Below are 70,387 nucleotides of genomic sequence, written 5' to 3'. Positions count from 1 at the left end.
TCTGATTGAGAATTGAATGAAAACAAGGCTAGTGAGCACCCCCAGAGGTCTGGAGGCTCAGGAGGAGCCTCCTCCATGGTTTTTATAGGATACTAGGCTTTTCAGGGATTTGATGTTGTCTCAGTCAGTGTATGCTTTTGAAAACCTCGCTGAAAACTCACTAGAGCACCTTCAATATATGTTGGTTTGGATAGATCTGTAACACTGACCCAGGCATCTGAAACCTGTGAAACTCAGCCACATGGGTCTCTTTGGCCCCTCCTCCATGGTTTTTAAAACCAGATAAATGGAGTTGTAGACCAATACTTAATATTTAGTTAGCCAACCAAACATTTAGCACCACATTAAATATTCAATTAAAAACAAAATGTTTAGGTCCGAGATAAATATATAGGTACCAGCAAAAACTTTAGTGAGAAAGCAAAATATTTCGCTCCAAATTAAACATTTGGGTGTGAGTTAAATATTTAGTTTGCAAATACAATATTTGGTTTTAAAATAAAATGTTTAGATTAAAAAATATTTAGTTTGTAAACTAAATATTTAGCTTGCTGAATGTATACATTTATGAATGACAAGATGAAAATATGACTTTGAAAATTTAACCAATTTTTCTCTTATGACACAATATTGCTGTAGTTTTTGTCTGAGTAACTTTACAAACGGGACCCCATATATTTATTCATGTATTTGTTTTAGCTCTAGACAAATTTTGTGTCGTAGCAATTTTTTCAATTCAAAAAGTGTCTCTTTGAATTGCTGGCTTTTAACCTGAACCTTTCTGTCGATTTCTTTGTTCTCTATCCCCCTCTGGTGGCTGAAGACAAAATCTTAACCTTCCTATTCAGTCTCAGTTTAATGAAAGATATCCATCCATCAATCCATTTTCTGACCCGCTTAATCCCTCATGGGGTCGCGAGGGTTGTTGGTGCCTATCTCCAGCGTTCACTGGGCAGGAGGCAGGGTACACCCTGAACAGGTTGCCAGCCTGTTGCAGGGCTAATGAAAGATATGATGACAGATATTTATTTCAACGGCATAGTAAAGATTATATGGAGAAATATTATGTCATCTAAAAGTTGTTTACGTACTACTAATATAGCGAATCAACAAAATCCAATGATAAGCTGGAAAACAAATAAATTCAAAATACACTGAGTAAGAACAGGAGGGATTTTTTGTGTGAGAACTTATGTTTCTGTTTACTGTCAGGCATGTTAAGAAAGATTATTTTTACAGGCTAGTTCAGAAGTGTAAGACTCGTGTTTGATCTGGTAAGAAAACGGAGTAAGGAGAGAATCCTTTTTTCCCCACAGCTGCAGCCGGTTTGCTTATTATCCTCCCCTGCTTTGGCAACACAGTTTACTCCTGCCAGTATTCTGGCAACTACTTTTCTTCTACTGCCTGTTTGTCTAATTGTGTTCCTGGTTTATGTTTGTATTTTCTTTACAGATCCAGTTGATTGTGTGTTTGTTGGACTGATCACAATCTGAAAGTGTTTGCTTCAGTTTAAGCTTTGCTGCATTGGTGGTCAATCTGCCTGGCATATATTCTTGTTTTTCCTATCTTTGAGTCCTCATCAAAACCCAGAATCAAAATCTACATTACTGCCAATTAACACAACCCCTGTATTTACAACTACAGTCAGGGAGTATTAATATTTGAGTATTACTGTGTAGCCTAAATAGTCGGATTTATCAAAACTTAACCACATCCCTCTTTTAAATGAGATAGAAGATTATCTTGCCTGGTGGAAATCTCTGCACCGGGCGTCCCCCTTTTTGGCTCTACCAGTTTTAAATGCACATGATAACAACATGCAACAACGCAACATTTGAGTGGGCAGAGGCAGGCTCGGAGTCTCTTTCACACCCCTGTTCTCCAATTGCCATCTGGAGTTTGAGGCCTGGAGGAAGAGTGGGCCACCTAGTCTGGGTCTGGGCTGGGGATGGGCATTTGGTCCAGTTGTCGACTGGGGCTGGTACTTTTGTTCTTTCACGGAATATGGGGAAGGAAGTATCGAAGGAAGGGTATACCTCCGGGTTTGTGGTGTGGGAACTGCTTGGCTGGCCTATTTGGTTCATGTTGGCCTCATCTCTGGGTGGATGGAGTCGTGGGCCATCTGACCTGGGATCGGGGTATGGAGTTAGGGCTAGAGTATGGACCGGGTAGGTCGGGCTATGAGGACTGTTGGGTTTGGATGGTTCCCCCCATCCTGATGATAGAGTTCATCTCTCAAGGCTGGAGACAGGATACCCCTGTGGGTTGCCGGTACCTAGACCTGGAAGAATAGGATGTGTGAGGTGAGTGCCAGTGTGTGTACAGCGTCCTCTTTTCTTGTGGGTAAGAGTTTATGCGTTTGGGGGCACTAGGGTGGGAACGTGTGAATGAGACTTTGTACCTGGTTTTCTGTTTGTCTTATTGTCAGATTGGCTTTTGGACTACTCCCTCTCCTGGGACATCTCAGGTGTCCTCTATGTGTGAAGCCCACCCCTCCCCACCCTGCTCCCTTTCATTGGCTGGTGCCTTGACCCGCTGGTGCATTGGTAGTTCTCTGTATCCAGGGCCTGGTCCACGTGACTCTGTCGGGGCCCCGCCAAGGGCGGTGTACCCCAGGGCCTCGGGTCTCTGGGTCCATAGCTGGATCCACTCCGGCGTAGCTGGTTGCCCGCGGAGCCCACGGGCTCTTCGGCACTGTGGCTTTTGATTTTTTTTTTTTTTGGGGCTCCTCTCTGTTCTTCCAAGGGATGTGAGATGGTATCCCAGTGTTGGTCTGTCTTGGGCCTCTTAGCTGTGGGAATCCTTTTGGACATCTGGGGTTCTGGTTTCCCCGGCGTCTGCCTCGGTGCTTTGGGGGTGGGGGGATGGGGGTCTCTGGTTGTTTGTACCTGTAATATTTTATTGGTTGGTGTTGCTGTTCTTTTTATATCTCTCTCTTTAGGTATAAAATCAGGCTAAGCGGATCCTATCTTGTTCTCTCCTTTCCTCTCCCATTTTTGTCACCTTTTCTCCCTTTTAGCATTTTCTCATCTTTTTCTCTTCCTTTTTTTCTTCTACCTTGCCCTTTTTGTGTCCATTGAATGTCAAATAGTGCCAAAATAAAACCTAATAAAGCTATTTGCATATATGAATCAAGCAGAGCACTACGTCAAGAGCAATAATGTTCCACTTATGAAAGTAAATATGTTGGGCTCTTTTTGGCATTTAGACATCAATTCTTAATGCTGCACTGCCAGACAGGAGGATAAAAAACACAGAATTATGACAGAGAGGAATGAACTGACTCCATCTGGCAGAACTCTGATCCTTAAGAGGATTCTGCAAGAGGTTGGATTACCTTCTGCTATTCTGCAGTAAGAAGCGTCATCTAGTGTGTCTGGGATGTCAGTCGGCTCATTAAAATGTATCTATAAAAAGGCTAAAAAATTTAACTGGATATGACCTTGTTGGAGAAATGTGAATGTAATAATTTTATTTCTATCAAGTTACAGGCATTTGGTTTGTTTTAGGAGTTTGCTTTTAGGAAGGTTCTGTTGTTTTTAACCTTAGACAGGGAGAACAAATAGTTCTCCCAGATAAGGAAGTTTCCCTTATCCAGCTGTGAATGAAGCTGGTGACTGATCATCACCCGCAATAAAACTTGCTCCCTTCTTTGTTTTCAACCCCCATGTTGTAAACTCCTGAATCCTCCTGACCCTTCTTTGATGTGTGACAATAAAGGCAGGAGGACAGTGGCAGACCGGCGCAGATGATCCCAGACTGTTAGGGAGCAAAAGTTCTCCGTTTGGGTTTATCATCTGTCCTCTCATATAGAACAGTCTAAACTTGTGTTGTGTGGTTTTCGTTCTAGGCTAAAAGGGGTTAGTTATGATAACCCTATCAGACCTGAAAATATTTATGTCAGTGAAAGATGGTAGATCACTTAATAAACTCCAGTCAATCATGAAAAACCATCCTGACCTCTTGACCAGCCTGTGGTGACACAGCAGGGCTTTTCCTCGAACAGACATACTCTGCTGTCAGCGGGGAACATTTTCAGAAATTATTCTTGACACCTGCAATCTCTATGGATGCCAGCTCATCTCAAGCAGATACCTAGAATGATCCTGAAATGTGCATACGTCACTTTCCATGAAAAAGCTGGAATCTATAAAGAGAAAAAAAACTTGTCAGGAAAATGTGTGGTCCTAACGGCATCTTTGACCCAGGCATACACTCATTTTGGAGACAGGGGAAATTGGCAATGCACATGGTAAAGTGGTGGTTTGCAGCCAGAATGCATGATGATTCCTCTCAGATTTTCAATATCGCTCCTTATCAGACTTTAATCATAGATCGACTTGATCATGATCATTCAAAACTGCAGTGTTGTTCATGCTTGCGGTGGTGACACTTAAGTATACACAAAGACCATTCAAATAAATAAATAATGTCCGTGACCAAATTTAAATATCGAATAAAAGCCTGCACAACATTTTATCTAGGTTTTCTACCATCACATTCCACTCCCCAAAGATCACCAGGGTGACATGTAACACAGATTAACATATTATTGTAACAAGGTGTGAGGCAAATCAGTCAAACACACTTGTGCCTATTGCTGTGCAGTGGATGCAGTGGCACTGTTAGAGGACCTTGTTAATTCGGAGAATCACTGGCTAATATGCTGCTTCAGACTCCAAGCATCACAATCTGCTATAACCCAAAGGTGACAGTCGCAACAACCCCCACCCCCAAGTTTCTGTGGTCCAAATCCCAGACCACAGAGAAGCTGCGTGCTCACCCTGCAGCACTCCGCTGAGCGTCCCATCAGTTTCTAAAAACTGCGTCTTGCATTTTTTTTGATGGGGACGGGGGTTGTTGGGGGGTTGAGACCCCCTGGTCCCCCTCCCTCCTCAGATTATGGATCTGAGCTTCAGTGGAATTTCCACATGGTGCTCGGTGTGAGTCTTTCGTCCAGGCCTTTAAAATTGCAATTGTGTTTACTTTTTTAACACGTATTTTTTTATGTTAGTAACATCTGTGTTTTTGGCTCTTATTTACTCATTTACAAATGTGATCTCCGTGATTACAACGTCACTGTTACTACCTGACTCAGAGGCCATAACAAAAAGGGAGACACACCATGTATACAAGACAAGATGCACAACAAAACACAGCTGCCCCATCTGTAAAGAAGTGCCAGTTTAAATACCAAATCAACCTCTGGGATGTCACAATTTTAAAAAGCAAGCTTAACAGTTATGAGTATTGTAAGACAAACAATTTGTAATTTTTTTACATGGACAAGCTAATGGACCTGTTATTCGAGTGCATGGTGGAGGATGATTTCCCACATGTGGTAACAAAATAGTTGTTATTGAATCACTCTTCCTAGTTTTACAGGCCAGATAAAGAGGAGGCTGTGAGCAGGCACAACTCAAGATTTTTCAAGAACGCTTAAGGTGAGCAAAACACCAGAAGATGAAAAGATATTCTGTAGTTATTCAGAATTTTCTAACCTTCTAACTTAATAATAGTATAGTTATATTGTATAAAACTATATTGGTAGTATGTTTAGAAAATGCTGATTTAGGTAATCATCAGTATTATTTTGTTTCAGCTTATTTGCCTATACATAATTGTTATAAAGTGAGTATAGGAGTATTATCAACTCTGCAAGTCATTGGCTGTCTTGTAGTTTACAGTTTACACCAGCAGGTGGGAGACTAGCATTTATTATTAATACATGCATCGTTTTTCTTGTGACACATTATCATTGTACAATATGTATTTTTTTATAAGCAAGACAAATATTGAATATGCTATCATAAATGTAAGAACATTAAAAGTTGTAAAAGCTTATTTGAGTACAGTGTATTGTTTTTCATCACAGTTTTCTTTTGAAAAGCAACATTCATTTGTTGTCTTTTATTTTCATAGACTACAGCTTGCTGCAATGCACTACAATGACAATGCAAGCAGGTCACATGCTGTTACAGGCAGAAGAGAGCTTCAATACTCGATTGATGATCCAAAATACAAGCATGTAGGTTAAACTGTGAGAGCGTTTAAGACCAAAAATTAACTCATGTTGTAATTCTAACCTTAAGACATATTTCAAGTATGAAATTTTTCGTGTATAAATTTTGATATTAATCTGTTGCTTGTGAAGGTTACATTGACAAGTTGATGGTTCAGCTTTTTGACCATTACCTGGAAGACTTGAAGCTGTACATTACTTCTCAGAGATACCTTCTGTCCCACAGAGTTTTTGAAAACAGACAAGAGACAGTCTGCAGACAAAGGTCATGGTTCTTAAATAATCCATAGGGGGAAAACACACCACGTTATTTAATTTGCAAATATTTGCTTTGTTGTTTCACACACACACACGCACACACACACACACACACACACACACACACACACACACACACACACACACACACACACACACACACACACACACACACACACACACACACCACAAGAGAAAAAACACTGTTTAATGAAATCATAGTGTTAATCCTTTCAATACAAGATAAACAGAACGACCTGTTTTTGCAAGCCACACTCTTTCTCCAAAGGTCATAACTAGACACCACAACAAAGTGGTTTGTATGTATGTATGTATGTATGTATGTATGTATGTATGTATGTATGTATGTATGTAGGTAGGTAGGTAGGTACAGGAGTCTGCAACCTGTTGCTCTTTGGCCTCTCCTCTGTAGTTCTTAAAAAAAAACCCAAATAAATATTTCCAATTATAAGGCCAATGACAATTGGTTGTTTTAGCTGTCCTTGTGTTTGTGTTGATGCTATGTCTGCACATAATATTTAAAACAGAAGGTCACAAACCGTATAAGGCTCTCTACAACCTTCAAACACACTCTTACAAAGTCCCCACAATCAACACACACATCCTATATTCCCAGATCCAGGCACCAGCACCCCAGAAGAGTATCTAGCCCCCGGACCAGGGAGGTGAACCCCAACATCAAGATGGAGGGGGGGATATAACCATCTTTCAGTCTGATTTCTTAATTAGTCCCAGGCCAACTAATAACTACAGTTCTTTTGAACATTTAACCCTCAGTTTCCCTCATCCAAATTGCAAAGCAATAAAACCTCTTCTGTTTGTTGTTTTCTATCGTCCACCAGGCCCTTACTCTCACTTTTTGGATCAGTTGTCAGACTTATTATCTGATTTGGTGATAAACACTGACAAGACTATTATAGTGGGTGATTTTAACATTCATGTTTACACAGAATGTGATAACCTTAGTGTAGCCTTTAAAACTATCCCAGATTCAATTGGTTTTGCTTTAAAATGTGCATAAACCGACGCACTCTTGGCTCCATACTTTAGACCTTGTGCTGACATATGGCATTGATTGTGAAGAATTAACAGTATTTCCTCACAACCCTGTCCTATCTGATCATTTTTAATAACATTTGAGTTTAATCTAACTGAGTTCTCCACCCCCAAAAGAGGGTTCCATTATAGTAGATCTTTATCGGACAATGCTGCATCAAACTTTAAAGAGTCTGTCCCCCTTTTAATATCGTCAGTATTGCATAAATACCCTGCAGATAGGAGCAATGTTGTTTCTTCCCATTCACAAATAGATGTCTTTGTTCACGGTATCACTTCATCATTGCGTTCTGCATTAGACAATGTAGCTCCCTTGAGAAAAAAAAGGTGATTATTCACAGGAATGATCACATCTGGTTTAATTCAGATCTGCATTCATTGAAGCACAATGTTAGGAAATAGGAGAGAAAATGGCGCTTTACACACCAAGAGGAATCCTACCTAACCTGGAGGGACAGTCTATTGTTGTATAGAAAGACCCTTCACAGAGTTAGAGCAGCATATTTTTCATCATTATTTGAGGAGAACAAAAATAATCCTAGATTTCTCTTCAGTACAGTTGCCAAACTTACACAGAGTCGCAGCTCCGTTGATCCATCCATTCCCTTAGCTCTTAGCAGTAATGATTATACGGGAGTCTTCATAAATAAAATTGATTCCATTAAAAATAAAATAATTGGCATCCTCCCAAACATGATTACCTTGTCCTGAGTAAGTGAGGCAGCATTGGAGGAATCTTTAGAACCTGCGCAGTGTCTGAACTGTTTAGAAGCAGTAGAGCTTTCTGAACTATCTAAAGTTTTAGCTTCATCTAAACCTTCTACCCGTATGTTAGACCCAATCCCAACCAAATTGTTTAAGGAGGTATTCCCTTTGATCAGTGGTCCTATTTTAGACATGATTAATCTATCCTTAGTAAATGGATATGTACCACAGGCTTTTAAAGTAGCTGTTATTAAACCTTTACTTAAGAAACCATCTCTTGATCAAGATGAGTTAGTAAACTACAGACCTATATCTAATCTTCTTTTCTTATCTAAAATTCTTGAGAGAGTAGTTGCTAATCAACTCTGTGAATATTTACAAAGTAATGACCTACTTGAGGAGTTTCAGTCAGGCTTCAGAGCTCATCGTAGCATTGAAACAGCTCTGGTGAAGGTCACTAATGATATTCTCATGGCCTCAGATAATGGACTTGTGTCTATACTTTTCCTGTTAGATCTCAGTGCTGCATTTGACACAATTGATCACAATATTCTCCTATAAAGACTTGAGCATACTGTAGGGATTAAGGGGAAAGCATTAGGCTGGTTTAAATCTTATCTGTCAGACAGATTCCAGTTTGTTCATGTTAATAATAAATCTTCCTCAAACTCTAGGGTCACCTGTGGAGTACCACAGGGTTCAGTCCTTGGACCAATTATCTTTACTATATATACGCTTCCAATTGGCAAAATGATCAGACAGCATGGGATTAATTTCCACTGTTATGCTGATGACACTCAGCTATATTTATCCATAAATCCTGATGAATCCAATCAGTTACTTCGACTGCAGTCATGTCTTGATGTCATCAAAAGCTGGATGACTTTAAATTTCCTGCACTTAAATTCTGACAAGACAGAAGTTGTAATCTTTGGACCAGAGTCCTCAAAAAATAAACTTCTTAATCAATCACTTAATCTGGATGGCATTACCTTGGCCTCTGGTAATAAAGTAAAAAATATTGGTGTTGTTTTCGACCAAGACATGTCACTTAAATCCCATATTAAACAGGTTTCCAGAGTTTCCTTTTTTCACCTCAGGAATATCACGAAAATTAGAAACATTCTGTCCAGGGGTGATGTTGAAAAACTAGTCCATGCATTTGTTACTTCAAGGCTGGACTATTGTATTTATTTACTATCACGAAGTCCACAAAATGCAGTTTAAAGTCTTCAGCTGATCCAAAATGCTGCGGCAAGAGTTCTGATGAAAATCAACAAGAGGGATCATGTTTCTCCTATTTTAGCTTCCCTTCATTGGCTTCCTGTTAAATCAAGAATATAATTTAAAATTCTTCTAACGTATAAAGGCCTTAATAATCAAGCTCCATCATAAATCAGAGCTCTGATTACCCCGTATGTTCCTAACAGAGCACTTCGCTCTCAGACTGCAGGTCTGCTGGTAGTTCCTAGAGTCTCTAAAAGTAGAATGGTAGGCAGATCCTTTAGCTATCAGGCTCCTCTCCTGTTGAACTAACTCCCAGTTTTGGTCCGTGAGGCAAACATCCTGTCTATTTTTAAGACTAATCTTAAAACTTTCCTTTTGGACAAAGCTTATAGTTAGAGTAGCTCTGAGCTACCTCTATAGTTATGCTGCTATAGGCTTAAGCTACTGGAGGACATCAGGGCCTATTTTTCTCACTCTACTGATTTCTACTGTTCTCCAGTCTACTGTTCTCCAGTTTTGCATTGCATTACATTCAAATGACTGTTGTCATTTCAGCTTTTAACTTTTTGCTCTCTCTCTTTTTTCTTCATAGTAGGTACACCTGGTCTGACGTTTTGTTAACTGTGACATCATCCAGCAAAGACCGCTATTATCATCTAATATAGAACAGATTACTGGATCAATGTGTGCTTCTGTGCTTTTTTGTCTGTCTTGTTGTGTCTCTGCTCTGTCTTCTGTAACCCCCAGTCGGTTGAGGCAGATGACCGTTCATACTGAGCCTGGTTCTGCTGGAGGTTTTTCCTTCCCGCTAATGGGTGTTTTTTCTTTTCACTGTCGCTTCATGCTTGCTCAGTATGAGGGATTGCTGCAAAGTCATGGACAATGCAGACGACTCTCCCTGTAGCTCTACGTTTCTCCAGGAGTGAATGCTGCTTGTCGGGACTTTGAAGCAATCAACTGGTTCCCTTATATCAAAATTTTTTTACCAATCTGTATAATATGATTGATTTTGACTTTGTAAAGTGCCTCGAGATGATATGTTTCATCAATTGGTGCTATATAAATAAAATTTAATTGAATATCTAAGCCCCCCTTCCACACAATCAAGACCCCGACCAGGTGGACCGCTCTCTTTTCTCTTCATAATGGGTACACCTGGTCTGGATTTCTTTTAGCTGTGACACTATCCAGGGGACAGATCATCTTCCATTTCCATATAACATTGAATGAATTCCAAGATCAATGTGTGCTTCCGTGCTTTTTTGTGTCAGCAAGGGGGTTCAAAGTGCTTTACATCACAAAAAAACAACAAACATCAAAACAGTCACTGGTTGTCAGACCAAATAACAAACATTGGAAATATTTACACCCTTGCTGATAATCAAGTCCGGAGTTTGTCCTCGATTGTGTGTTGCTTGTTTGATATGTTGAGTCAAAATCAAAATTATCAAGTATATCACACAGGTTTTTGTGTCTCTGTCTTTTGGCTTGTCAACAAGGATGCTGAAATCTTCCACAATTATTAAACAGTCTTAAACAACGTATATAACAGATAAAAAGCTCATCACGTCATTGAAGAATTTTTTTTCATATTTTGGGGTCTTGTAGATAGTGTCAGAGTTTGTTTATGGCCTTTATCTCAACTCCCAAATATTCAAGAGTCAAATTTTCCAAGGAAAACTTTGTTCCAGTTTAGTAAATCATGAAATATTGCAGCAACCACTCTGCCCTTTCTTATGCTTTCTATTTTCAATTAGAAAAATTGTAGTTAGGCGGTACTGATTTATTTAGTACAGGTGATTTATTATTGTCATTCAACCATGTTTCAGTCAGAAGCACAACATCAATACTATGCTCAGTGATTAATTCATGCTTTTGTTAATAACAACCTTATATTTAGCAGAGCCAAGTGACTTGGTGGTTAACAGTTCTTCAGGTTGCTTTAGACAGGGGATTAATTTAAGATTGTAATATAGGCCATTGGATTTAATTTTGCTGGTTTCTATTATTTTTCTTTTAGTGATCCAAAGAGGTGTTCCCCTGTATTGTACAGTTGTTTGGCTAGACGCATTCTGGAGGAACATTCTGGTGTAACGTTAATGTCGGGTACCCTGTTTCAGACTTTAGATACGCAGAGTGGAAGTGATCCTGAGACATCCAACCCAGTTGGTTTTTTTGGAGTAGAACATACCTTTTGGGCACTCAGAAGAGAAGTACCTAGTAATACATGGTGGTCCATTTTCTCACTAAAGTTAAGAAACATCATTCCAGGTGACATAACTTCTGAATTGTCCTGGCCTTAAGGAGAGGCATCCTCTGATAAGCACTGTGGGTTCCCTGCCAATGTTGATTGGGTGGAGGGGGGGGGGTCGAGGAGGGTGGCACAGGGGGCTCTCTCCCTTTTCAGCTTCTTCTCTAAGCTGGAGTTCTGAGAGACGGCCGCTTACCGGTTTGTTTGGAAATTACCTCTTGTTAACAGCACTGAACATATTGGCAGTGAAAAGTCTTTTTCCATCTTGATTTAGGCCAATGCCATTGTGTCTGAAAAGATGATAGTGTCGCTGTACTAGAGTGTGGCTCCAGCTTTGCTTTACGACAGCAGGTGTATCTAACCCAAATAACACTCCTCCGACTTAGCGTAGGGCAAATATCCAATATCCAACCTATAAAAATAATCTTACTGAAAGGACTCACTGAGGGAAAAATTGCCTTGTAAAGCTCCAAATTTGAACTCCCAAAGGGGAACTTTGGAACAGGTTAGTTAATCCTATTTGTAAGCACACATATTACTCCACAGATGAAAAACAACAACCCTTAAACACAATTTAGATATTGAGAAAATCATTATAAGTTTTATTTGATTCAGTTTGACATTTTAAGATCATGCATGTAAACAATAACCAGCTCCCTCTACACATATATATGTGTGTGTGTGTATATATATATATATATATATATATATATATATATATATATATATGTGTGTGTGTGTGTGTGTGTGTGTGTGTGTGTGTGTGTGTGTGTGTGCATCACCAGCTGGTAATAAAAAAATCCCACAAAAGAAACAGAAGGCTAACTTTAACATAAATCCTGCAAATGGTCTGAGGCACAGAAGTGCGACCAGCTGTTGTCAAGAAAAAATTATTCTGTTTTTACCCTGATTAACAGTAAACACCAAAATCCCTGAAATTGACTCTAACTAACATAAATCATAAGTTTTGATGGATTTTAAATCATGATACTTATTTCACCTCAGTATAGCAAAATTCTGGTCATCAGCAAACTGACAATCAAGGTAATAGTTGATGTCAAATAGCCTGAAGCACCATTTCTGTAGATCAGTCCACCTGTAACGAACACAAATATAAAGATTTTTTCAATCTATTGCAACATGATATTTGGGGTTACTAAGCAATCAAAGTTAGAGAGAACTTTACCAGTCGTCTGTCTTTTCCCGAGGACTAGTGGTCCTAGTGATAGACTTCCTGAGTCATGGTAAGATACGTCTCTCCGGAAGCGGCTGTGATGACCCGGATAGCAATCCTGTAAAAAAGCAAAAGCAAAACAATAACATTAGAGGCTTTGGAGGGTGCACAATTTTATTATGTGATTTAGCCACACCAAGCCCGTAATGATTCTCACAGCTGTGCAGGTGTTGTTTCTCAAAAGACACAAGTGAACATTGCAGTGCAGGTAGATCTCTGTGTGGTTGGTAAAAGTGAACATCCTGAAGGAGAAACGTGCCGCAGTGGAGACACCGTTCTGAATCATCTCTACGGTTCCATCTTCTGGATTGGGGCACCTGTGAAACAGAAACAAGTCAGGAGTTAAAATTTGAAGCAGGCAGTTATGTAACAAGATAGAGTTATAAAGATGACAGATGTTCTCATTTACTGTGAAATAATGAGATCCCAGCGGACGGGGTAGTTTGCTTGGTTGACCGGCGTGGCCCAGCAAGAATCCAGGACTGTAGAAAACTGCCGCTGATCCACTCCCTCCGTTCGCACCTCCACATAAAACATCTCATCAACTTCCATTTCTATGTTTCTGTTAGTGCTGAGGGGGATTTGGAAGCCCTCATCCTCATAGGGGATCATTCTCATTTGATACGATCCAGTGCCAACAGGAAGTTTCCTCCTCAAAATGCTGCAGAATAAACATTCAGTGTGACCACCTAGTTTTACACATTTGACAGTTTGACTAAACTAATGTAGTTTATTGGACTAGATTATAAATAATCCATAGCTGGTTGAAACAGAAGCAAGAACTGGAAAAAATGGAAAAGCTTGCCAAAAAAAAGAAAATTGTATTATCACCTCTCCACAGGATTGATGCCCACAGACATTGACAGGGCCTGAGTCAGAGGGTAAACACAGCAGAAACTTAGATGAAGGTTCCTCTGACGACTGATCAGTCCTCCATGAGTATCCACATCACCCTGAATGGTGTTCTCATACATGAAGTGAGTTCCATTGCTCTAAACAGCAAAATTAAAACAAGATTGTTAGTTGAGTGTTGCAACAGATTTTAAGTTCTAAGGAAGATGTTCCAATTCCCTAACTATACCCTCAGAGTTGTCCCACACAGATGTCCATCATTGTCAAAGTGGAACACGAGTCGTCCGTCCTGGATTGTCCCATTGCAAGATTCATCTCGGAGGTGGGGAGCACTGGAGTGAAAGCCTGCTTCAAACAGCTGGCAGCGAGAGATCGACATTGTGCCTGAACTGCTGCTGCATGTGATATTTGAGTCTGTTCACCAGAGATAGAAAGATTATGAGGTTCAGTGGGGCCATTATAACTCTGCACCAGTTATCCTGTCACTTATATATAGATGATCTTCGGGTCTACTTATTTCTGAAGCCAGGTGGCAGTAATGCTCTCATTCTCTATTGGATTGCATTCTTGCGGTCAAAAATGGTTGGGCTAGAATTTCATTTTTTTAGTCATACAAAAGATTTGAATGTATTTAATATGGTGGCAACACCAATCCATATGTCAGTGCTTACTTTTAACCAGAAGAACACTTAAGCGTAACATTTGGTAACGATTTTACATTTAAAAAAGCAAATTGACTCTGTGGTCCAGACCAGCTTCCTTTGGACTTTCGTACTATCACCGAGCAGTGCACCAATGGTAAAGTACCAGCTTACAAATCATGTTTTATTGTGATCAAACAATTAATGTAATCAATGCATTTTTTTCTATTGCAGCGCTACAGTAGAAAAAAGAAAAAGTTTTAAAGCTATCCCCCTTACCATAGCTCTCATTGTTGGGTCTATGGTGGTGCTCATCACAGAAACAGCCGTACACACCATCTTTCTTACCACACCACTCATACTCTGCACAGTCCAGCTGTTCACAGGGGTCAGTCTCAGCTGAGTAAAATATATCAGAAAGAGTGGAGATAATATGAAAATATGAACATTTCAAATGACCAATCAAAAGACTCCACTTAACTAAACAAAGCATACCACAATGCAAAGGAGAACGCCAGTCTGGGATGTTTAGACCCAAAACAGTGCAGGTTTTCTCATAAGCAGAGACAGCAGAACACAGCATGCCATTGGCTGGTGTGTAGAGGCAGAGATCATAAACACAGGAAGTAAAATATGGCTGCGGGTCAGAGTGCAGGTGACAGGAACTGAACGGGCCGCTGGTGTTGGTGATGACTCTGCAGAGTTCAGTGTATTCTTCTATAAAGCGGCAGTCACTTAAACCATCGCTACTTCTGTCATCAGTGGATCCACATCTAGAAAATGTGTTAAACTGATTTTAGAGACGACTTAATTTTTCAAAAAAGGTTTGTAGTTGTTGAGGTTTTTAGGGGAAATGCAGAAAACTGGACTCTGAGCTCACCCTTCTTGGCTTGTCTCTGATTTCCAGCTCTGACCAAATTGATTGTCGTTTTCGGCCAACATACCGTTGGGCAAAACTTTGTCATCAGTAGGATCGCCGTTGAAGTTCCCACACATTCCAGTGACTCTGTTCTGATACTGGCGACCCATCCTGACCAGTAAAGTACTGTAGCCATCAAACTGGACTATGACATCAACTGCATCAAACACTATGTAACTTCCCTGCCTCATCACCTGACCTAAGGTTCCTGCAGTGGTGGGAAGAGAAACCTCCGCTCCATTTAACTGTGATGATGAGAGTTCAGAGAGTTAGACAGAGGATTCAAACACATGTAAAATTATATTTCTAAAACTGTTTATGTAAAACAAAGTTTACCTTCACTCTCTTGTTAGGTCCAAGCCTGACATGAACACTTTCTGGAGAATTTGAGAGGTATATATCAACTGATGACACGAATGACACAAGGTTGTTTCCCCTGTGTTTGTTGGTGGCCACTACTTTATATTGAGTTTCATTGTTTCTGTGACTCAAGCTCTCAGTTATGACGTAAGAGCACGAGCCCTGAAAATGAGCCAGGGCTCCGTCGAAGGTGATGTAATGCGGGTCACCCCATACGGTACAGGTAGACATTGCGTCATAACAGCCCAGCTGACCGTCTCTGATGGTGCACTCTTGTGCAGGAGTGCATGATGAAGGATAACACTGCAGGACATTGGGTGCGTGACATTCACAGCGCTGGGAGCATCCGTCTGTCCAAAAGGACTCACCAGCCTGCAATGTGAAAAAAAACAATGTATTAAATGGTGTAACAATTTGAAAAAAATAAGCTCAAGGGAAGAAGGAAAGCAGTTAATAAGAAAGTTTGAAAAACTGCATCATGCAGAAGCGGGTTGATGATTAGCCCATGTCAAGTTTCCACTCCTTCCTGTCAGCTAAGGATCTTTTAATTTCCCAACTGGGTTCCAAAAATAAACTTTTGTAACCTGTGCCCATATTTGCAAAGAATCCTAAGACTAAAAGTAGCTCTTTGTGACGTAATGTTTGGAAAAATCTTGGTGTGATTGCAGTTTTATCCAGAGTTAAGACACCGTGTTCCAGCTTAATGTGTTGCAGTCTCCTTGCTAGTTTCTGATGTCATGGAGAGGAAGACACATGTCCTGAAGAAGCATGCAGCCTGCCTGTTGAGCATGCTGAAAAATGGATTGTCTTTTTTTTTGTTTATTTGCTCCATCAAATGCCCCCAAAGGACTAAATCACATCTGCTACACATGTTTTTTTTTTCCATATAGGGATGAATCCTGAAAACAGTGATATTCATGCTTTGTTTAGGGATGTAGAACTGAAGGTAAGATGAAGCAGCTGTTGCTGTGCAATTTCTTACTTTATTTTTTGCATGTTTCTTGGAACCGCCCACTTTGTGTGATGATTCTGGCACTGGAGCTGACCCTGCTCTCTATCATCACACCTGCTCATTCTCCACCTCTCCGCAATCAACCTTCACTGGCTCCACCTGTCTCCAGCTGCATAAAATGCCCGTCCTTGTCAGTCTCCAGTGCCAGATCGTCTTGTGCCAACCACCGACTACTTTCCAGCACCTATCCAGAGAACCTGTCTGTCTGTCTGCTCGTTACCAACCTGATCTGCCTTCTGACTCCTGAGTTTGCCGAAGCCCTGTCTGAACCAGCCTGTTTATAACCCGTTCCTCCTGGACTGTTTCCCCGTGCACCGAGCCTGGACCAAACCGGAAGCTGATCTTGGACACCCCTGTCTGTACCGCCGCTGGATTCTGGATTCCCCGTGAACGGACCTGGACTGCCCTTGGATTCACGCCCCCCTGGATTGCCCCATTCGGACTCTGCCTGCCAGCCGCAGTTTGCCCCGGAGCTGTCTCCCAGCCAGCGCTCGTTCAGGTTAGTGATTCAGCCTTTCTAACCCATCACGTCAGACTCCGCTGATCACTAACCTGTTCCCTTCTCTTCAGAGGACTGCCAGACGGTTAGCGCATGCTACGCACCCCTGAAGCCGCACTCTACCTCCCTCTTAACAAACAAGTTTCAAAATGCCACTGACCTGTTTCGGGTTGTCATTGGGGTCCGATTCCCGTTCGTAACACTTTGATGGCATTTTTCAATATGTATCAGGGGACGAGGTTGAGCCTTTTCATCGGGGTAAGTTACACTTTAAATACTAATTCCCGTTAGTTTGTACGTAAAAGAAATTAGGCAATTTTACGGTTGGTTTTCTCTTAAATTTTTGGTTGGAAGGTAGTTACAAGATACCATATTAATGTTTATTCAAGCACCGGTCCACTGGTACAGATCAACATAGTATAGTATAAAACTGGATATTTAGTTTTATTGGTAATGTAAGCCAAGTTATACTTGTCTATAAAATATTACATGGTTTGGCTCCGCCTCCTCTGCAGGATTTTGTCCACCTAAAACACAGTGTGGGTACACAAGCCCCCAGCAGATGGGACTGTGACTGGCTCCTGGTTAATCAGATCTGCAGTCACAGTGTCGACACATAGTGGATTTTAAAAATAATACTTTATATCTGAACTGTCTGTGTTAATGTCTGCACTAATTGTCCTTTTTTGTCTGCTGATATACTAATGCATTTTATTGGCATTGTCTATTACTTTTTTCCTTTGTCTTTTCAGTGTGTGGCCTTCCATTTTGTAAATATCAAACTGTTTTAGGACTACAGATGAAAATTTGCCTCTATGGCTAACTCTGACATATTTACATTTGGATGTCATTAACCCATGTTAATTAATATGCATTGTCCCATTTCAAATAAATAAATCCTAAATTCATGGTTGATTGTTATTAATAATGAACATGCTTTTATTTTTTTTACATAATACGTTAGAGACTTTACAAATAACTGTTTAGTTACTAGAAAATTTGTTTGCATAGAATAAATACAGAAGCAGCTAAGTTCAAACATAAGCTGTACAGTTGCGTCAGCAGAGTGAAGTCATTATCAACAATCTGATTCTGTTTTCACAGAAGAAATGCACTTTGTAAGTAAATGGAGATGTACACACCAATCAATACCTCTGTCTTCCCATCGACTAAGACTAACATATAACTGATGAATGTAAAACCTTCGGGTACCAAGGAGTTGTTGCTATGATGTCACATAAGGAGTATTTGAGGTGCTACTTTAAAATAGACCCACAAGTTTGCATGAAACTCAAAAGTTATGAATGAACCTATCAGATTTTCACATTGTTTGAAGGCATAGGATTTTAACACATCTACAGTTCTAAACGTGAGCATAATAATAAACAAAAAGCATGTCTGAATATTCTCTCATTTAGCAAACAGAAATCATTTTGGTAATACTAAGTGACCTAAAAGATGAAAAGGTTGTGAGAAAGAAATATCACTGTATCTTTTTATTGAGTATGTCTAAATATATTTGTGTGGATGGCATAAATGCATTATATAAGTGTTTTATGGCATTTACAGAAGAGTTCAAATTTTCTGCACTTGAAAACCTTGATGAAACAGAAAAAAGTAACTTAAAATGGCCTACATTGAGGTAGAAGCCTTCATACTGGCAGCCACAGCTCTCCACAGGGACACAGCTTGTTCCACTCCTGGAAAAACCGTCATCACAGAAACATCCCTCGGAGCAAACATGGTCACACATAGCATCAATGCTGCTGGCACAGGTGTGGCCACAGTCTGTTCCACACAGCTCATAATGACTGTTGGCTGGGCAGTCAATTCCTTTATATGTCAGGAAAAAAGAAAAATCTCTATGAATGTAATATATCTCTATACGCTACATCTCTAGAGACTTTTGAACAAAACACTTGTTTAATTTATTACTTTAACAGCACAGAGCCTTCTATACTCACTGCAGGTGGTGTTTTGTCTCCAAGGGTAGATTTGGACATTAGCAGACTGACAGGCACTGACGTACGTTTCAAGAGCCCTGCAGAGAAGATCACTGCCTCGATTTCCCGACACGCAGACATCAAAGACGCAGTCATTGAAATATGGTGCTGGATCCACCTCCTCGTGGCAGAAGCTGAAGGGGCCGTCAGCTGCCTGGATCACCTCACATTGGGACCTGGCAGTTTGATCATTGTTGCATCGTGGGCATGAGGAACCACAGCCGTCACTGCAGGTGTAGTTACCAGGAACCTTCCAGGCTGCCCCGAAGGTGTCTGGACTGTTGACCATGGCTCCACTTGGTGTGTGGAAGTCGTCATTTGGATTTCCATTGAAATTTCCACAAAGTCCACACACTTTTCCTCTGATAATCATAACATACACTGAATGAGATTTTAAATATCTATGTCTCTAAGTGATGTTTGATTTAGAGGACATGAAAGAGTTAGACAAAATATGAAAGTACTAAAACAAAATCACATGAAAGGATAAAACATATCTAAATAGAATTTTCAATAGGTAGCTAGTTGGCAACATTGAAATCCAAGGCTATGGGCTTTTAACGATAAATAAACAAAACAAAAAAAAAAGAATTGAAAAGTTTATATAAGAGTTACCTGTAGTTTGGAGGTACAGAAATGGTGACTGTGTAAAGTCCATCATACATGACACTCAGTCCAAAGTTTGCATTGACAAATGTTCGGGATCCACTTCCAAAAATAGACAGACTTCCATTGAAAACAACTGGCAGGTTTCTGGTGATTCCATTCACCTGTGGGTACAAAGGTGTTTTCTGGATTAACAACAAATAAAACTGGACTACGACCAAATGCTAGCTATTTAAGAACCAAATCTTGTTGTAATATACCATAAACAAACATTTTGCCTTTTAAAAGTACTTTGCATTTTCAACTGTTACTACAGTTTTAAACCTCTTGAGCAAACCTCTATTAGAAAACACTTGACTTACCTCCACTGTACCTCTGCTGCCTCTAGACATATGCACTTGATAGCCCAAGACATCAACAAAAACCTCAGCTGTGATGGAAACTGGCAACCCCCTCCATGGTTCGTTCTTTGCTTTCACAGAGAATTGATGCAGTCCATCAGTCTCATTACAAACTGCTGCCAGAACATAGCGGCAGGTTCCCTGGAAGTCATAGAGCTTGCCATCAAAGGTGAGGTAGTGAGGATCTCCAGAGGCAGAGCAGGTGCCGTGAGGGTTGGGATGGCAGCCAAATTCCCCTGCCATAACTTGGCAGGACTCCTGAGGCCCACATGCACTGGGGGAACACTGGACTAAACCAGTTACACCATTACATGTGCAAAAGCTCTGACATTCTTCACCGTTCCAGAACTGTTCACCAGCTTGCCGATAGCGTCCTTCATGATAACAACCGCATGATGTTGGTGGCACACATTGGTTACCATTGAGGACAAATCCACTATCGCACTGGCACCCCTCCTGGCACTGAGTGTCACAGGTGAAGGGGAAAGAGAGGCTGGGGCAGGAAGATGGACATGAACTTCCACAAAGTTCATAGTGGCTGTTTGAAGGACAGGTTAGTTCTGGATGACAAAAAGGAACAAGTTAACTTAAAAGTAAAAAGAAATGTGTTAATTTCTAAGGATTCTTTATCGAAAGGGTTACTAGAACTTACCACAGCCAGTTGCATTCCTCCACTGTCCCAGAGAAAGTCCTTTATGTTGACACATAAGTGCATAATCTCGTAGGATATCACATAATGTTGATGCTGGATCTCTGGACCTCTGGAGGATTTCTACACATGCATCTACCTGCAGTTCTGGGTCCACTGCACCCCAACAGTTTGTAAATGGCCCAGTGTTTGAACTAAGAACTCCACAGTATTCACTGGAACTGAAATTGGTTGCAGAGTTACGATATCTGCTTTCCACACAGTGATCTGCCAAGGAACCAGTTCGCCAACTGTCCCCAAACTGTTGAGAATCACTGACCAGAGTGCCATTGGGTGTACGAAACTCATCACCTGGGTCATCATTGTAGTTTCCACAAAGTCCACCTAATGATCCACTGTAGACACTTGGTGAAGTGATGGCCACAAAGTGAGGCCAGACAGTCTGCAGAGTTACACCAAAGGTTGTGCGAAGGATGATGCTGTGAGTGCTGCTTTGGAAGATGTGGATTCTGTTGGACCCAGAGCTGAAAGGCAGTCTGATCAGCTGACCATCAACCTTAAAGCATGAACAAATACTTTAATATATTTTTTTAATTTAGCATTTTTTAAATAGTAGAGAAATCTTTCAAAACTTTTAAGTCTTACACAAAAAAAGTTGCATTCAATTTATTCATTGATCGCATGCTGGTGTTGCAGGCTGCAACACCAGCGCAAGTTTGCTGTTTATGATTTTTTATTTTTAGTTAGTCAACTTTCATCAAACATGAAATTTTATGGAATAAAATTGATGTTTTTGCTTTTTTGTTGTTTTATCTGTAGAAAATTATTTCAGTCACTCACCTTAACAGTGCTACTACTTGCCAGCTCAATGGCAACTTGTGTTCCCTCTGCCTCAAACTTTAGCACATTGGAAAAACTCTCCAACCCTTTTGGAACTTTTTCCAGAGTTACCATGAAGTGTGAGTGATTAGAAGATCCCATGACGTTGGCAAGTGTCAAGCGACATGCTCCTGGGTACTGGTACATCAGTCCATCAAACGTATGATATGATCCTGGGCCTCTGATCCAACACGTTGCAAAGCTGTTCGGTGTGCATCCTCTTTCTCCATCCTGCACCCTGCAAGACTCATGCTGACCACAGCTATAAGGGCTGCAAGTCATGGAGCCATAACTGCATCTACAGCGCCTCCCACAGTCTTCGTCCAGTATGACAGTTTGTCCTGAGCGGTAGTAACGGCCCTCAAAGCTGCAGCCGCAGTCAGCATGAAGGACACAGACGCCACCACTCAAGAGGTAGCCGGAATCGCAGACACAGCTCTCCTGATGAGGGAGGGGGCAATTTTGAGTGGAATTAGGGTTGACACAAGTGGGTGGACATCCTGTCGCTTGGGCCTCATAGTGACTATTGGCTGGGCAGGGGATTTCTAAACACAAGAAGCATTTATGCTTATATTTCCAAACAGGTCTTTTATTTCAAAATAATTTCAACTGACTGATACATACCACAGAAGCCAGAACTTCGCCAGGTTCCAGGCTGGATACCATTTTGTTGACACTGACTTGAATAGACATTTAGAGCTTGGCACAGAATGGGCTGATATCCTCCGCCAACACACAGATCGTACACACAGCTGTCCACAAAAGATCCTGGAGGGAGCTGTTGATGGCATGCTGCAAATGGTCCTGTTCTGTTTTGAAGAATACCACAGTGGGCATCATTTCTGTATAGTGCGTTCTGATATGTTGTGCAGCCAGCACAGGCCAAACCTCCACACTGAGCCTCACAGCCAGGCTCATCATCTCCAGATGCTTTCCAGCTGTTGGCAAAATCCACATCAGAGCTCACCACTTCACCTTGACGGGTTCTAAAGTCATCTCCAGGACGATTATTGAAGTCACCACAGAGCCCACATGTGTTATTCTGGTAGGTGTAGGGCACACTGATTCTGACATATGAATACATGTCATAGGACACCATCACTCCAAAGTCAGTGCTGACGATGACAGAGAAACCAGACTGATAAACCTGGATCGTGCCATTTCTGAGGGAAAATGGAGCTGTTGCAAAGTTTCCATTAACCTGTAAACATGGCAACAGAAAAATTGTTACACTTATAAACATAAAAAATAATCAGCATATTATTTATGTAAGTAAGAAAGTCCTGTTACCTTAGCCTCACCATAACGTCCTTTAACAAGCTCAATAGTTTCATTGTAGGCAAAAACTTTGACCAGCCGTGTCCAAGAAACATGAGTGCTGCCACGATGCTCATTCTTTCCCTCCACTCTATAGTAGGGTAGACCATTCTGACACTGCTCAGAAAGAACATAAGTGCATGTGCCTTGAAAGTGAAACACTGCGTTGTCAAAGGTGTAGTAATGTGGATCCCCACTGATGGTGCAGGTCCGTCTATGCACTGTCTGACAGGAGAACTGAAAGGAAGATGGCCGACAGATTTGGGAAAAGGAGCAGGGGTCATTGTAGCATTGCAGTCCTGCTCTGGTACAGGTGCACTTCTGTGCACAGGTGCTGTCTCTCCAGAAAGAGTCGCCAAGTTGAACAGGTTGACCTTGAAGCAAAACAAGGAACAATGGTCATTTGAAGGCTTTGATTCTATCTAACAAACTGATTTAATATTACATTACTTTGAGTTTGAATAAGTTTTTGGTCTTTCTAATACCCCAATTAGAATGATCTAAAAGAAATTAAAAAGTTAAAGAGAAGAATACAAATGAAGAACTGTCCAGTGTTTAGCAGTTATTCTAACTGTTCTACCACATGACTCAGACTGGAGTTGTCCCGTACTCCCCCCAAGACATGTACTTATTATTATAAAGAAGTACCTTCAGTTACACTCTGCTCTTACCATTGAAAGTGCAGCCTCTTGAACCATGATCTACGCGGAAGACCCAGCGACCAGGTACGTTGACGTTACTATCGAGGCTAAAAGCAGAGTTGCTTCCAGATGCATTATTAGTCATTGACCCAGGTATGCTGAAGTGGTGAGAGGAACTGATCGTGTCATATCCAGCCTGGAAATTACATGTGCACAGATAGATACATTTCCTTTATACTTCAGAAAAATACGCACTGGGTAGAACCAAGACAAGGCAAAAAAAGCATGTTATTATGTGCATTCATTTGGGTCGCTCAAACCTGTATCAACCTTGATGTAGTTGCTAGGGACCCGTAGTTCATCAGCACAAATGAGTATTGCCCATTGGTGGTCAAGACGGCCTGAAAGGTTGTTCGCTGAGGAAAATTTACTTTTAGAAATTAATGAGCAGATTCAACATAATTTATCTTATTTCATTTTACATCAAATATAGAATCATTTTCAGCATATCACTTACTGTTCCAGTCATTGGATAATAGGCAACCTCGTGCCATGTAGCAATAAAGACCCAGTTGGCATTAAAGTTAAGGGCTGGGAAGTAGGCATTGATGTCCTGCGTAACTTGCTGGAGAATAGAGCCGCTTGTGTACTGAACATAATAGATGTCACCATTGCCTCTGTTGTCTAAATCAGTCCAGTACGGAGCAATGATGTCTCTGCCTCCATACATCGGAAACTGTTGAGGAGAATAGCTATACCATGATGAATCAAAGGTCAGATGTCCGTTATGATTTACCTAAAAAAAGAAAAAAAAAATCAAATTAGTCATTATTTACTTACTTTATTTTAATGTTTGTATTTTGTCTTCACAATTAAAAAGAAAATTGACTTGAAGTATAACGAAAAATGGTAAACATACGTAAATCTGAGAGTAGTGCTGGCCAAAAAAGTTAAAGCTTCGGAGGAGTGAAATTTGAGGGGAGCTTCCATCATCTGATTGAGAGCTTGTTGTTCCTCCAATTGGGTAGAGGGGTCCTAAAACGTACAAGAGACATCAACTGGTTAAATCGGAATCGGATTGTATTTTTGGATTACAACAGCAGACGAGAAGCTTTACTGTTCCAAACTATTTGTTACAGAACTCTATCCAAAGGTAAAGTCAGAGCTCACAGTGAACTCCCCCAATCCTACTTAAAGGACAGGGACTTTTTGTGTCAGTACGTAACTTTACATCAGAGATGACAAAGATTACCCAAGGGTCCATCCTAGGTCTCCTCTTATTCAATATCTACATCCTCCCTCTAGCTCAGATCATATAAAAACAACTAAATCAGCTACCATAACTATGGAGACGACACACAGCTCTACATCACCATGTCACCAGGTGACTATGAACCCATTCAAGTGCTGGGTAAATGCTTAGAAGAAATCAATGATTGCATGTGCAAAAAATGTTTACAGTTAATTAAAAAGAAAAACTGAAGAAAAAAAATTGGACCAATAGATGAGCAATCAAAAGTTAGTCCACAGCTTCAGCTAGTAACCACTGATCAGGCCCAAAGTCTAGGTAAAGTGACTTTAACCTCCAAAAGCATCTAAACACAATTACAAACTCAGCCTTCTATCACCCAAAGAACATTCCCAGGATTAAAGGACTAATGTCTCAGCAGGATCTGGAAAAACTTATTTGTGCTATTGTTTTTAGTCAAATCGACTACTGCAACTGTGTTTTCTCAGGTCTGCAAAAAAGGTAAATCAGACAACTGCAGTTGATCCAGAACGCTGCTGCCCGCATTCTCACTAAGACTAAGAAACTGAAACCCTGAGTTCCTCCAAATCAAGGTCCAAAACCTTCTTTAGACCTGCCTTTAAATGTTGAGGTTTATAGTCCAATTTGTCTTATACTGTATCTGACCTGCTGCTACTATTCCAATGCAATGTGCTTGTGTCTGCAATGTTTTTCCTGTCCCTGCAGTGCTTTCTTTCCTCTGTATTTTTTCATGTGCAGCACTTTGAATAGTCTTGTTACTGAGCAGTGCTTTATAAGTAAACTTGCCTTGCCATTCACGTAGGTATGTAAATGGATGGATGGATGGATTAATAGATAGATAGATAGATAGATAGATAGATAGATAGATAGATAGATAGATAGATAGATAGATAGATAGATAGATAGATAGATAGATAGATAGATAGATAGATAGATAGATAGATAGATCGATCTATCTATAGTTTATCTTGTACAAATAAAACATTAGATAGAAAAAATCGATAGCTTACCTGCATTCTGAGTCATCATTCCACCTACAAAAACAAATAATTGAATATAACATTAATGTGCCGTGCTGTGGATCCTGCTGCTGTGCTCTGGTCTCCAAGAACTCTCCGGGCCGTCAGCTCCTGCTCTCATCTACACCCCTGTTCCAGTTGAGTCCTGCCTCTCTGGTTTCTTCATCCACCATTCCATCTACCTTTCAATAAACTCTCAATTTTAGCTCCGTGTGTGGGGTTCTGAGTTCTTTGAAGACACATCCTGACACGCATAGCTTCAGAAAATGGACTTGTGTTGGTACTTTTCCTTTTAGGTCTCAGTGCTGCATTTGATACAGTTAATCACAGTATACTCCTAGAAGGACTTATCTATCTACATACTGTAGGGATTAGCGGGAAAGCATTAATCAAAGCAGACTGGTTTAAATCTTTTCTGTCTGACAGTTTCAAGTTTATCCATGTTAATAATAAATCTTCGAACTCCAGGGATACTTGTGGAGTACTACAGGGTTCAGTCCTGTAGCCAATTTTCTTTATTGTATACATGCTCCCGATTGGTAAAATTATCAGACAGCATGGAATTAAATTACACTGTTATGCTGATGACACTCAGCTATATTTATCCATAAATCCTGAAGAATCTAATTGATTACTTAGACTACAATATCTTAATGACGTCAAAACCTGAATGGCTTCAAATTTTCTGCGTTTAAATTTTGAAAAGGCTGTAATCTTTGGACCAGAGTCCAACTTCTTAATCAATCACTTAATCTGGATGGCATTAAATTGTTACCTGACTCCGCCAGATAGATTTGCTCCGCATATCCATCTGGAAACCTTCCGTTGAAGTAATTTTGGGAAGGGGCGAAAATACTGGTCAGCTGATTGGCCTATGTTGGTGATAGACGGGCCAAATAAACCAATCAGATTCGTCGTCGCTCGTAACAGAGCGACGACGAAAACACAACCACAAGCCAGGCTACTCTTGCTGCTGCAAGTAAAGGCTCGTTAGCTCAGCAGAGAAATACTCTGTAATTCCGATAAAACTTGCTCGATAGCCACGCTAACGCTAGTTTAATCGGCTGAAGCCGCCATGTTCTATAGACTGAACTGTCGCGCTTCCCGTTGCGTCACACCTCAACCCGCCTCAAAGCCAACGCTGATTGGACGTTCGTTTGGTGAACGGCTCCAAATTTTCTTTAACGGAGAGTATCCAGACTGATCTGCGAGTGAAACCTTGAAACCTCGCGAGATCAGGATGGTCTCACGAGGCTAATTAAATTGACCTCTGGTAATAAAGTAAAAAAAAACCCACTGGTGTTATTTTTGACCAACACATGTCATTTAAATAATATAATAAACAGGTTTCCAGGGTTTCTTTTTGTCACCTCCGGACAATTGGGCATTTGCCCAAATTAGAAATATTCTGTCTAGGAGTGATGGTGAAAAACTAGTCCATGCATGTGTTACTTTAAGGCTGGACTATTGTAATTCTTTACTATCAGGAAGTCCACAAAATGCCGTTCAAAGTCTTCAGCTGATCCAAAATGCTGCGGCAAGAGTTCTGATGAAAATCAACAAGAGGGATCATATTTCTACAATTTTAGCTTCCCTTCATTGGCTTCCTGTTAAATCAAGAATATAATTTAGAATTCTTCTTCTCACATACAAAGCCCTTAATTATCAAGCTCCATCAACTTATGAGCGATCTGATTACTCCGTCTGTTCCTAACAGAGCACTTCACTCTCAGACTGCAGGTCTACTGGTGGTGCCTAGAGTCTCTAAAAGTAGAATGGGATGCAGATCCTTTAGCTATCAGGCTCCTCTCTTGTGGAACTAACTCCCATTTTTAGTCTGTGAGGCAGACACCCTGTCTACTTTTAAGACCAGGCTTAAAACTTTCCTTTTTGACAAAGCTAATTCCGTGGCTTTGGGTACCCTAAACTTCTCTATAGTTATGCTTATGTGCTGTTATAGGCTTAGGCTGCCGGAGGACATTAAGGTAAATTATTTTGTGTGTGTGTCTCTACTCTGTCTTCTCTAATCCCTAGTCGGTCATGGCAGATGGCTGTTAACACTGAACCTGGTACTGCTGAAGGTTTTGTATCACTGTTAGAACGGAGTTTTCCTTACCACTGTCACTTCATGCATGCTCAGAATGAGGTATTGCTGCATAGTGATCAACAATGCAGACGACTGTCCACTCTTTCAGGAGGAGTGAATGCTGCTTGTCAAGACTCTATGCAATCTGCTGGGTTTCCTTAGAGAGGAAACTTTTTGTCCAACCTGTCTGCATGATTTAATTGAATTTGACTTTGTAAAGAGCCTTAAGACGACATGTGTTGTGAATTGGCGCTATATAAATAAGATTGAAATTCAAAGAATAATGCTAGGCAGAAAACAAACTACCATCAAAACTGTAAAGTCTTAAAAATCTTGTGTTGAGTTAGAATGCAAATGTACATGCGCTAACATTTACATTTACCCACACACCCCTGGTCATGAGCAGATTCAGTGGATTCACTTTTTTTATTGTTCACATTAAGACTGCCCACTCAAACTGTCAGGCCATGGGTTCATCAGCAAGTCACTAGAGGTCACATAAGTGAGTTCCATTGACAGTTATTACCTTCTCAGATTACTACACTCATTCATTAAAGCTACTTTTCAGTTGTCTGCATATTTTTATAACCACATATATTTTTCATTTACGGGATTTAAGTACTGTTATTCAGGGATAGAAAAGTGCATTTGTCAGCCTGTTGTTCTTTATCAAGGTTGGTACTGTTAGTTGTTACAGTTTAAAATTGTTTACTGTACTATTGATCTCAAGCTGTTTGTAGATCTCATTAAAGACAATCTTTAAATGTGATACAAAAGGAAGATTTGATTGAACTTATAACAGTGTTATTACCTAAAAGTTATCACGCATAATTGTAATTCTGAATGTTTTAGAAGATTAGAACTTGTCCTTCATTTATGTATACATATTTTAGGTATGTATGTAACACTTTTTGCTGCAAATGATTTGTTTGGTTTTAGCAAGCAAATCAGATTGCTGTTAAACTGTATATAACTTAGATTGCTAAATCAGCCCAAGTTTGATGTTAAGTAGGGACTAAACAGAGCACATGGAATGATTTTGTGGATTAATATAGTAATTTTGAATAGTTTCTACTAAGTCAAGAGTACATTTAAAGGTTAAAGTACATGGTACTTGATTGATTTAGTTTCTTAAACTTATAAGTGCACTCTTCAAAGCACTAGTTGGTACAACTTAAAATATATCTCCTTTTTTGTGCAACCCGTTTGCATGCTTTTTTTTAAAGGGGAAGTCCGGTCAACAAGGAAAAATCAGGGTATCATTAGCTATAACTAAAACTAATACATTTGTGGTTATTTAATGAACTTATCTTTAATCAATAAGAAAATAAAAAGATAAATTGTCATCTGAATCACTGTGTATGGGGGCTGACATTACTGCCCATATTTGGGCAGTAAGGGGCGTTTGACATCACATCCTGCGACGTGGAAAACCGGAGCTGCGACAGCATTTCTCCCCGCTTTTCATGCAAAGTCAATAGGAGGGATACCACATCACATGTGGTATCCCTCCGCCCCTCTGGTCGGCATGCGCTGGAACGCTTTTATATTTTAATATTTATACAATAATGACCACCTGCCCTATTTACTAGGGGGCAAATATATAACTTAAGTCACTTCAGCGCAATCTCTCCTCCGCTGTGTGTGTGTGTGTGTGTGTGTGTGTGCGGTGCGGCGATATACTGTAGGACCCGACTGAGTTTGCAATGGAAATAGGTACGCTGGATTCCGTCAAAAGTCCGGTTTCTGTCAAGAAAATCCATATCACTACCAGATGATGATAGCTCCATGGAGCTCTCATCACTGTCACTAAGTACTTCATCACTCTGTGCTTCGTACAGAGCACCAGTCGTCGCCATCTTGGAAAATACTGCACCGTGACAAACAACAGAGCGTTGAAACTTGCTCAACAGCGGGTCCGCCGAGTGACGTCAAAAAATGGGAGGTGACAGTATTATTCTTGACCAAGATGGATTCCTCTATGGAGGACCAAGTCTTCCATATTTAAAAATAAATACAGAAATGAATAAATGCTCAATAAATAAATATGCATACAATTATGTGCCACCAAAAATACAATGCACAAATAAATGTAAATAGAAAATAAATTATACAGTGAGACAAGATGTATATATCTCTTTTAATTAGCCACATTATTTATTAATTACTTATTTTTTAAGTATTTATTTTCTTTGTATTTTTGTATATTTTTTTGCCCTATTTATTTCTCCGATGCTATTTATTTCTGCCTGTCCTTTTTACATTTCTGTTTGTCCTTTTTACATTTCTGTCTGTCCTTTTTACATTTCTGTTTGTTGTTTTTACATTTCTGTTTGTCCTTTTTACATTTCTGTTTGTCGTTTTTACATTTCTGTCTGTCCTTTTTACATTTTTGTCTGTCCTTTTTACATTTCTGTATGCATTTCTGCCTCATTATGCAAATGAGGAGGGGCTGTGTCTTAAGGGCTCAACTTCTTCCCATTGGTTGGTTAGCATTTTACTGCGTTGGTCGAATCTACATGGCTTTTCCCCGCACTAAAGCATTGTTTAGTAATGTCAAACTCAGCAGGCAGACGTTCAGTGTCCGACCTCTTACGGGAAGCTGCTAATAGACTGGAAGAATTAGAACGCTGTACAATTGGGATCTGAAATGTTTTTCGGTGGTTTCAGATTCGGCTTTCCAGATCAATAACTCATCGGCGGATGATTTATTCTACATGCCGGGGATAAGTCGTTTGGCTGTGCTATCCTAGCGCAGCAGGTCTTGGTGATATCACAGTAAAATGAGCAAAAGTCTGGGCTATTTCTGCCCTGTGATGGACTGCCGAATTGTCCAGTTTATACCCCGCCTCTCGCCCACTGACAGCTGGAGATCGGCACCACCAACCTTCGCGAAACCAGCAGGGATAAGCGTGTTAGAAAATGGATGATGGATGGTCTGGGCTATTTCTTTTTACTTGGCATCAAAATCTTTGCCAACTGGTACCAGAAAATGCTATTATTGGGCTTTCTTCGTCTGGAAACAAATGTTTACAACACATTACACATTGAACACACTGAGCTGACAATACAGCGATCTGATTGGCTGAGCAGGAAAAATCGAATCACGTGACCTCTCGGACCGGAGCGCAACAGTTTAGATTTTTTATCAGCAATAACTTATTAATGTGCAAGTGAAAACGTGGGAACATTGGTGTTTTGAGATCACTGCTATGTGTAGCAACTTATCCAAGTGCAAGAAAGTTGCCGTCTGACAGTTCATACGAAACTTCTTAAGGAGACATCTCACAGATTCTCGCCCACGGACTCGTTTTGAGGAAACTACGGTTGTAGCTCAGTGTCTGCCTTGCGGTAGTTGCGGAGAGGTGTCTGTTTTGTAGAATAAATCATCCACCAATGAGTTATTGATCTGGAAAGCCGAATCTGAAACCACCGAAAAACTTTTCAGATCCCAAATGTACAGCGTTCTAATTCTTCCAGTCTATTAGCAGCTTCCCGTAAGAGGTCGGACACTGAACGTCTGCCTGCTGAGTTTGACATTATTAAACAATGCTTCATGTCAGGGAAAAGCCATGTAGATTTGACCGACGCAGTAAAATGCTAACCAACCAATGGGAAGCAGTTGAGCCCTTAAGACACAGCCCCTCCTCATTTGCATAATGAGGCAGAAATGCATACAGAAATGTAAAAAGGACAGGCAGAAATGTAAAAACGAGAGACAGAAATGTAAAAACGACAAACAGAAATGTAAAAAGGACAAACAGAAATGTAAAAAGGACAGACAGAAATGTAAAAACAACAAACAGAAATGTAAAAAGGACAGACAGAAATGTAAAAAGGACAACAGAAATGTAAAAAGGACAGGCAGAAATGTAAAAAGGACAGACAGAAATGTAAAAAGGACAACAGAAATGTAAAAAGGACAGGCAGAAATTAATAGCATCGGAAAAATAAATAGGGCAAAAAAATACAAAGAAAGAATAAAACAGACCAAAATATTATAACATGTACATAAATAAATACTTAAAAAAATAAGTAATTAATAAATAATGTGGCTAATTAAAGGAGATATATACATTTTGTCTCACTGTATAATTTATTTTCTTCCTACATTTATTTGTGTATTGTATTTTTGGTGGCACATAATTGTATGCATATTTATTTATTGAGCATTTATTTATTTCTGTATTTATTTTTAAATATGGAACACTTGGTCCTCCATATTCCTCCACATAAACATGATTAAATGAGAATTATTCATAATTAAAAAAACATAGAATTTTTTGCACAGTATGTAGTAGTTTTATATTTAAAGTACTTTCAGCAGTTTGAATTCTGATTTTGACCGGACTTCTCCTTTAAGTAATACTAATTGAATTTTACAGTACACCAACATCCATCATAGTTTATAAAGGTAATTAAATTATATAAAGAAAGTTTAAACCAGCTCTCAGGACTTTAAGCACTGCTGGATTCTGCAGCAAACATTTTACTGTTAACATGTTAGAGAGGACAGTAACCTGAAGTCTTCCCGGAGTAACAGCAAAGTTTGACGGCTGGGTTAAAATTATTACAACACTGCATTTGATTTTCTTTATGAAAAATGATTTAAAATTTGACTTGGGTGGCTACTTACCTGTGAACAACAGAAGCAATACTGGCAGTATGATTTTGCCTGCCATTTTTCAAAAGTTAAAATCCAAACCTGATAAAAAAAAACATAAATGTTTTTTAGGAAATATGAATCCGAAAAAAAACAAAATACAAAACTTGTTTTTTTTGTATTTTGTTTGTTTTTTATCCGCTGACATAAAATAAAACATTCTTAATGCAATTTGTTCAAACAAAGTATTTGAGAGTATTTTACTTATTGGGGGGAAAAGAACTTTTACCTTTTCTATGCGCCTCTCTGTTGTGTAAACATCTCGAATGACAGTACAGGGCTGCAACAATGCTTTATACAGTGACAGTTGGCACACATCCAGTATTCTCTCTTTTCCAGTAAGTTGTACAGAAAAAAAAAACACACATAGTTGCTTCCTCATATTTTAGCACAGCACAGTTCGGTCAGCAAGGATCACCTCATAGGTTCCAGGTTTAAACTTTGCCACAATGTTTATGTTTCTTATTTACTGTTTTCTTCTCTGCTACTTTGATAACAAGAGTTTGTATCAGATTTACCTCAGTGAATGGATGGTATCCTGTCAAGGGTGTACCCCGCTCTGTAACAGCTTGGATAGGCTACAACAACCACTGAACACCTCATCTCCTCCATTACCATCCCATATAGTAATGGGATGGTAATGCCATCTGTCTCTTTTGGACAGAGATCTCTATTGAAAGTTGAAGCCAACGTCCCATTTTGAGTTTTCAGATCACCACTGAGGCTTTCACCTATCACAACTTTTCCTCACATTTAGTCTTTTGTCCTGTACATTTCTAGTATCGTCTGAAACTTTTTGGGAATTACAACATCTATCAATACTACCATTGTGTGAGCTTTCAACCACCACAGTGGTAATGATCTCAAATTACATTCACTCAAGATTTTGAGTTTGTAAATTATTTTTCACAAAGAATGAAAGGTTTTGCATGTTCGAAGAAGATTTACCTCCTCTGGATGGTACCTTGGTCATTTAAGTTTTCGACCCACTTTTAAGGTGTAATACATGTAGACGGAGGACAAGTTTTTAAGATCTTTATTTGGGAACAATCTTAAAAGTTGTACCTTTCTCACCATAAGCAGTACACATGAGGTGCAAAAGTAAAACGTACATTTTGCAAACTATCTTATGTTAACATGATCTTGAAATATGCACAAAGAATATATTTATTTTGCTGTAGAAAAGAAGAGTGATATATTAAACTACCCAGTTCAAATTTATACCCTCCTAAATTTCAGCTTTTGCTTCATAGCTTCAGACCTAAAGGATTCTTGTGTAACACCCCATGACCTAAATTGTCCACATCAATTTAAGGCTTTAAAGTTTTGTTTCTTTTAAAATGAAACTGTAGATTAATCATGAATTGCATAGGTGGAAAAGGATTGATGAGTCTTTTCAGTAGGGCTGAACGATTTTGGAAAATAATCTAATTGCGATTTTTTTTCTTAATATTGCGATTTAATGCAATTTTTTCCCCCAGTTTAATTGATCATGTCTTTTTAAACATATACAAACAACAAATCATTTTGTTTCCTCGCTGTGCAGATTAGTTGCTAAAAGACCCGCAGCATCTAAACTCAGAGCAGAAATGATTGCGTTCTGTCTACAATATATTTCAACCAAAATTGCAATTTTGACTTTTCTCTGCGTTAACCACAAGCAACAAAAATGGCGTCTAAATAAAGACGTTTGTAAACAAGGACTATTTAAAACAAGAACTTTTAATGTTTCTATTAATCAGAATATTATTCAAGAGAACAGCTTTTAGTTGATTTGGACATCAATCCTTGTTGAACATAAAGTGCACCAACAAGCAAGTCTATGTATTAAACTGATTGACCTGTACTTAATGCTGTGTATGATTATATAAACTCTAAAACAAGTAATAAAATTAAATTATCTCACTGCTGCAACTGTCTTCCCTTCCATGTGGAGGCAAACCCACTTTAAACATTTTACCAACACCTAATGGACGTGTCTAATTCCCTAATGGTTACATAGCCAAAAATTGCAGACTCTGCGATTTGGAAATTGCGTTTTTTTAAATCGCGATTATATTGAAAATGCGATTAATTGTTCAGCCCTACTTTTCAGCTGAAATGCTGTGACAAATTAAGAAGTGGCATGACAACCATGACAACGTCAGACTTTCCTGCTCTGAAAGTAAAGCACATAGGGCAGAAATAATAATGAGTCCATTATAGCAATTTCTGTCTATGTTGATGATGACTGAAAGAAGATACCGGAATTTGTTTTATATTAGTATAAAATGTCTCTATTTTGACAAAAATAAGCAATAGGAGATAAGACATGGAATACTGTAATCAGTGCAGAAAAGATGCGATGACAGATCAGTCTTTCGGTATATTTTCAGTTTGTTACAGAAATATATCTGGCTGGCAGGTTTAGACATTGAAAAAAGAACTTCGCTCAGATTTATGAATCTCTCACCCACTGACAGCTGGAGATAGGCACCAGCACCCCTCGCGACCCCAGCAGGGATAAGCATGTTGGAAAATGGATGGATGTAATTAATAATCAACAGATTACTGTTTATCATAACTAATTAATTACAGATTTTTACTGGTTCCTGAGATTATTTCACTAACATTTTGCTTTTGACCTACTTCCATGGTCATTAGTGAAACTCACATATGGGTTTTCCAGTGTCGTGAGAGCTGAAAAATTTAGTTTCTTTTAGTTTGATTTGGTTGAAAACATCTCAAAGCTTCCAAAGCTGAGCAGCAGGTTTAGCTCGTTATACTGTAGATTATTGCTACTATGTGCTGGCATGTGAGGCTCTACACTTCAGTGAACAATGTCGACACGCCCTATGTATGTTATGTAAAGCAAATATGAATTAGTATCCAGACATAAACCCACTATTTCTTTAAAATATTAATACATATTTCAGATCACCTTTAACTTTTATTTTTAGAGCAAGAATTGATGAACATCAGATGGAAATCTGGACAGACCGAATGAACTGAACACCTTCTTCAGCAGATTCAGTTCAGGAACAAGATTGCCATCCTACATTCCTGCCCACAGCCAAACAGTCATCACATCCTCCTTTGGCACACAACTTCAGTGTCACACCTCAGATGTTTTATCTTCAGTCTCAGCCATGGACCCTTCAGTTTCTACATGGTTGTTTTCAGGAGAAGATGGTGCTTCTCCCTTTGCCTCCCTCTTCCACTTTTCTGTTTCTAGAAGTCAAGTGAAGAGGCAGCAGGAGAGATTGAATTGGAATAAGTCTGCAATTCCAGATGGTGTCTACCCCAGAGTCCTGAAGGCCTGTACAGAACTGCTCCCTAGGATTCTACAGCACCTCTTCAACCTTAGTCTGACCAAGAAGAAGGTTCCAGTGTTGTGGAAGACCTCCTATTTGTTTCTGGTACCAAAGAAAACTTACTCATCCCTCCTTAATGACTTTAGGTCTGTTGCCCTGACATCCAACATCATGAAGGTCCTGTTGGCCCACCTGAGTAAACAGACAAGCAGCTATCAGGACCCCTACAGTTTGCTTATCGCCATGGAGTTGGAGTTGAAGATGCCATCACACACTTACTTCAACAAACCCACTGTCATTTAGACAAGACAAACAGCACTATGAGGAACATGTTCTTTGATTTATCCAGTGCATTTAGCATAATTCAGCCTGATTTACTTTGTTAAAACACTCCAGAACACTCAGGTGGAGGCCTCAACAATCTTCTGTATCAGAGGCTTTTATTTGTTTTATTTTTTTCTGGGTTTTTGTGGCAGTAGTGGCTCATTTGTTCAAAGTAGGCTGACAGGAAATGGGGTTTGAGAGAAGGGGAAGACATACGGCAAATGACCTCAGGTCAAAATCGAACCTGAGTCAGCCACGTCGAGGGCTCAAGGCCTCCGAAAATTGGTCGTCCTTTACTACCCCTGCCACATCAGAGTATGACTGATCAAAGACCACCTGACAAACAGACCACAGTTTGTGAGACCGAAGGGTTGTGTGTCCATCCCGGTAGTCAGTGGCACAGGAGTACCAAAGGGGACTGTACTCTCACCATTTGTTTTCACTCTTTACACCTCAAACTTCAAATACAAAACAGACTCATGTCTTCTGCAGTAACACTCAGATGGGTCTGCAGTCATTAGATGCATCAGAGATGGACAGGAGGTGAACTGCTTTGTGGCATGGTGTGGAAACAGTCATCTCATACTTAATGTTGAAAAAATAAAGAAGATGGTTGTAGATTTCAGGAGAAATAGGAATAGGACCAACACTGTTACCCTACTGGGAGAAGAAGTGGAGGTGGTGAAGGAGTATAAATGTTCACCTGGACAAAAACTGGACTGGAGACACAACTGTGAAGCTGTCTACAAGAAGGTACCGAGCAGACTGTACTTCACAAAGAAGGATTATTCGTACAATTAAGGACAACCCTGAGCATCCTCTTAATCAGACTGTTGTACAACAACAGAGTGTCTTCAGTCAGAGGCTTCTCCAGATCAGCTGTAAGACAGACCGGTACAGGAGATGCTTCCTGCCTGCAGCCATTACCGTCTACAACAACTCCGTAAGAGTTTACGGAGACTGGACTGCAAACCTGAATGGGTGGACACATGGTTGGTATTTAATGTAACTAACGAGGTTCTCAGGGACCAGTTGCATGGCGTTGTTATGAGAACATAGTTATGTTGGTAAACATTCCTGTGCCTTTTAGATTAAATATGGTAAAATATAGTTACGGTTTGAAGAGTCTTTTTATTACTACATAAGTCTACAATGCAAACACCACATTATCAGATAAAAGAACCATGGGAGGCCGAGAACAGGTCAATACCTTAACAGAAGAAACCCCTGTAACATGAGTTACAGCAGCATTTAATTTCCCTTTCTCTGTGTAATGAATCTATGTAGCCTAACGTATGAGCTTCACTTTTGAAAATTGGTGACAATATTATACTATCACTAATTTTAATTACAATAGTGAACTTTTTTTGAATGTTCTTGATCTGTACTTGTACACTTGGACTCAGTAGGATTCCTATATGACAGTGGATAATATTTAGAGTCCAAACTGGCTGATATTTGGAACTAGAACATTTCTGAAGAAATTTAGCAAGGCGACTGCCTTGTGGTGTGTACCATACCATCAAAAATACTAACAGGAAGTAACACTGCAAATTTCAGGTTCCTACAGTCTTCACAGTCCCCGCAGCGGCCGTCGAAAGGTGCAATGTTAAGTCATGGAGCATGTCCCTGACCTCCTAGGAGCCTCTTGGTAGCAGCATTGTCATGGAGACTCATTGACAGCTGCAGCCCTGTGTTAGTCATCATTATGTTTATCATGTAGGGGACTGAGTGGTATGTGTGATTTTAGTGTTTTCGAAGCATTTCTGCAGCATATAGCAGAGGCAAAAAGGGGTCAAAAATGAATGTTTGACACCTCATAAAATATATATGCTTTATGTGACATGGCCCAGATTTATTGTGGAGCTTACTCTCTAAAGGAAGTACAGACTCTATCAAGCAGAAGTTGGTAGGTACTTCCTGGAGCTACTTCTGGTTAGCAACATGCTAACCGTTAGCCACTAACATGGTTGTGTTCAGTATCACCAGGTGATGGTACTCTGTTAGTTTGGTCCAAATCCTCTGCTGGAAAGTGCCTCAAAAAGGGGGATAATATGATTTGGCATGGTTCATGTTTATTACGTCGCCATGGTAACTCAAAAGGCAGCTTATACAAAAAGAGCACATGACTGGATGAAGAGGTACTTTTTGACATGTATACTACGGGGATGAAAACATAATATAGTTAACCTGCCACACCAGGTTTTGATCCTGCAACATCCAGAGTGCCAGTCCCACAACTTAACCAGTGGACCAAACCCCAGCCATATATAGAGTTGCATTTGGTGGAAGATAACTGTATACATGGCCATTAAAGAGCATTGGGTGAGAGATGCCGGCGAGCAGCACTTTGCTTCTCCGGAACCGTAAATGCTAGAGGGGTAATTTTTTCTGTGTTTATTTCATAACGGATAGGGGAACAGGACAAGCTATGGGTTTTTGCTGGAAATATTGTATGGGACTTTTTGGCATGGTTTTTCGCTAACTACGTCACCATGGTAACTGGAAATGGCATGAAATACAAATAGCACGCTTCATGGCATCGAGACACACGTTTTGATATATATATTTTGTGGGGGTAGACCCTATGGTTCGGGCTGTATTAACGGTGAAACCCCTTCCTCACCAACAGACCTCAGTCAGTCCGGGTCGGACAGAACACCTCTGATGTCTTGACCCTCAGCACAGGCTCCCCCCAGGGCTGCGTCCTGAGCCCCCTGCTGTTCACCCTGATGACACATGACTGCGCTCCCAGGTTCACCACCAATCACATCGTGAAGTTTGCTGACGACACAACGATGGTGGGCCTGATCAGAGACGACAACAACCAGGACTACAGAGAGGAGGTGGAGCAGCTAGTGAGCTGGTGCAGAGACAACCGCCTGATCCTGAACGTGGAGAAGACGAAGGAGAGCATCATCGACTTCAGGAAGAACCGCCCCCACCACGCTCCACTGCTCATCAACAGCTCAGCTGTGGAGGTGGTCAGCAGCACCAAGTTCCAGGGAGTGCACATCACAGACGTGGTCTGTGAACACCACGTCACTGGTGAACACCACGGCACTGGTGAACACCACGGCACTGGTGAACACCACGGCGCTGGTCAAGAGGGCACAGGGCTCTTCTCATCCTTCCTGCGGAGGATGAGAAGAGCCCACCTGCCCCGCCCATCCTCAAAACCTTCTACAGAAGCACCATAGAGAGCAATCTGTCCAGCTGTCTCTCTGTGTGGTGTGGAGGCTGCAGTGCCTCCGACTGGAAGAACGTGAGGAGAGTGGTGAGGACAGCAGAAGGGATCATTGGGGCTGCTCTTCCCTCCATCAAGGTCCTTTCATCACAGCGCTGTGTGTCCCGAGCCCGTAACATCATGAGGGACCCCTCACACCCCCACCATGGACTGTGCCTTCTGGAAAGAGGTTCTGCAGCTTCCGCTGCAGGTCCTCCAGGTTTTGCAAAAGCTTTTTCCCTGTTGCCATCAGACTGTTGAACTGCAGAAACTGCGGAAGCCACAAATTGGACTCTGTAACTGCTGAAGCCACAAAAGGGACTATGGACACTGAATCTTACTGTAATTTACTGTTTGCACATAGCTTTTTCCAAGCTGTATGCAAATGAAATTTCGTTCTGTGCGCACTCTGTGTTTGCAGAATGAAAAATAAAGTACTCTAAATCTATTAGGTGCATAGTAATAGGCACTGCCCATGTATTTGCATGGGAGGCAATGCCGTGCTTCGCCAGCACTGTCTCCTCATTGCAAATGCTATGGCAGTCACCTTACTATTCAGAGTTGCATTCCCTTTTACAAAAGCACCAGTGTGTTGTAAAGAAAAGTGACCCGAGATTACGAAACAGCAACCAGATATCATCATGGGGATGGTGTTCTTTTCGTGATTTGCAGTTTTGATTTTTATAGCAAAATATAATGTGCAATACTGGCCAAAAAATAAGGCTTAGTGTCATTAGGCTATAATATGTTCTTCCATTGAGTTTTGGGAATTTTTTTAACAAGGCGTGGATGTTTTCGTTAAAATAAAGCTCTTGCAATGTTACCGTTGGCATATAGTTTGTTCAGTTTTTGACACAGTACCATGATAGGTTTACATATAAGGCTATATATTTCTTCTGTTCTTTTATTCCTGACTAAAACTTTGTAACTCCCCCACATAAACAACCCTTCCACACCCACCATGGACTGTTCGCCCTGCTATCCCTGGCAGGAGGATCAAATGCAGAACAACCACAGCATCTTCATAAGACTGCTAAATTCCCATAATCCCCCCTTCCCATGGATACAAAACTGCTAATTTTAGATGGAGATTATGAACTCTATTGCATTAACTGTACTATTGGCATCGTCATATTGTCCATTCATTGTTGCAATACATCCTGCTGCTACAAAACATTTCAATATTCATATGCATGATGACATCCTTGTGATCCATTGAATGCTTTAGCCAAAGGCTGCTATAGATCAAAGCTTCAGAAAAATTTTATTATGACATCAGTGTCCGTATTCACACAGAATTATATAACGAAAAGGAGCTGTTAGTAACACTAACATTAGAATTCGTAGAATTTCTCAGAATCCAATCAAATAAAAAAAATACATTTTAAATAAGCTCCATTCAAATATTTTGATGCCGTGTGAAAACTAGGGTCACTTGTGGAGTACCAGAGGGTTCAGTCCTTGGACCAATTCTCTTTACTATATACATGCTTCCGATTGGCAAAATTATCAGACAGCATGGGATTAATTTCCACTGTTATGCTGATGACACTCAGCGATATTTATCCATAAATCTTGATTAATTCAATCAATTAATTTGACTACAGGCATGTCTTGATGACATCAAAAGCTGGATGACTTTAAATTTCCTACATTTAAATTGTGACAAGACAGAAATTGTAATCTTTGGACAAGAGTCCTCAAAAAAAATAAACTTTTAATCAATTACTTAATCTGGATGCCATTAACTTGGCCTCTGGTAATAAAGTAAAAAATCTTGGTGTTATTTTTGACCAAGAAATGTAATTTAAATCCCATATTAAACAGGTTTTCAGAGTTTCCTTTTTTCACCTCTGGAATATCGCCAAAATTAGAAACATTCTGTCATTTGTGAAAGACTGGGTCGCTCTCAGGAGCTCAGTGAATTCCAGTGTCGAACTGTGATAGGATGCTACCTGGGTGACAAATACGGCCATGAAATGTCCTCACTCCTAAATATTTCTGAGTCAACTGTATCACAACAAAATTAAAGCGTTTGGGAATGTCAACAACTACGCCATGAAGTGTTAGGTCACGTAAACTTTCGGAGCAGGGTCAGTGGATTGATCGATCCATCCATCCATCCATCTTCTGTCACGCCTGTCCCTATTGGGGTCAAGCGTGACAGAAGTAACAATCTGCAATCAACTGTAACAATCTGTAGTATACAAACGTTTACTGTTATTTTTCCTTATGAACATAAAACATGTAATTTTTTCGGGTAAGCTATCTTTTGTGGCAACCACTATTGTCGTGATTTGTCTTGATGAACCCATACAGAGCACACACACACTCATAGAGCTTATTTCTGAGAGTTTTTGATTGAAAGAAATATGAGTAGTGGATGAGCAAACCAGAGAGGTGTACTGGACTGGAACTGGGGTGTAGATGGAAGCAGGAGCTGGAGGACCAGAGAGAGTTCTTGAGATGTAGGGCTGCTGGAGCACAGGGGTAGCAGACAGTCCAGCAACAGAGCAGAGAGCAAAACTGTGGCTCAAGGGTAGCAGGCAGTCCAGCAAAAGAGCAGAGGGCAAACCTGGGGCACAGGGGTAGCAGGCAGTCCTACAGTTAGCAGAGGCCTTACTTGAAGCAGAGAGGTAGCCTGAAATCAAGCAGCTAGCAGAGGCTTCACTTGCGACACAGAGGTGGCAAGAACTCCAGCAACTAAACAGGGAGCAAAGTAGGCTGACAGACTTGGAGTAAGTGGAGAATGATGACGAACCGGTGGGGAAGAGAAGACTGAGGGAGGCTTATGTAGGGAGGCTGGCAGGTGGAGTGAGTTCTGACTAATTAATGCCTAACAGGTGTGACTGATTGCTGAGGGAGTGGAAGGTGAGCTAAGTGAGATGAGGAGGAACTGTAAAATTACAGGGAACAAAGCCAGACAACAACTAAACCATGACAACTATTAATTTTGTTATTAAAAGTAACTGTATTGCATTACCCCTCCCCTGGACTGCCACCTTATCATGGTGGAGGGGTTTGAGTGCCTCAATGACCCTAGGAGCTATGCTGTCAGGGGCTTCATGACCCTAGTAGGGTCACCCAGGCAGACAGGTCCTAGATGAGGGACCAGACAAAGAGCAGCCCAAAGACCCATTATGATGAATGAAACAAATGAACGCAATGTAACGCCCAGTTGCAGGTCAAAGTTGCTGTGGGCCACTCTGTGGCGGAATGGCTTACAATGTCCTGAACACACCGCAGTCAGAAATATAATACTCAAGCAAGAAAATAACCGACAGTGTTTTATCTTGAGCCTTTCTGAGATCCCATTTCTTCAATCTATTTCAGTTTCGTTCCGGAGAAGCTGTTCCTCCTTGCTGCACTTAGCGGCGGGTGAATCCAAGATTCCATCCTCGGTTTCTTGTTTCCCAGCGGGGCCTGCTGCTGCATTTGACTCTTCCGGGTCTAGGCTGCAGAGCATGAGGAGTTTCAGAACAGCCCAATCGTTTGGCGTTAGCATGCCCATGGAGTGGATAGGTTGCAGTTTGTCGGCTCCATCATCCAGACGATAGAGACAAATATTCCCGGTTTCATACTTGAACACGTACCCCCATTTCTGCAGGCTCCATACGGTTCCAAAGACCATTCTTCTTGCAGAGCTTGGGTCGGGGGCATCTGAGTTCTGCACAAAAACAGCACACCCTTGCGAGGGGTCTGCTGACCTCGCCAGACGCCGGTCTGGTTGTGGTATATCGTGACAGGTGTCTCAGAAATGATAGGTTGACGCTTGGTTCTTACTGGGGCCATGTTGAAGAGGATTCTATCACTATGGAGACGTCTAAAACGCAGGAAAGGGATTGATATTAACAGAGAAGGGGGTGGGGGAACTCTATCCCTCCTCTAAATTCGTCTCATTGGGATGGCGGGACTTCCGGGTGGGACTTCCGGGGTGGGACTGCCGACGGAAGTGGTGTGGGACTTCCGCCTGTCACTTTGGAATGTGGGCGGGGTTTCGAGTTTGATGAAAGGGTTCTACTATATTTTTTTATTATCTGATCTGATCAAACTTCAACCAGAGGGAGAAACATCTCTCATAATAGTGAAATAACAGTGACATGCTCCAATCCTTCCAGTTTAATTTAAAACTGTTCACATTTTCAGTCCTTTAGCAAACCCACAGGTAAGAGAAAGTCACGCCTAATTCATGTGAGATCATGTTCCTGTAACTCAGGGTTTAACATATTTGCAGCAGGTGTGTTGAGTTTCCTTTAAAGTCAAACTAGGTGCCAGCTAGAAGAACTAGCCTCAAACATAGAAAAATTCATGAAACACTCAGAATGCTGAGGCAACTTTGTAATCAAGCTTGCATTACCAGATGAGTGAGTTGTGCTCTATTGTGACAGTGTCACATGTCTTCCTCTTTCTGCTTTGAATTTGCACGTCGACACTGATGGTGAAGCTACATTTTATTTTAGGAAGAAATGTTAGAGAGTTCAATCAAAATGGGATTAACTGTTTCGCTTGTGCTTATTGGGATACAATTGATATTGATTACTTGAGATATTTGCCTTAGAATAGAATAGAGTTTTTCTATGCATTTTTTACCTTTTCGATGCAATTAGGTTACATGGGTACAAAGGTAGTAGTCCAGGTATAGCCTTATATATAGATAGATAGATAGATAGATAGATAGATAGATAGATAGATAGATAGATAGATAGATAGATAGATAGATAGATAGATAGATAGATAGATAGATAGATAGATAGAAGCTTTTCATTATGTATGTTCAGGAGACAAATTCACAACAACTGTTATATCAATTAAAGTCTCTAGGAACATTTCAGATAAATTGTTGAAAGTATGACATATTAAGGCAAATATAAAAGCAGTTATTTTGGATAGCTTGTTCATTGTGATTATAGGAAAAAGCAACATCAGTTTTGTACAAACTTAAAGGTTGTTTTTTTTAATTTAGAAGGTAAGTCATGCCTCTTTCTGTTTTGCTGTCTATCACAAGCTTTTTCTACACTGCCTGGCCAAAATAAAAGTCACACCACCAACGCCGTTCATGCGTTTGTTTAAAAGGGGAAATGTGTCGATAGTAGAAACATTGATTAGCTACGCTGCTACTGGCTGTTCAGCATGGCCAAAGAACGCCCACAGTTTTTCTACCAAGCATAACACGAGCTTTTAATGGAAGGTTATGCCGAATTTGAGTCTTTATTCAAAACGACAGGGAACACCTCAAAGTCTGCTAAAGCCAGGAGAGAGGGCTGGAAAAAAGCAGCAGACAAATTAAATGCGTAAGTGCTGTCCATGTTAAATGTTTCTATCACTTTCTACAGTATGAATTTTTGCATTTTAATCATTTTATATTTACTTTGTTCTTTTATGTCAGAGACTCCACGGGACCCACTAGAACATAGGGAAAAAATGGTAGCATTTATTTATCATACTGTATTTTAAAAAGCAACTTCTTCCTCTTTTTTAAAAGCCACTGTTAAATTATGTGTTTGTCTGTTTATAACAGCCACCAAGAAAAAGCCTGAAAATAAAACAGGTTCTTTTTACTTTTGTTGCATGAGGCATGTTTCACCATTTCTGTTTCTTTCACAAAATGACACAGGGTGCCATCCGTTCCCTATATAAACAGGATCTTCAACAAAACATTTAGTATTTTGACCTGAAAAAACATAAATTAAGAGGAGAAATTGAACTCCACAACTTGAAAAAGAGAAAATTTGCAATAGAGATCGAATGCGGTACCGCGCACGTGACGTCACCGTCTCAAGAGCAACGCCCCTTTTGCCGCTTAGGTAGGGCATACAGGAGAGAACGCATACAGGAGAGAACGCACGGATAACAGATATGACCGACTTTACAGCCGTTAAACTTTCCCAAGACGATGTCCCAGGCGCACGGTTTACTGGTCGCACTGTGGAAGAACACACCAACCTTCAGCTCAAACGATGGCTTGAGGTTCGAGGGCTTAAAAAGACAGGAAAACTGGCCGAGTTGATGAACGGTAAGCTTTGTTTTTTTTTTCTGCGCGGCGATCATTGCAGCGTCGGCCGTTTTTTTTTTTTTTTTTGTTGTTGTTTGCAATCACCGTCCAGGAATGGGTATATGTTTAATGTTTGTCTCATTTGAAATGTTTTTGAGTAAGCTATCCTGGTAGCAGGCTATCATGTTAGCGCCTGCTACCATGATAGCCTATATGCTGTCATGGTAGCAGGCGCTACTTTATTAACATGTCGGCCACCAAAATACTCTTACCTTGACTTGATGTCGCTGGAATTGGGTCAGGATGTTCTTCGGTTGGGCCCTTTCCTCCGACAAAATGCTTGCTACATATGTACTTGAATTTGGTAACTTTTTCCGGGTTGAACTGTTGTGTAGGCCGACCGCCCCGGTGTTCCAAGCGTACACATTTCTCCTTGGCAGTCTTGAAGAAAACATCCTTCATATACGGCCGATCAGCGTAACTCGAGTCGCTGTTGCACGTTCCATAGCAACAATGTTTAAAAACCATGGTCTTAGACTTGGAAAAAGCAGTCGTTTACCGAGTAAAACCAAGGGTAACGCACGTCTCTTACAGCGAAACAACGGCGGCTTTTCCGGAGTTTGCCCCACTGTGTACCACGTGATGTGACGTCATCGTGACGTTGTGTTTCTAAAAATAGCTCGCGCGCGGTACCGCATTGCTTCAAAAGGACCTTCAGAGTAAGTTCTAATACACCATTTGACAGTAGTATTGCTGACTTTACATAACTATCTCTTATTGCAGGCAAAAGATGACTTGCTGTCTTTTCTTTATAAAGAATTGTTGAAATAAAACGACAGGAACTAAGCATTATTTGTGTCGTCTTTTATTAAACATTAAAAAATGGTGTTCCACAATTCTGTTCCGTCCTCTGCCACTAGGTGGTCCAAGTGCACTGGCTGGACAGACTTCCCTATCTCCTCCGTTTATAAAGCTGCGATCTAATCCTGTTTACATCAAATAAGCCTGCTCGCACACATGTTGCTATGACAGCAAGTCCAGGATGAGTTTCGAAGAACCAAACAATCCAAGATCATGCCAAATCGTCAACAATCAAATCCAGCTAACTGACTTAGCAACTATGGGGCCAAAATAGTAGCTTTAACATTTGCAAATGTGTGTGGAGAGTTGTGTGTCTGTATCTCGATTTTGTGTGTGTGCAGTGGGATTTGAAAATGTGTAAATAAATCTCTAAATGTGTGAGGAGATTTGTGTGTCTGTACAACAATCTGCAAATGTGTAAAACTACTTGTGTGTAATCCGTTTTGCAAATGTGTAAAAAATCCACAAATCTGTATTCAGATCTGCAAATGTGTACTGAGATTTGCAAATGTGTAAAAAAATCCACAAATCTGTATTCAGATCTGCAAATGTGTACTGAGATTTGCAAATGTGTAAAAAAATCCACAAATCTGTATTCAGATCTGCAAATGTGTACTGAGATTTGCAAATGTGTAAAAACTCCACAAATCTGTATTCATACCTACAAAATGTGTACTGAGATTTGCAAATGTGTAGATCAATCTGTAAGCACACACAGAGACACTTGTGTCTGAAGTATTTTCGCTTCAAGACCCAGAAATACAGACAAACCCCGAGCGCAGGCTCACAGACTCGCAGGCTCACATGTTGCCCTGAGCGCAGGCTCACGGCAGCCTCTCTCTGCTGCGGGAGTTCAGCACAACTTGCTGCACCTACACCCACATACCACCAGTTGGCCAGGCGCACTGGAAGCTGTTTTAAGTGAGGGGGGCTGATGGCTCGGTTGGAAAACACGTGACGTCATTATGTTGAGGGCTGTGGCTGACGGCTGACGTTAGGGTCACCCGCGCATGAACAGTGGCGTAATGGAACCGCTGTCTGGTGAACATTATTGCACACTGATTGCACGAAGAAAACTAAAATGATACGGCGTGCTGCTGCTGCAGCGCATCGACTCCGCTTCTCCGGCCCCGACTAGCGATCGCCACCTCCCCTCCGCCGCTATTTAAGTAGTAGAACAATGACTAGTGCAGAATTAAGTTGTATTTACCAGAGATGAAGTGTAGACTGCAAATTCTGTCGTGGTATGATGGCTCCCACAGTGCGGTCTTTTCATTGAAAATATCCATTTCTTTCTTTCTCTTACGGCCATTTCTGTCCTTCGGTAAACAACAGAAAGGTACATCTGACGATTTGGAATGCCTTTCTGTGCAAACGGGAGCACAACAAGTCATAGGCATTGTTTAGATTCCAAAAATAAACTAACTAATTTAAGGTACGCTCTAAATCACCCGTTTTGTCATGAGAACAGTACTGTTTTTTGCCAACCCGCGGGACCCGGATGTAGCGCTGACGTCACGCGTGAACTGGTCTATTATGTTACTCCACAGCCCCCGTAAAGCCCTTTGATATTGTATCTGTTTGTAATTATTATTGTTCTATATTGTTCTTGTATGTTCTTTTTTGCAAAAAAAACAAAACAAAACATACAAATTTCATTGTAATGTATGTTTCAATGTAGGTTTTAATGACAATAAAGATGATATTACTATTACTAATACTAATGGAATCCCATCAGCTTGCTGTAAGTATATTTCTTTAATTTTTTCTGTAGTTTCTGTAGTTTGCATATTCTGTAATATTGTTGAGCTTTCTAAAAATGTAACATTATCAACATCTGTGAACAAGTTGCGTAGCTGGGCAAATCAGTTCAAGTGGCATTAGTTAGCTGACCCGATAGGGCTAGCTTAAATGAAAGCAACATATTTAGCAGCCCTTGATCACAGTGCGCCGCAGAAAGCCACAACGTAATACCATTGAACGGTAACATGAAGGTAACAATTTTGTTTATTATTTAGGTTAAATAAAGTCGAAGCCTACAGCGTTTGTCATAAAGCTGGGGCAACACAACAACAACGAAATAGAGTGAACTTGTGACAACAGCATGGGGTGGTTACCCGATTTGTTAAAACTTCTCCATGCGGTACCAATTCAGACTCTGAATTGGCGTAACTTAAAGTTCCCATCCTTAAGACTGTTTACCTTACCTAACCCACTGAGCTATGTGTAACTGTCTTTGGGCTTTAAATGTGTTATACAGGTTAAACATATTGTGTGTGATGTTCCGTAGGATCAGGGTGCCGACTCAGAGAAGAATGTGGAGTCTGTGGCCAGAAACCTGATCACACTCATCCAGCAAAGTCTTGATGCAGGCAGTAGTCAGACAGGAGCTCCTGCTAACCTCTTGCCAAGAGCAGCCACTGCACTCAATCATCCACCCAGCACAGCTGGTTTCTTCAGTCCCCCAACCAGAACAGCCACCAGTCTGCAAAAATCAGTTTCATCAAAAATGCAAAGGTAGTTTAATATTTTCTTTAATGTGCTGTAAATATGCCAGGCTAAAATTACAATGTTGTTGCAGTGTGTTGCATCGGAGCAGCTTTGCAGAATTTTATCAATGAGTTGAACTGAATAACAAACATACATGATTATGACACACAGTAGTTGTAACTATCTATTATTGTGTATTATAGATCTTTTCCAGGTATTTTCAGGGGAAAACGGAGGTTTTCAAAAGCGCCATGTACAGTCACTCGCAAATGGCAGTGTTTTCAGCTTTATGTCCTTCCGTCTCCTGCGACTGTGACTCCAAAAGGAGAAGAGCAGCTAAGGCTTTGCCAGGCAGGGCTTGGCATGAGAATGTTTTCATTTCCTGAAGATGCAGTACATAATGAGGTTAGGTGCTTATAGTGTTTTATTCCTAACCATCACTGTACTATCTATTGGTTATAAGTCCAGATGTCATTTGTAATTAATGAAAGAGTGTAAGAGACCGGAACATTTAAAGAAAGATATCAGTGGGCTACATTCAGTTATGACCAAAGTAATGAAGTGTTTGCATGATAAGTTTGCTGATGGTAGACCTTTTAATTTTGTTTCTTAATTGAATACTGTAACTTCACATGTATCACAAAGTAAACTTAGCTTTAGCAGAGGGATGACATCCACACCCTGGTTGTCATATAAGTGGACATACAGGTACAGGTAGCACTCATTTGACTATTGTAAATAATCTTAAGTGGGGAAAATTTTGGATTACAAAATACCAAAAAATAATTTTCAGTGTCAGATGTAACAAGCTTGGCTTGATCAACAGTATAATTAATTTTACCCATGCTACTGTGTTTACTTAGGTAACTGAAATACTTAACCAAGAGTAGCCAAAACTCCAGAGCATCAAAGGCTCCTTGATGTTTTACAAGGCTTCTGGTAAACAAACACTGAAACAATACACATAACAACAACAATAATAATAATAAATAAATATGTAACTTTAGTGTTTGTTTGTTTTTTAGTTTAGACTTTAGCAATTTGTCTTTGCTTTGCTCTTGTCTAGAATTAGTAGTTAATCTACATAACGTGGCATTAATAATTGCATTTTTTTGGGTAACTCCTGTAGCTTTGTGCTAACATGACACTGTCTGAATCTATTCTTTCTTCACACTTGTCATATCACTAAAAAAGATGTGTAACAACTAAAAACATAACAGGCCAAAACATATTACCTGCCAGCAATTAAAAAAAAATTTGACCTTAATGTCAAAAGTTATTTCGTTTTGGATTGGTTGTTTCGTTATTATTAGTTCCTGCTATAACATTTGAAAGGATATATGAGGCCAATGATGAGACAATCGGCCCAAAATAGAATTACCTATTAGATTACTGGCAAAATGTGATGTTACTAGCTCAAACATTGTATTACATTGCTGGCAAATTATTATGGTTTTGTTTGCTACCCATGTGTTCATTGTTGACTGAAATTTTTGTGTTTCAGGGGGAAGTGGTCAAAGGCAACCAGCAACCGGCAGATGTTACTCCCCTTTCCAAAAATGCCTCGGAATTTTCTAAAATGCCAAAAGCCACTTGTGAAAACTGTCAGGATACAGTGCCGCTCCATCTTTTGGCCCTCCATGTTGACAGTTGCAAAGACAACCAAGACTGTGAAGTAAGTTGGTTTATTACTTTTTCACTCATCATTTTGCAAAATATTAAGAAACTTTTTTGTGGTATTTATTTATCTTTTGGTACGACCAGCGTGAAGACTCAGATGTTGAGTGTGCCTCTGTCAGTAACTCTTCAACTGATGAAACACACCCCATTGGAAAATCCACATACAATGATGATGTAAGCCCACCTTTATTTGAAACTAGCTTTATTATTCCATGGTATGAATATCTTTTTCTTATCCATTTTTGCCATTATTATTGTTATTATTAATTCTATTTATTTATTTTATCAGGTTATATTGTTATTAGTAATGGCATCCATGATGGTCTGTCATTGCCCATTTTGAAATGTGTCAATATATCCCAGTGCTATATGTAGTCTGTCACACTGTGACATAATTTGGCCCCTATATTCAATTCAATTTTATTTATATAGCGCCAATTCATTAAACATGTCATCTACGATGAGTTATCTACCATTCGTTATCACAGGGAACGTGAGATCTCTCCCCCCCAAAACCGAGGAGCTAGCAGCACTAACCCGTTTTCAAAGGAGGTACAGAGACGTTAGTATTATGTGTTTCACGGAAACGTGGCTAAATGAAACTGTAACGGACTCGGCGATCTCACAAGACGGCTTTAAACTCATCTGCGCAGACAGAACCTTGGCGGAGAGCGGAAAAAAGAGAGGAGGGGGGCTGGCGGTGTTTGTGAATGAGAGGTGGTGTAATGCAGCTCATGTCCACATGAGGTAGCAGCTCAGATGTTGAAATTCTCGCAGTGAGTTTGAGACCTTATTACTTGCCGCGAGAATTTGGCCAAGTGATCTTGCTCTGTGCTTATATACCCCCCTCCGCGGACGACGCCGCTGCATGTGAGCGGATTCACGGCGCGGTAAACAAACTGCAGACAGAGCACCCCCGCGCCCTCCTGCTGATCACAGGGGATTTCAACCACGCCTCCCTTCGTTCCACCCTCCCCATGCTCACCCGGTACGTCACGTGTGCTACAAGGGGCAATAAAACGCTGGACCTTTTTAATGCCAATGTTAAGGACGCCTACACCTCCGCCCCCACTCCCCCCACTCGGACGCTCGGATCACAACCTTGTCTACCTGCTTCCCCATTACATTCCACTAGTGAGGAGAACAATAGCACATAAGAAGTCAGTGAAAGTTTGGTCAGATGAGGCCACTGAGAGACTGAGGGATTGTTTCAGATCCACAGACTGGAGCATGTTCCAAAGCTGTCATGGTGATGACATCAAAAGCCTGACTGAATGCATCACTGGCTACATGAACATCTGTGTAGAGAGCATTGTGTGCACACGACGGCTACGATGCTTTGCAAAGAACCACCCCTGGGTTACACCTGAGCTGAAAGTCCTCCTGAACCAGAATAAGAGGGCTTTCCAGGCAGGGGACCGAGAGGAGCAGCGTAGAGTCCAGCGGGAACTACAGTGGAGGATCAGGGCAGCAAAGAAGGACTATGGGAAGAAGATGGAGGAGCAGCTGGCGCAGAACAAGGTCAGAGATGTGTGGAGAGGTCTGAAGAACATCTCCGGCTTCGGGCAGAGGAACAGCAGGGCTGCAGACGGTGACACCAACTTTGCAGATGAATTGAACACATTCTTCACACGTTTTGACTCCCCCCACACTGGCCCCCTCCCTGCCATCAACCCTCCACATGTCTCCAACTCCAATTTACTCTACAACCTGAGCCTCAGCTTGGGGGTGGTGCCCACCCCGTGGAAGACCTCCTTTGTGGTACCGGTTCCCAAAACACCGCACGCCAGGGAACCGGCCCACTTCAGACCAGTCACCCTGACCTCCCAGCTGATAAAGACCATGGAGTGCCTCATCCTAGCACACCTGCGCACCGTGGTGAGCCCCACCCTGGACCCGCTGCAGTTTGCAGAGCAAAGTGCTCTCAGACTGCATGTATACTTTTTTTAGTATATAGCAATGGTTTGGAGTCCACAGCTGAAGAATGTACAACAGATTTTTACTTCAGAAATAAAGTTAAAATGAAACATTGTGCTTACACTGCCTGTGACAACCTTTTTTTTTATATGTATTCTGTGAAAATGAATACATGCCCTACAGCTGCATTGCCCTCCATGGTTGCCTGTCCCATCTGTAGCCAGCTGTATCCGCCGCACACTGTGGAGATCCATGCAAGTTTCTGTGGCAAGAGGTAGTTGTCTAGAGATTCAATTTTTTTAATGTATTTTTCAAATTTCACAGAAAATGCACTAAGACGATTTGCATGCAAAGACAGAAAACCCCAACCCGCATAGCAGCCCTTAAAAGCCTCTGTGATTACCAGATCTGTTAATGTCTTCCTTTTTTCCAGCATTCCTAAAGACCAGCAATGCTGTAATACCACTTCATCCAAATACAGCAGCAAGCACATCTGGTGAAGGTAGGGTGCATCTTCCTTTGTTTCCCTTTGCCCTTTTCCCTCATTTTGTAAATTGTGCTCCACTTCGTTTGTTCATTCATCATGCACCTACATTTGCATTTGTGCTCTCTATTTTGAATTTGTTATAGTGCTAATTTATATACTACATACATATTTTGCCATCAGAATGGATGACTGTTGCAGACCCCAAAAGAGCTGTGCGGCTCTTTACCAAACAGCTCCTGAACAATAAGCAAGGATCTGAAGAAAATTGTTTTACAGTGGACATGAGGAAAGATCAGGAAGAACAGGACATGTCCTATGTCCGCTTCTACAAGCGCAACAATGTGGAGTGGGTGTCACCACTGACATGCAGACTTGAAGGTGTGGGTTTTTCTCTTGTTTAAATTATGGTATTGTTGTTTTATACTTTAGCATGCTAAGCAGTCTCAATCTTTTCCATAGGTGATGCTGCTGTAGGACTAGGCGTTAACCGACATGTTATGTCAACACTGATGCTGAAGCTGAGAAGGGGATTTTACCTCAATCTTGGTTGGTGTTACTCTTCACAGAATGTTTCCATTAGACTTTTTGTATTACTTCAACAAAAACAGCAATGTAGTGTCATAAATTTAAGCTTCCTTGAAAATGTTTTTAAACCAGGAAATGGAGCAATCACCAAAGTGTTTGAGGGCCAACCAGACCATTTGGTACCTGCCAACTCTGCTGTGATGGTGGAGAGCGAGCTTTTTTTGATGGCAGGTCGAATAATAGTGCATTGCTTTTTGTACGGTGGTCCTGGTTTCCCCGGCCCGTCCATCACACATGTTCTGCTTGGAGGTTCCGTAGACACTGCCACGGTCATGATTGAAGACTGTCCTGATTTGGATATTTGGGAAACAATTACATTGGTAGGTTTAGAAGCCTTCATTTAAACTGCACATTGCTGAAAAGTTATTATCCAATGGAAGGCTCTTGTCTCTGTAGTACAATTCCGATGTTCCTTTTTTTGCTGGGCAGTGGCAAAACCTTATTTTTCTTTCTCCACATATGTCCTTTGTTCTGTGTTAAGTTGGGTATTGGTATAAACTTTATAATATATTACCACACATGCAGAGTAAAAGTAAGTACACTTAGTGGAAGTTTTATGACAAATTGTCTACTTTTGTCCATCAATTTTCAGTCTATAAATGGTATTTGATGTCAGTTATTCCACTAAAGTTACACTGGATCACCAAGAACCTCAAAAATCTGCCAAGCTGCAAATTTGTGAAACCATTTTGATGCCATAATCTGTTTATGCTTAAGACCAAGACATCTGCTAGCAGTGGTCCGACACATGCAAAAAATATGTGAGTATGATGTGACAGTGTTGTATACTAGCACTGCTGGTGGTTCGTGTTGACTTGGTAGACAAGGGGTAAGTTCCTACTCATGAATGTTCAAACTAAGTCGACAATTTCAATTGCTTGTCATATGTTTTAGTTTATTTGTTCATGCAAAACTGTTTTCAACAGATTCTGGGACGATCAGCAAAACAAGTGCAGCAGTTGAGAAAGGGACTGAAGGAAACTGGCATCTCTCAAATAGGGCCGATGTGGTGAAGTTGTTTTTCCCTTGTGAGAGAGAAGCTGATATCACACCCCAAGTTTGTCAGATTTGTTTTTGGAAAAACCTTTAAGATGTACTTAAGTCATGCTGTTTTTGAATGCTTCCCCTGAATTTTTATTTCCAAGTATGAATTCACACCAGTTTCTGTCTTTGCAGATGATTCTTGGCCACATAAAATGGCCCACACCAAATCCAGATTCTGATGACGATGAATATGGCGTCTCTGCTTAGGCTGTGACTCGAGTCACTGCTTTTTTCAGGACCTTTGTAGAATGTGGTATGTTTTGTGAACTTTGAATTATTACCGATTCCTACAAACATTTATCCTTTAACTGTTTGTTTGTTACAGATTACTAACATGTTGGTCCAAACTCAAGTCATGTTGTCGAAACTTTTTACATGGTTGGTCAAGCAGACGTCTGTATCGGCCAAAATGTTTTGTGGTCAAATTATTTGATTACACTTTACAAATTTCATAAAGTCTTTTTACATTTTGACATTTGTACTTCACAATCTGATAAACACTATGACATATATATATATATATATATATATATATATATATATATATATATATATATATATATATATATATATGCCTCACGGACCAGTTTTGGACCGTGAGGCAGACACCCTGTCTACTTTTTAAGACTAATCTTAAAACTTTCCTTTTTGACAAAGCATATAGTTAGAGTGGCTCATGTTACCCTGAGCTACCTCTATAGTTATGCTGCTATAGGCTTAGGCTACTGGAGGATATCAGGGCCTACTTTTCTCGCTCTACTGATTTCTTCTGTTCTCCAGTCTACTGTTCTCCAGTTTTGCATTGCATTACATTGAAATGACTGTTGTCATTTCAGCTTTTAACTTTTTGCTCTCTCTCTTTTTCTCTTCATAGTAGGTACACCTGGTCTGACGTTCTGTTAACTGTGACATCATCCAGAGAAGACAGATCACCGGCTATTACCATCTAATGTAGAACAGATTACTGGATCAATGTGTGCTTCTGTGCTTTTTTGTCTGTCTTGTTGTGTCTCTGCTCTGTCTTCTCTAACCCCCAGTCGATCGAGGCAGATGACCGTTTATACTGAGCCCGGTTCTGCTGGAGGTTTTTCCTTCCTGCTAATGGGTGGTTTTTCTTTCCAATGATTTGTCTGTATTTCTGGGTCTTGAAGCGAAAATACTACACACTCTGTCTCTGTGTGTGTTTACAGATTCATCTACACATTTGCAAATCTCAATACACATTTGTAGGTATGAATACAGATTTGTGGAGTTTTTACACATTTGCAAATCTCAGTACACATTTGCAGACCTGAATACAGATTTGTGGATTTTTTACACATTTGCAAAACGGATTACACACAGGTAGTGTTATACATTTGCAGATTGTTGTACAGACACACAAATCTCCTCACACATTGAGAGATTTATTTAGACATTTTCAAATCCCACTGCACACACACAAATTGAGATACAGACACACAACTCTCCACACACATTTGCAAATGTTAAAGCTACTATTTTGGCCCCATAAGCGATGTACGAAGAACGGACCCCTGAACCACAAGATGAAGATAAGTCAGCTTTTGCTGGTAAAACCTGAGTGTTGGCTCAACTGAGCAAGGATTGGAGTCATATCGCAGCGAACCTTCAAAACAAGAAGTGATCTCACATTTTTTTTCTAATGCAAAACAATGTCTAACCACAAATGTTGATAAAGTGAACCTCTTACTTTTCTTTCACGAGCTTGAAATGATTTGCAGTAAGGGCAGCAGCTATTAGAAGTCTTGAAATTGTTGTTTGATATAAAGGGGGTGGGCATTCTGCCTTATTTTAATCATAGTACATTGTGAACACAAAAACAAACGTTTAGCTTCAGAGAAAAAATAAATAAAAATCACGTTGATAGGAATTGTTCCTGTTGGTTCACAGTGATGAACTGTAAGTGTTTGTTATCTTTGAACTGGCACACAAACACTTCAGTGATGGTGCTCAAACGATAAAGTATAGTGACTGACTGACGGGTAGGCTACTACATCAATCTAGGTCAACTTTTACTTATCACACTTCAATTGCATTTTAAGACTGGTGTATTTTATTTAGAAATATAACAAATCTGCGTAAACATCCATATAGAAATAGTTCGAAGCTGGATGCATTAGTAAAACATAATACAGAACGATTTAGAAAGTTAAATGACAAAGGTTATGTTAATATTTTATGTAGCAGAACACATAGTTTCTTACAGGTTCCAAAAGCTAGAGCACAAAACCACAACAGATTCTGCTCTATAAACTCAAAACTGAATGCAATAATCAATCAAAAGTTGGTTGAACACAGTCTTTGTTTTAGACTAAATATGCATAGACAACAAATTTATTTTCTTTTCAATTTGTTTTATAGTCGAATAAAGGGTATATGAGGTATACCCTATGAGGTATGAGATCTAGTCAGACTCCTGCTACGCAGAGTGACGGGAAAAGAATCTTAATGTTGTAATGTCATTACAACAGGTTCTTCCAGTTTGATGTTAAACAGTTCATGTTTTTCTGGGCTTCACCTGAGATCATTTTCCTGTAACTCGGAGATTAAAATATTTGCAGCAGGTGTGTTGAGTTTCCTTTAAAGTAAAACTAGGTCTCAACTAGAAGAACTTGCCTCAAAGATAAAAAAAAATTCAAGAAAGACTCAGAATGACAAAGCAACTCTGCAATCAAGCCTGCATTACCCGACGAGGAGTTGTGCTCTTTTGTGACAGTGTCATATCATATATCTTCATCTTTCTGCTTTGACTTTGATGTGCTCACTGATTGTGAAGGTACATCTTGTTTTATGAAAAGAAAAGAAAAAAACAGGTTTTGCAGTGAGTCCCAATAAGAATGCAAGTTATTGTGCATATTAGGATCTATTAATATTGATTAGCTGTGATATTTGTCTCAGAATTTGAAGAATACATAGCTTTTCTTTACAGTTGTGACCTTTTTTTCTATAAATTGTGTACTTCATAGTGTCATTTTGCTTGGAGCTCTGAAACAGGAAACAACTATGGAGACAGGTGGACAGCTGAGTCTTGTCCTGAGCAATCCACCTTCACCTCAAGGATAAAGGACACTCTTTTGAGGACCAAAATGTTCTCATATTGGACAGATAAGACAGAGGGTTTGAGAGGAGTGAAGGAAGCCATTTACTTAAAGCAAGAAAAAAACACCTTAAACAGAGGAGGGTTGAGGTTTTAACTTTCAAAAACGTCCAACACAGCAATAGGTTGGATTCTTGCTAAGTTTCACCCCAATTCATACCTCTATGCATGTGACCACAACATTTCTCCAGTGAGCTAGGCGAACGATGAGCCTAACGACTCTCCATAATGAGGGACGATCAGTTCCAAGTTAATCTACATGCAAATCTAAGATCTAACAAGGCTTTGCCATTAGGTCTATAAAAGGTTGAAACTCCACACAACTGTAGACATTTTGAAAGTTTCTCTTCCTGGATGGGAAGAGAAACCTCTTCAAAATAGAAGTCCGATTGTTTTGTTTTTGTCATGATCAGAAGCAGACAACCCAGAGTTCAGCCTGACAAGCGAGTGATGTTTAAAGACAGTTTATTACAAGCAGGCAGTGGGACAGAAACCAGGATCACAGAAGCAGGCAGGAAGTCTGAAGGGAGAACCATTGCCCATAAACCAATAACCAATCCAGGGTCGAGCCAGCTGATCAGATGTGCGGGAATGTCCTGAGCAGAAACCAGGAGCAGAGTCGGAGCATCAAACAGTCCGTAAACCAGCAGACAATCCAAAATCCGACAGGGGCAAGGCAAGCTCAGGAAAACAGAAGACAGACAATGGATCGGATCACGGGCAGGCAGGCAGACAGAAAAACGCTAGATAGAACCGGAGGTGTGTAATGATCTGGTAGATTGTACCAGGATGAGGCGGTGAACAGGTGAACAGAGGAGAGTGCTAATTACAAGTGACAGGTGGAAATAATCAAAGGGAAGGTGGTGACTGAAGAGAACCGAACGGATTGGTTAGTGACTGGATGCTGACAGGTGAGCCAAGCTGACTGGCTGGTAACTGGTGATCAGGGAGTGACAGGTAAACAGATTGGGTGGTTAAGTGAGCTGCCAGATTGCTGGCAGATGAACTGAGCTAAATAAAGTAAAGTGCAAAACAGTACCAAACCAGTACTCAACCAACCTGTGACAGAAACTAAACCTACGACAAAACTCAAATTCAGACAGAACCTGAACTAAGACAGAGCCCAAACCATAACATAACCTAAACTAAGACAGAACTCAAACTATGAGAGTTTTTTAACCTTTTTTTTGGATTGATCATGATACCCTGGATTGGCAGACTGTGGTGGTGATCCCCCTATTTAAAAAGGGGGACCGGAGGGTGTGTTCCAACAACTGAGGAATCACACTCTTAAGCCTCCCTGGTAAGGTATATTCCAGGGTTCTGGAAAGGAGGGTCCGTCGGATAGTCAAATCTCGGATTCAGGAAGAGCAGTGTGGTTTTCGTCCTGGCCGTGGAACACTGGATCAGCTCTACACCCTCAGCAGGATTCTGGAGGGGGCATGGGAGTTTGCCCAACCAGTCTACATGTGTTTTGTGGATCTGGAGAAGGCATTCGACCGTGTCCCTTGAGGGGTCCTGTGGGTGGTACTCCGGGAGTATGCAGTACCGGGCCCTTTAATAAGGGCTGTCAGGTCTCTGTATGACCAGTGTCAGAGTCTGGTCCGCATTGCCGGCAGTAAGTTGGACTCGTTTTTGGTGAGAGTTGGACTCCGCCAAGGTTGCCCTTTGTCACCGATTCTGTTAATAACTTTTATGGACAGAATTTCTAGGCGCAGCCCAGGTGTTGAGGGGATCCGTTTTGGTGGCCTTAGGATTGCGTCTCTGCTATTTGCGGATGACATGGTCCTATTGGCTTCATCAGGGCGTGTTCTACAGCTCTCACTGGAGCGGTTCGCAGCTGAATGTGAAGCAGCCGGATGACAATCATGTCTCCAAATCCGAGACCATAGTCTTGAACCGGAAAAGGATAGAGTGCCTCCTCCAGGTTGGGGAGGATGTGCTGGCCCTTGTGGAAGAGTTCAAGTATCTTGGAGTCTTGTTCACGAATGAGGGGAAGATGGAGCGGGAGATCGAAAAGCGGATTGGTGCAGCGTCTGCTGTGAAGCAGGTGCTGTACCGATCCGTTCTGGTGAAGAGAGAGCTGAGCCAAAAGGCAAAGCTCTCGATTTACCGGTCGATCTAGGTTCCTATCCTCATCTATGGTCACGGGCTTTGGGTCATGACGGAAAGAATGAGATCCCGGATACAAGCCGCCAAAATTAGTTTTCTCTGTAACGTGTCTGGGCTCTCCCTTAGAGATAGAGTGAGGAGCTCAGTCATCCGGGGAGGACTCAGAGTAGAGCTGCTGCTCCTCCATGCGAGAGGAGCCAGTTGAGATGGCTCGGGCATCTGGTAAGGATGCCTCCTGGACGGCTTTCTGGTAAGGTGTTCCGGGCACGTCCCACCGGGAGGAGGCCCAGAGGGAGTCCCAGGACATGCTGGAGAGACTATGTCTCTTGGCTGGCCTGGGAACGCCTTGGGATTCCCCCGGAGGAGCTGGCCCAAGTAGCTGGGGAGAGGGACATCTGGGCCTCCCTACTGAAGCTGCTACCCCTGCGACCCGACCCCGAATAAGCGGAAGACAATGGATGGATGAATGGATGACCTGGATGACAGGGACTCTTCACCAGCTTCCTGATTCAATGTTATAACTTCTTGCGAGTGTATCTTCAGACAATGAATTAAGTCCAGACACCATCCCCGGGCGCATTTACTAGGGGCTTAAAAAAAAATCCCACAACAGGTTTGAACATCCAAATGCTTTTTGTAATTTTGGGTAATAATAATTAATTATTAATGCCAATTAATTATTAATTATTAAGAGCTGGTAGCTCAATAATCACAAACCATTACAGTCTGTTAAAAATGTATTTGTTTTGGATGATTAATTGTATTACCAACAAATAATCAAATAATCATGATTGCACTACAGAACAATTGTCACATACGTAATTAAGAGCTTTTCAGGTTTTCAACTGTATGTTATTTTTTGTAATTTTCCATATTTATGGTCAGAGCTCACTCAGTCTCATCACACAAAATCAAGAGAGTTTTTTTTTTCAGTTTTTGAAAGTTGGGTGATTTATTTTGGCCCAAAATTTATTTATTTATTATATCCTTGGCTTTTAAAATAAATTATTTAATCCATCCATTTTTTGACCCACTTAATCCCTCATGGGGTCGCGGGGGTTGCTGGTGCCTATCTCCAGCGTTCACTGGGCGAGAGGCTGGGTACACCCTGGACACATCGCCAGTCTGTCGCAGGGCAACATATAAACAGACAGGACAAACAACCATTCATGCACACACTCACACCAAAGGACAATTTAGAGAAGCCAATTGACCTAACAGGTCATGTTTTTGGACTGTGAGAGGAAGCCAGAGTACCCAGAGAGAACCCACACATGCAAAGGGAGAACATGCAAACTCCATGAAGAAAGACCCAGGGTTGGACTTGAATCCAGGACCTTCTTGCTGCAAGGCAACAGCGCTACCCACTGTTCCACTGTGCAGTCCTAAATCATTTAATCTAGTACATATAGTTAAAAAAACTAAAAATAATTGTTTGCTGTTCTAAGGATTTATATCTCAATATTTATTTTGTAGCAGCAGGGCTAAACCTGGCTATTTGAATTGAATATGCACAATTTATTTCATTTATTATTTTCCCTTCAGGTATGATAAAGTATTTTGGATTGAGTAGAACTGATAAGCTTGATGACCTGTGCATTAACCTGTCATTTCAGTGTTCCTCTTTCACCATCTGGTGGCTAAAGACAAGATCTTAACCTTCCTATTGAGTTTTTTTTAAAGCTATGATACAAATATTTATTCTGGGATCTTATAGAGATTATAGTGATAAATATAATTTAAATTTTTTCGCGCAATCTCCCTGAGAAGAAGAAGAGCAGGTAAGACGGCATTTATTCATAAAGGAACTTGGGAATTTGCTTCTTATATCTGGAAAAAAATCACTGACTACCTATAGCAGGTTTCTACCTTCTAATCATGACAATAAAACAAAGTAAGCTTTACTAATAAGCAAAATTCAATGGTAAGCAATAAAACATATTAATGTAAAATATGCCTTACTTTAACTGAGTTTGAGTGGAACAGGGGGTATTTTTTTGTTTAAGTACTTTGAAAAGTTTGTTTAATTTTCAGAAATCTAAATATCGATTATTTCAAGTTGCTAATTCAATTTTAACATCTCGATGGACCAAGTCACAGTACCAGCATGCTTTAAGTCTGCCTCCATCATTCTGGTCCCACAGAAACCTTAAGTCACCTCAAGTGACGTTCAGAAATAGCCTGATCCTGAACATGGAGAAGACGAAGGAGATCATCGTTGACTTCAGGAAGAACCGGCCTCGCCACACTCCACTACTCATCAACAGTTCAGCTGTGGAGGTGGTCAGCAGCACCAAGTTCCTGGGGGTGCACATCACGGACAACCTCACCTGGTCTGTGAACACCACGTCACTGGTGAAGAGGGCACAGAAACGACTGTACTTCCTGCGGAGGATGAGGATAGCCCCCCTGCACTCCCTGTGGTGTGGAGGCTGCAGCGCCTCCGACTGGAAGAACGTGAGGAGAGTGGAGAGGACAGCAGAGAGGATCATCCATTAAGGACATTTCATCTCAGCGCTGCATGTCCCGAGCCCGTAACATCATCAGTGACCTCTCACACCCCCTCTATCAACTGTTCTCCCGGCTGGCCTCTGGGAAGAGGTTCCGCAGCATCCGCGGGAGGTCTACCAGGTTCTGAAACAGCTTTTTCTCAGTGTCATACTCTTAGGTCTAGGTGCAGGGATGGTTTCTTCCTCTCTCTCCCCAGCAGGGCATGACAGGCAGGTGCACCACATCATCGCTAATTGCAGCTCTTCATAAGGAGCTGGAACCTGGAGGAGGGTGTCAGTTCGTTAGTGCTTCTGTGTGCTACAGACCGACTCACTTCCATGCTTTGTCTCCTCGTGAACTTGAACCTAACTTCTAGTTTCTGTTTCTTCCTTCCTAGAACCCTGGACACTCCAACACTCCTCACAGTTCTCTTCAGCACCTTCCTGTTATTCACCAGTCTCCTCATCTTCCCCAGCAGAGCCCGGAAACCCCAACCAGCCAGCACCGTTTCAGTTCAGACCGCAGCTTGTCAATAAACTCTTTAACCAACTGTATGTCTGTGTGGTTGCTCTCATTCAGAGTCTCTCTTCTTTAAATATGACAATCAGACTGTTAAACTGTTGAACTCTAAACTGGACTCTGCATCACATTTGCATCTTTATCTGGCATTACCAACGTTGCCGAACTTTATTATCCATTTAAATGGTACACAACTCAACGTTTGCTGCGTTTTTGCACATATTATTTGCACTGCATGAGACTTTTGCATACAAATGCCCTTTTGCACCATTATTTCTGTACATTAACAATGATTGTACATTCTCTGCACACTGTTCTTGCTGTTATGCCATCATATGCCATGATAAATAGCTGAACACAGATTGAATCCTGAACAGTGGATGATTCAACAAAGAAAGTCCACTCCTGCTGCAAAGGATAGGGGGGGGGGGGGGGGGGGGGGGGGGGGGCAGGAGAAGCCTTCCTTTCCCTCTCTCTCGCTCGTCCCTTCTTCACTCCAGGTGGTCCTGCTGAGAACCCGCCTTACAGATAAAAACCTTCCTCCCACAGACAAAGTCTCTCTTCGCCTCTCTCCTTCTCTCTTCTCCTGACTCCAAGCTGCTGAGACACACACCTCCAAACCCTCTGAGGACCAGCACTCAAGGAAAGGGGGGAGCCATGTGACTGAAGGCCTCCGGGAACCATCGATGGGGCCTGGAAGAGGCCGCGAGCTGAGTGAGAATGAACCCTTCTGTAACTCAGTTCCTCCCTGGCATAGGGAGAAACTGCCAGCCGATTCAAAGATAAGTCTCTCACTTCTGCTTAAAACAGATGCCGAAGTGAAGGAATCCGTCTATGCCAGCTTTGTTTTGCTTCCTCAGCGGACCCCTGACGGAGCTGGTTTCCAGGCAGCGCAGAGCTGAAACGCCGGCAGCGGAGCCTACCCCGCCGAGGAGAAATCTGCTTAAATCGTGATTGCAACCGGGGTCAGAGTCTGCCTGGAGGACTAGGCCTCCAACCCAGACCACGCGTTAGCCACATGCTGCTGCAAGGCTAACACTAGCCTGCCAAGAGCCAAGAGCTAGCCCGCTAACGCTAGCCAACCACTTCCTCCTTCAACGCTTCTTCCTGGAACAGCCAAAGTGGACAAAACTCACACATGAGGCATCAACAGGTTGGGCAGCGAGATGAGGGTGAAGTTAAAAGGTTTATTGGGAAACGATTTGTAAACCTTTGTGACCCATGGTGTTTAGAACAAAGGGCTAACCGGTAGCTCACGCTAGCCAAACTGTTATTAGCCTTGCTAACATCCAGTCTTGGACAGCTCAAAAGGAGTTCATTTTAAAGCATAAAGCTATGGTGTTATGAGTCTTATTCCCGCATCAATATGGTTTATTAATGCCGGTTTTCTAGACAATTTTGATAACTATAGATTTTAACCAGGTTAGCGGCGATCTCTGTAGTGCCCCCTAGCGGGCGGAGGTAAAATCGCATAAACAAAGGCAAGTGATTCTGAATTAAATGATTTTACAGGACAAAACGGTCCTCAGAATATTATTTCAACAAATAATGTTTTGTTTGACTTGGGCTTTGCATTGTGAATAGATTGAAATACATGGCAGATGTTTTCTTAACTCCATTCCATGTTTTTGTTAATCAGATCTGCAGTGAACCAGGATTCACTGAAGTATTCTGATTATGATCAACCACTTTTGTTTGTCTTTGTTTGTTTTGCATGTAAATAGTTCCTCAGCTTAGCTTCTTTTTATCTTCATTTTGCTTAGTAGTTTAGTTAAGTTTCACTAGCCTAGTAGAGAGGATTTATTAGTCGAAATATTGTGTTAATTCAGGTAAACAGCATTATATAGTGATGTTCTCTGGATGTTCATTTAATTTCTGTTATTAAATTCTTGAACTTGAAAAGAAGTTGTCACTCCTTTATTCTATGTGTGTGCAGGTTTTGCTGTTAAAAGATCGCTAGTGCTCGAATTCATCTCTTTCAACCGTTGTCTTGATATCAGCTTAAGAGCTGATCATCACCAGACAATTCTTAACAGACAGAGAGTTATTTATAAAACATTAAATAACTTTAAACAGTGTATAATTGCACAACATTGCTCTACTGCATTGTTATATCTGACCACTGCTGCACTTTATAAATTGTAATGTTGCCTTATTCTACCTGCAATCCCTTTACACTGTCATAAACTGAATGCAACGAAATTTCGTTCAGTATGCACTCTGTACATACAAAATGACAATAAAGTTGTCTAAGTCTAAGTCTGTGCCCAAAAAATAACCATCACCTGCCTCTCTGACTACTGTTCAGTTGCTCGTCACCCAGTCATCATGAAATGCTTCAGGATGGACATGAAGCACCAGTTATCAGCACAGAAAATTGGATAGTCAGTCATACAATCGTGGTATTGATGTCCTCTTCTTGTGATTGGCACAGTGCATCCCAGTCTGTTGCTTCAAAACAACCTTGAAGGGCTTCTTTGGCTTCATGTGACCATTTTCTCACAGTTCTCTTTACTCACTCATATTGTGAGCAGAGAAAAACAAGATTGTGATCCTATTTGCCAAGATGAGGTCTAAGTTATAGCTAAGCAACATCTGATGAGAACAACAGTTATGATGTTCAGCTGAACAATTGAACATTACATATAGTGTCGGTAATAGATGATGGTGGATGGTTGCCAAAATAACACTGGTGAACTCTCTGGGTAAATAATATTTATCTCAAGTTTATTTGTATTGCACATTTCAGCAGCAGGTGGTTCATAATGCTTTACATCATGAAAACATAAAAACATCAAACACATCGAAAAGGTCACTGGTTGTGAGACCAGTAAAAAAACATTAAATTGTATCAGGTGAAAACATCAATACACATCAAATGTGTTGGTCAGTGTTCCTGTTATTATGGCTGAACGCAACTCTAAACAGGTGTGTTTTCAGTCTTGATTGAAAGGAACTCGGTGTTTTGGCTGTTTCACAGTTTTCTGGAAGTTTGTTCCAGATTTGTGGAGCATAGAAGCTAAATGCTGCTTTTCCCTGATTGTTTCTGGTTCTGGGTATGCAAAGTAAACCAGAACCAGATGATCTAAGTGGTCTTGAAGGTTGATACAGCAACAACAGATCTTTAATCTATTTTGGTGCTAAGCAGTTCGGTGATTTATAAACCAGCAGAAGTATTTTAAATACTGAGCAACAGGGAGCTGTACAGGGAGTTTAAGGACTTCAGAACTGGGGTGATGTGCTCTATCTCGCTGTTTTTTGTGAGAACACGAGCAGCAGCATTCTGGATCAGCTACAGTTGTCTAATTGATTTTTGGGTAGACCTGTAAAGACACCGCTGCAGTAATCAACGTGGCTTAATGCCTGTGCAAAATGCAGTTATTCGGCCCATCCTCCTAGGCGGATTAAAATGCGCCTAGGAGGATGGGCCTTCACGCCCTTAAAAACAGCTGTGCAAGATTGCCTTAAGTGCGAGGCACCAGAATTGACAAAGGCTCCTGGATAGGTGTTTAAACATCTTCAGAAAGAACTGAACGAAAGTCTGGTTGCCTCCAATTTAAGCTTGTTTGCATATGTGGTTAAAGATAAACACATGGGTGAGTTTCTTTATATTAGTCCTTAAATCCTGGGAATGCTCTTCAGGTGGTAGATGGCTGACTTTGTCTTTATGTGTCCTTGAAGGTTCAGATCTGAGTCTATCACTACATGCAGATTTAATGCCTAATCACTAGTTTGTAGTTGTAATAACTGAAGCTGTGCACTGACTCTAGTTTGGTCCTCTTTAGGTCCAAAGAAAATAACTTCACTTTGATGAGGGCAATGTCAGTACTGTCGTGAGCATGGAAACCAGACTGAAAAACATCAAAGCTGTTGGTCATTGTGCCGAAGCTTTTTAACTGTTGAAACACAGCTTTTTCAATAATTCTACTGATAAATGGCAGGCATACATTGTTTATGGTTAGTGTTAGGCTTTGTTCATGGCCTTTATCTCAATTCCCAAATATAATATAATATTTAAGAGTAAAATTTTCCAAGGAAAACTGTCTTACAGTTTAGTGAATCATGAAATATTGTAGCAACCCCTCTGCCTCTCTAATGCCTTCTATTTTCACTTAAAAATTTGTAGTTGGGAAAGGGTTAATTCATTCAGTGTAGGTATTTTATTATTGTCATCCAACCATGTTTCACTTAGAAATATCATCAATATTATGCTCAGTGACTAAGTTGTGAAAAATAACTACTTTTGTTGATAATGACTGTTAAACAACACACCTGTTCACGGTCTCCCCAGGTTCTTTTACCTGATAATGGTCTTCACCTTTCCCCCAGGTGTGAATCCCTTCAAAATTTAAATAAGCACAATATTTTACAGCAAATCCATCTTCTTTATAAAAACACAATAAAAATAAAACATATGTTACTCTTAAACATAGTAACTGTTATGATATATTTTTCTGGGATGAACCCGGACACAGCACGCACACACAGAGTCAGTTCTTATGAGTGAGTTTTATTGAATAGTTTGGAAGATGGAGGATGAGACCAGAGTCTTTCAACGGACGGAGGTGAAGGGTGTAGAAGCTGGCTGGCAGGAGGAGTGTGGAGAGACTGACCGGGAGGAACTCTGGAGCCGAGCACTGGAGAGCAGGACATCTGAGCCGAGCAGAGGCGAGCAGAGCATCGGAGCCGAGCCGTGGCGAGCAGAACGTCAGAGCCGAGCAGTGGCGAGCAGATCATCAGAACCGAGCAGAGGCGAGCAGAGCATCTGAGCCGAGCAGAGCATCAGAGCCGAGCAGAGGCGAGCAGAACGTCAGAGCCGAGCAGATCATCAGAGCCGAGCAGAGGCGAGCAGAACGTCAGAGCCGAGCATCAGAGCTGAGCAGAGGCGAGCAGAACCTCAGAGCCGAGTAGTGGAGCACAGGATGTCCGAGCCGAAGTGGAGGGCTGAACGTCCGAGCCGAGCGGTGGAGGTCTGAACGTCTGAGCCGAGCGGTGGAGGTCTGAGCGTCTGAGCCGAACGGTGGAGGTCTGAACGTCTGAGCTGAATAATGGAGGAAACAAAACTGTCGGAAAGTCTATGGGCTGACTGAAACAAGACCAGGTGAACGGAGTCTTCAGGCTGACGGGTACAAACGGAGCTGACAAGAAGAACTGGCAGGGACTGAGCGGGAGTGAACGCTATGGACCGGCAACGGGAACCGAAAGAGGTGAGTCTGATAAAGCAGTGGGAACAGGTGGAAGCAGTTGTGGGTTAATTGCAGCCTGCCAGGTGAAACTGATCAGGCTGCGCAGGAACAAGAGAGAGGGAGAGAGGCTCAGCATGCAGCCAATAAGCTGCATCCTGACAGTACCCCCCCCCCAAGGCCGGACACCGGACGGCCCAGAATCCCCACGCCGGGCGGGTGGAGGGGGCCCAGGAAGGCGGGCAAGAGTCGAAACCGAACACTGAGGGACCAAAGAGCCTGCAAACACAAAAGGGGCCAGAGAATACGGGGAACCAAAGGGGCCAGAGAACAGCGGGGAACCAAGGAACTAGAGAACAGCGGGGAATCAAGGAGCCAAAGAACACGGGGGGAACCAAGGAGCTAGAGAACACTGATGTGCCAAAGCACAATCAGGGGGCGGCACATCAGGGAAAGATACGAACGCTTGACTGCGCCGGGGAAAAAGCGAGTACTTGACAGCGCTGGGGAAAGAGCGAGCGCAACACAGCGCCAAAGGGAAGGAACGGGCGCAACACAGCGCCAAAGGGAAGGAACGGGCGTATGGAAACGCCAAAAAGGGAAGGATCGGGTGTATGGAAACGCCAAAAGGGAAGGAACGGGCGTATGGAAACGCCAAGGGGAAGGAACGGGCGTATGGAAACGCCAAGGGCAAGGAACGGGCGTGTGGAAACGCCAAGGGCAAGGAACGGGCGTGTGGAAACGCCAAGGAGAAACAACGCCGAAGCGTGAGAGGAGCGCAGGGGCCCAAGGGGCGAGATCGCCGGGGCGTGAGGGAAACGCCGAGGCGAAACGGACGCATGACAGCGTCACGGGGAAAATATAGGCGTACGAAAACGCCAAGAGGGAAGAACGGACGTACTTAACGCCAAAGGAAAAGAACGGGCGTACAAAACGCCAAGGGGAAAGAACGGGCGTACTTAACGCCAAAGGGAAGGAACGGGCGTACTTAACGCCAAAGGGAAGGAACAAGCGTACTTAACGCCAAAGGGAAGGAACGGGCGTACTTAACGCCAAAGGGAAGGACAGGCGTACGACAACGCCAGAGGGAAGAACAGGCGTACGACAACGCCAGAGGGAAGAACAGGCGTACGACAACGCCAGAGGGAAGAACAGGCGTACGACAACGCCAGAGGGAAGAACAGGCGTACGACAACGCCAGAGGGAAGAACAGGCGTACGACAACGCCAGAGGGAAGAACAAGCGTACGACAACGCCAGAGGGAAGAACAAGCGTACGACAACGCCAGAGGGAAGAACAGGCGTACGACAACGCCAGAGGGAAGAACAAGCGTACGACAACGCCAGAGGGAAGAACAAGCGTACGACAACGCCAGAGGGAAGAACAAGCGTACGACAACGCCAGAGGGAAGAACAAGCGTACGACAACGCCAGAGGGAAGAACAAGCGTACGACAACGCCAGAGGAAAGAACAAGCGTACGACAACGCCAGAGGGAAAACCCGCCGGGGCGTGAGGGAAACACCGGGGCTTGGGGAAGAGAACGCCGGGGCGCCAGGAAGAAGAATGCCGGGGCGCAAAGGGAACGCCGGGGCACAAGGGAAACAGGAATATCTAAAACACCAGGGAACAAGAACGGAGGACGTACTAACACGCCGAGGAACCGAGAAAAGAGGGCGTCCTAACACGCCGGGGAACCACGAATCAGAGGGCGTCCTAACACGCCGGGAAACCGAGAATCAGAGGGCGTCCTAACACGCTGGGGAACCGAGAATCAGAGGGCGTCCTAACACGCCGGGGAACACTAAATCTAAACGCCAGGAAAACAAGACCTAAACACCAGGGAACTAGAGGGTGAGCTAGGCAGCAACAGGCCAAGCACGCCAGAGGGCACAGACAGCGACTTAAGCACCGGAGGGCTCTGGCGGCGACCTGCGTGCGCTGGGCAGCGACAGGTTGGCGCACCAGAGGGCTCAGCCGGCGACATAGGGGCGCCGGAGGGCTCTGGCAGCGCCTAAACAAGGGAACAACAACAAGAGGGTGAGCTAGGCAGTAACAGGCCAGGCGCGCCAGAGGGCACAGACAGCGACTTAAGCACCGGAGGGCTCTGGCGGCGACCTGCGTGCACTGGGTAGCGACAGGCTGGCGCACCAGAGGGCTCAGCCGGCGACATAGGAGCGCCGGAGGGCTCTGGCGGCAACCTGCATGCGCAGGGCAGCGACAGTCTGGCGCACCAGAGGGCTCAGCCGGCGACATGGGTGCGCCGGAGGGCTCTGGCGGCGACCTGCATGCGCCTAAACAAGGGAACAACACAGATACACTAGGACAAGACAGAACAAAACAACTACTGAAGGGAACTAAACTAACCCAAACCGAGCAAAACATACAACGAAAACAGGAGAAGGGTGTAGGGACCTAGAAAGCGCAGGGACTTTTAAGAACGCTGGACTCCATCCAACGCAGGACCCCATACAGCG

The 70,387-nt window shown here is 41.6% G+C and overlaps 1 protein-coding gene across 1 annotated transcript; it reads right to left on the bottom strand.

Moving 5' to 3' along the window:
- Positions 1-12,298: 12,298 nt before the first annotated feature.
- LOC105922298 (alpha-tectorin) lies at positions 12,299-25,849 on the bottom strand. The gene is made up of 23 exons (XM_036142572.1): positions 25,834-25,849; positions 24,473-24,588; positions 24,071-24,349; positions 23,874-23,969; positions 23,584-23,749; positions 22,886-23,286; positions 22,220-22,796; positions 21,557-22,140; positions 20,720-21,272; positions 20,029-20,627; positions 19,676-19,830; positions 19,022-19,422; positions 18,694-18,890; positions 15,523-15,918; positions 15,148-15,431; positions 14,763-15,040; positions 14,547-14,666; positions 13,856-14,040; positions 13,606-13,766; positions 13,184-13,435; positions 12,932-13,091; positions 12,727-12,832; positions 12,299-12,636 (listed from the first exon to the last, which is right to left on the bottom strand). Exons 1-23 carry the CDS (start codon positions 25,847-25,849, stop codon positions 12,542-12,544), a joined length of 6,177 nt encoding a protein of 2,058 aa, XP_035998465.1. The 3' UTR covers positions 12,299-12,541.
- Positions 25,850-70,387: the final 44,538 nt, after the last annotated feature.

The sequence above is a fragment of the Fundulus heteroclitus genome, chromosome 10 (assembly GCF_011125445.2).
Source record: "Fundulus heteroclitus isolate FHET01 chromosome 10, MU-UCD_Fhet_4.1, whole genome shotgun sequence".
Classification (NCBI taxonomy): Eukaryota; Metazoa; Chordata; class Actinopteri; order Cyprinodontiformes; family Fundulidae; genus Fundulus; species Fundulus heteroclitus.
The sequence above is the reverse complement of the archived record's forward strand: the minus strand, read 5'-3'. Positions and strand labels throughout refer to the sequence as shown.

Excerpts from the sequence above, each read along its gene's own strand:
- LOC105922298 (XM_036142572.1), bottom strand. Across the intron at positions 19,423-19,675 it reads TCTGTACCTCCAAACTACAG|AGGAAAAGTGTGTGGACTTT; the intron begins GTAACTCTTATA and ends TATGATTATCAG. Across the intron at positions 13,436-13,605 it reads GGCATCAATCCTGTGGAGAG|CATTTTGAGGAGGAAACTTC; the intron begins GTGATAATACAA and ends TTTATTCTGCAG.